Below are 72,089 nucleotides of genomic sequence, written 5' to 3'. Positions count from 1 at the left end.
TTGCAGGTAAATGGATGGAGTTGGAGAATACCATGCTAAGTAAAATAAACCAGTCCCCCCCAAATCAGAGGCTGAGTGTTTTCTCTGATAAGTGAATACTAATTTATAATGGGGTGGGGGGCATTGGATGAGTGAAGGAACTTTGGATGGGACAAACGGGAGGAGAAGGAGGGGGCATGGGGGTAGGAAAAAAGGTGGAATGAGATGGACATGATACCTTGGGTACATGTATGATTGCATAATTGTGTGACTCTACTTCATGTATAACTAGAGAAGTGAAAAGTTCTGCTGTCATGTATAACTGATTAGAACTAATTTTAAAAATTAAAAAGAAAAAGAGAACTGGTAAGAGTGCTGAATTACTGAGATATGGCTTTTTAGGAGGCTCACCAAGAGACTGTAGTCATTATCAGTCTTACATTGTCAGCATAAATTACTGCAAATTTTTAGACAGAGTATATACAAAATTGTAGTCCTAGTCACCAAGGTAGGGCTATGATTCTTTAGAAGAGAGTCTATTATGTGAATTCCACATCATCTCTGGCTTCTTTCTTCAGGATATTTTCCCAAGTAAAACATAGGAAAAGCATCCAAGGAGGAAGTGAAATTCTCTGAAAGGAGCCACTTATGATTTTGAAGCTATTAAAATAGCAGATATTTGGAGAGAAGGGTTCTAAAGGGGAAGGAACTGAATAAAAGGAGAGGAAAAAAAACTATGTAAAATTTATCTCAGGTCCTTGATTAATTTCTAAACTATGGATGAACAAGACAAGACTCTAAACTGCCTAGTAAAAACAAATGCTAAAAAACTATACAAATAAGCAAACATTTTAGAAGGAACATCATTGGTCTTGCCTTGATGGAGATACCTTGAATTTCAGTTCATTACCACAGAGAGACCACTCCTAGATAAGAACATTTAACTCAAGAATCAAGGGATGATCATCAGGAATAAATGGCTAAACTGAAATAGATGAATACTGACCAAGCTGAAAACCATGTTTAAAGGACCTATGACATTCATTGAAATCTATACTTCCAAAGTGTAATAGAAATTTGACAACTCTCCATGTCCTGCACAACGAGTGAGCAGTTAACCGCATGCAGGTTGTCAGCTGGTTGAGAAAATAAAGATCAGAAAGAATAATAAAGAATAAAGACAAAATACATGAAAACGGTTTAAAAAGGGGGCCAGTGGGTTGGTCAGCCCCATGGGTCTGACCTCTAACAAAAAGTGAGGCTTCATGTGCTTTAAATTTCATAGGCAAAAGGAAGAAGAAGAAAGAAGAAGAAGAAGAAGAAGAAGAAGAGGAAGAGGAAGAGGAAGAGGAAGAGGAAGAGGAAGAGGAAGGAAGGAAGGAGAAGAAGAAGAAGACCAAAAGGATTTATTGTGAGAAAAACATCTTCAGTGTAAACAAAAAGCAAAGTCCAGCAGGAACAGGCTAGTTGGAGTTTATCTACTTGGGTGATATCTTCTGTAGCTCTGACAGTTGGCACCTCAAGGGTACTGAGCATGCCCATATTGCTTCCACCACAGGACAGCAGGTGTCTGAATTCAAAACTATCAACCATAGATATCACGTAATTCTATTATCCTACTTATTAATATTTTATAACCTATAATCTATAATCTATGTTGATTAAGCTCAGGCCATAACACAGCGTTTCTTAAATGTGCAAGTTGAGGTATTTTATCACATTGGGAAAAACCTCAAACACAATTTCTTCAAATATTGTTTCTATTTGGTGTCTCTTATAATTTATATGTGGGATTCCAATTACACATATCTTGAACTTTTCTCAAGTCTCATTGTAGGCAGCAGCAAATAAATCATTGCTTTGAATTCTTTAGCATTCCACAGGGAGACTGCTGCTTCTGGGAATCTTTCAGTGCCACATGATGAAAGACACGCCCATTTGCAGGTCTTAGCTGTTAATGGGGCAGATTGTATGCCTACAGTGAAAAGTGTTATAGAATAAAAAATGTTAGGTAGCTCTAGTTATAAGAAGTAGTAGTTGGACAGCATAATCGTGTAACTGTAAGACATAAGATTTAAATTGTTAGAAATAAGATATAGAGCAATGTAGGGTGATGAGTACAAGCCCATAGGTTAATATAGTTTCAGAAAAGTATAGATTAATGGAATAATAGTTAAGTACAAGGTGTAACTATAGGCAAGTATAAGTGAATCTAGCCATAGTTGACTCAATTTTTATGACTCCCATTTGAAACTGTTATTTAAGCTGTTTCTAAGATGTTTAAAAATTGTTTTTGTGTATAGGCCCATACAAGTGAGAATGTAGACCCACACAAATGAGGATGTAGATTCCCATAAATGAGGACAGGGTTGAGATTTTCTCTGCTAACTGTGTTCTCAGCCCTTGTATCCTGCTTGCTTGCAACTTGCAGATTTTGTAAGATATGCTTCCTCCCTTTAAATACTCTGACCCTATTTGCAGCCTATTGCTGTTCTCCCTAGGGTCACTTGGACTCTGGGAGAAACAGTCTCTGGCCAGATAATAAAAGTCTCTAATTTGACTTAAATCCAGAATTATAGTATTTTCTGAGCAGTCACCCTATAATGATTTGGAAAGCCTAAGTAGGATAGATACAAGTTCAACTATACTCGGAATATTTCTGAAAATCAAAGAAAAAGAAAATAATTATAAAACAAACAAGAGGAAAGGGAGTCATATTATTTCTAGGGGAGAAACACTATGACTGATGAAAACTTTTTAGTAGAAACAATTAAAAGCAGTAGTAAATTCATAATTTATATGTGGGATTCCAATTACGCATATCTTGAATGTGATATCCATAAAGCAACCAAAGGGAGGGAAAAATTATCAATATAGAATTCTATATAGAACAAAATGTTGCTCCTAAGGAGAAAAAAAAACTTAAGAAAATTCATTATGGGAAGACTTTTTAACACTACATGTAACAATAAAATTAGCTCTATAGGCTGAAGAAAATGGTCCCAGATGAAAACACAAAGTTTCAGGAAGAATTAATGAGAACCAGCAAGTATAAATATGGAGTACAAAATAACTACTCAAAAATCATGATAAAATAATCACAATATTCATAATGTAAAACTGAATTGACAATAAAAAGAAATACAATTAGACAAATAAAAATTTTCTTTTTTTACCATTGTTTAGAAAGTTGTAAATAATAATTTTAAGTAAACTATAATAAATCTATCATGTATAATGCATGAATACTAAGATAATTAAGATGTCCAAAGCTGCATTTTTTTCTCTGATCTCCTATCCTCCTTAGCCCCTCTCCTGCATGACCCCTGTTAGGAAACACTGAAGGTCTCTTCTACTGAAATCAATAGTGGGGTTGGGGTTCTGCCTCAAGCTTCTGTATCTTCCTCTGAATGACTCTAGCAGTTTATGTCATGGAAAGCATGGATATTAAGTTCCCTCCTTCCAAGGATTCTGGATCCATCAGCATCAGTGGCCTCTGATAAGCAGTTTAAGAACACCACAGTTTTCTCATCCCCTTTGTCAGCTCCTTGACCCTGTGGTAATGGACAGGCTTAAGCTAGGCATCTCTTCATCCCCTCTGAGACACAAGAGATGGGATGCTCTACTCTAGCTCTATGAATAGGGCCAACAGAGCTCTATTGGGGTCTCTGTACAAGGACCTTGAGATATCATGGCTAATGCATTGGCTGTTGGACCATCAGCTACCTTAGCAGTGTTTTCAAGGATGTGCTTTCTATCATCAGGTTGCAGTGGTGAGTCAACACTGCAACCACATCCCTCCTATAATCATCAAATTCAGCTTAAGAAACTCTTCCCTGAATCTACCAGGTTTTTCTGAAAATTACCAGACTTTTCCTTATGCTGAGCCTGTTATTGAAAAGAGAATATGCACCCTGATGATTCCCATATCCATATTAGATTTAAGCAAAAATATTCCTTTTAGTAAGCTAGGGTGCAATTTTTTTCCTGACCTCAAATTCCTTTGGAGATTGGCTTGGTGGGATAGGTGTGCAGGGAAAACAGAGAGGAAGAGGCACCTGCCTTGGGTGAGAAGGAGAAAGAGGAGGAGGAAGGAGAGATAGTAACTGACTCAGGGGGAAAAGGATGTGATTCCATGTTAGGTGCTATAGGTTTCCATGCTGGGTACAGAGGAAGCATGGAAATCTACCTGTGAGGTGTTGGACAAAGGTAAGAGTCAGTCAGGATGTCCATGTTGATTTTTTTCTGTGGGCAATTACATAAAATCAACAGAAGTTCCTTAATCTAGGGTCCAGAAAGAGCTTCATGAAATCCTGGGCTTTCTCTTCACTTACCTCCTTTATGCAGAACAAATCCAGTTGGAGTCTGGTGTTGTAATTCAAAGACCCAATTTGTGGCTGGTGCTCCTGGTTACCAATTTATGTTGAGACTTGGTAATATTACAGAAGACAATCTTCTTTAAACCTCTGATTTAAACTGATCCTCATTAATTATTTCGCTGAGCAGGAAACTTTATGAAATACTGTTTTACATGTATACTTTTCACTGAGAGATAGAAATTATAGTGTATCATGAGACAAGAAAAAGAGGCAGAGACAGAGATTCCAGGGTTTTAAAGTGCTGATTTTAACCATATACACAGACCAGATATTGGGTCTCCACAGGTAGGGCAGCAAGGGACAACAGAATTACACATGCTCACCAAACATAATGTTTGCAGATTCAGAGTTCCAGAAATCAAAACAGAGCCCACAGAATTTTAAAGACCACTGCAGTTGTATAATTAGTAATAATATACTAATTCAGAAAATAAAGTTTCTGAAACCAATTCAGAGCCTGCCATTGAGACTATTATAGTGGTACAACCAGTGTTGTTACCAATCAGCTGAGGGTCCTTCTGCTGAATTAGGATAGAAATCACTAATGGAAAAAATGTATCTACCTGAATATTAGCAGCTCTAAGCATGACTACCAGTGGCTCTTGGCTCTTAGTGTAGCTCTGTGTACTGAGCGCCAGCAGTTTCTGGCTGCTGGTGTCTGCAGATTTCCTAGCCATTTCTGGGAATATCCTCAGCAGCCAGGGGTAGCAGGAACTCCTCTTCTCTGGGTTTCTCCCATAGCTCTCAGATCCTTGAAGTTCTCCACTGCTCTCAGGCTGCTAGGCATTCTCAGGGTTATTAACCCTTGGAATTATCAGCTCTTATTGTAACCACCTCAGCCCATTCTTTCCAAGACAAAGATCATAACTAGACAATAAAATCCATCCAAACAAGAATTTATTGAGGTCAAAACTGTAGCACAGTGTACAGTCCATAGAAAGGAGTTCTCAGATTCACCTGATGAGGGTGGAAGAAGGATGCTTATATAGCTAAAGAAGGGTGGGGCCATGCATGCTCACTAACCTAATTGAGGACTGTTAATTATGGGCAGAGACATTTAGGGTAGAGTCATCAGGGGTGGCCACAGGAAGTCCAGAGACTGCCATAGAGGAAATGAGGAAGTGGTATCATTGAGAGATGTGTGTGGTGCCTGCAGTGTCCATGGCTAAAGTAGAACACGCTGGAGCTGCAGGAATTCCATGCACATCTAGTTTTTGTGATGATGGCTCCAAAGAAGCAGCTTCATGACTGATAGCTTCCTAGTTTCTGTGGAAGTGTTGGTGTGGAGCTGAATTGCAGTCACTGTGAACTCCTATGAGGCCCCAGCAATAGTGACAGCATTGATCACAGCTTAGAGGACCTGGGGGATGACAGCAGCAGCATCCCTAGAATCCATGGATCTTTTCCTCGTAGTCTGGCTGTGTTCCAGAGAAGCCACTATTGCTCAGGGGACTGCCTATTGGATCTGTGAGTGGAACAGTACTAAGCTGTGCTTGCCTTGGCAATCACAGATTCCATATTCCCTCCTGATAGGATCTGGGTGACAGGAGCTAGAGCCTGGTATTGTAGGTTGTATTGTAGGAGGGATTGAAGGAGCCTGGTATTGTAGCTAAATGACATTTTTACATGCTAAATATTCTGACTAAGTTGTGTAAGCTTCAAAGAGCAAAAGTGGGAAAATGCCCTTAACACAGTGAGATTTAGGGTTTAGATTAGATGCAAAGACAGTTACATTCTAAGTTTAGGATTTTAAACGTTGAAATTTATAAATTTAAAAAAATTGTTCTAATTAGTTATACATGACAGTAGAACATAGTTTTACACATTGTATACAAATGGAGCACAATTTCTCATCCCGCTGGTTGTACATGGTGCAAAGTCACACCAGTAGTGTAATCATACTTGTATATAGGTTGATAATGTCTGTCTCATTCTACTGTCCTTCCCTTCCCCACAGACTCATCCCTCCCCTCACTCAATCCCTTCTGTACAATCCAAAATTCCTTCATTCTTTCCTACCTGCCCCCCACTACTATGGATCAACATCTGCTGATCAGAAAAACACTCAGCCTTTGGTTTTTTGAGTTTGGCTTATTTCACTTAGCATGATATTCTCTAGTTCCATCATTTACCTGCAAATGCCATAATTTTATTCTTCTTTGAGGCTGAGAAATATTCCATTGTGTATATATACCACATTTTCTTTAACCATTCATTTGTTGAAGGGCATCTAGGTTGGTTCCATAGTTTACCTATTGTAAATTGAGCTGCTATCAACATTGATGTGGCTTCATCACTGTAGTATGCTGATTTTAACTCCTTTGGGTATAGACTGAGAAGTGAGACAGCTGGGTAAAATGGTGGTTCCATTCCACGTTTTCTGAGGAATCTCTCTACTGCTTTCCAGAGTGGTTGCATCAGTCTGCATCCCCACATGCAATGTATGAGTGAACCACTTTCCCCATATCCTAGCAAACACTTATTATTGCTTGTATTCTTGATAATTACCATTCTGACTGGAGTGAGATGAAATCTTACAGAAGTTTTGATTTGTAATTCTCTAACTGCTAGAGATGATGAACATTTTTTTCATGTTTGTTGATCAATTGTATTTCTTCTTCTGAGAGGTGTTTGTTCAATTCCTTAGCCTATTTATTGATTGGGTTGTTTGTTTCTTTGGTGTTAATTTTTTTGAGTTCTCCTGGAGATTAGTGTTGTGAGGTGTGAATGGTAAAGATTTTTTTTCCCATTCTGTAGGCTTTCTTTTCACCTTATTGATTGTTTCCTTTGCTGAGAAGAAGCCTTTTAGTTTGAATCCATCCCATTTATTGATTCTTGATTTTACTTCTTGTACTTTAGGAGTCTTGTTCAGGAAGTCAGGTCTTACTCTGACTTGGGCCTACTTTTTCTTTTATTAGCCACAGAGTCTCTGTTCTAGTGCTAAAGTCTTTGATCCACGTTGAGTTGATTTTTGTGCAGGGCAAGAGACAGATGTTTAATTTCATTTTGCTTCATGTGGATTTCTAGTTTTCCCAGCATCATTTGTGAGTAGGCTATCTTTTATCCAATGAAGGTTTGGCACCTTTGTCTAGTATGGGATAACCATGTTTATTTAGGTTTGTTTCTTTTTCTTCTATTTTCTACCATTGGTCTATATGTCTATTTTGTTGCCAATACCTTGCCATTTTTATTACTATAGCTCTGTAGTATAGTTTAAGGTCTGGTATTGTGATGCTTTCTTCTTCACTCTATTTGCTAAGGATTGCTTTGCCTATTCTGGGTCTCTGATTTTTCCAAATGAATTTCATGATTATTTTTTCTAGTTATATGAAGAATGTCATTGGGATTTTAATTGGAATTGCATTAAATCTGTGTAACAGTTTTGGTAGTATGGCCATTTTGACTATATTAATTTTGCCTATCCAAGAGCATGGAAGATCTTTCCATCTTCTAAGGTCTTCTTCTATTTCTCTCTTTAGTGTTTTGTAGTTTTCTTTGTAGACATCTTTCACCACTTTTGTTAGATTGATTCTCAGGTATTTTTAGAGTATTATAAATGGGGTAGTTGTCCTAAATTCTCTTGCAGTAGATTAATTGCTTATGTATAGAAATTATTTTGATTTATGGGAATAGATTTTGAATTCTGCTACTTTGCTGAATTCATTTATTAGTTCTAGAAGTTTTCTGGATCTTCTAAATAGAGAATCATGTTGTAGGCAAATAGTGATAGTTTTCTTTTTCTATTTGTATCCCTTTAATACCTTTCATCTATCTAACTGCTCTGAGTAGAGTTTCAAGGTCTCTTTTGAATAGAAGTGGTGAAAGAGTGCATCCCTGTCTTGTTCCAGTTTTTAGAGGTAATGCTTTAAATTTTTCTCCATTTAGAATGATGCTGGTCTTGGGCTTAGCATATACACCTTTTACAATGTTGAGGAATGTTCCTACTATGCCTAGTTTTTCTAGCATTTTGAACATGAAAGGGTATTTTGTCAAATGCATTTTCTGAATCAATTGAGATAATCCTATGATTCTCATCTTTAAATCTATTGATGTGATATATTACATTAATTGATTTCTGTACTTTGAACAAAACTTGCATCCCTAAGATGAAACCCACTTGATCATGGTACATTATTTTAAAATGTTTTTGTATGCAATTTGCCAAAATCTTATTGAGAATTTTTGCATCTATGTTCATCAGCGATATTAATCTGAAATTTTACTTCCTTTGTCTGGTTTTGATATCAGGATGATACTGGCCTCATGAGTTTGAGTTTGAAAGGGTTCCCTCTTTTTCTATTTTATGGAATAATTTAAGGGGTATTGATGTTAATTTTTCTTTGAAGACCTCGTAGAACTTGACTGAAAATTCATCATCTGGTCCTGGGACTTTCTTGGTTGTTAGGCCTTTGATGGCCTCTTCTATTTCCTTGCTTGATATCTGTTAAAATTGTGTATTTTCTCCTGATTCAATTTGGGAATATTATATGTTTCTAGAAATGTGTTGATATATTCGAGATTTTCTATTTATTGAAGTATATTTTTCAAAATAGTTTCTAATTATCTTCTATGTTTCTGTAGTGTCTGTTGTGATATTTGCTTTTTCATCATGAATTTTAGTAATTTGAGTTTTCTCTTTCTCTTCATTAGTGTAGCTAAGGGTTTATCAATTTTATTTATTTATTTCAAAGAACCATTTTTTTTTGTTTTGTCAATTCAATTATTTCTTTTTTTTTTCAATTTAATTGATTTTAGCTCTGATTTTAATGATTCCCTGTCTTCTACTTTTGGTATTGATTTGATCTTTTTCTAGTGCTTTGAAATATAGTGTTAGGTAATTTGAGTTCTTATTCTTGAGAGCTTGTTTGGAGGTTCTAGCAGGGGAGAGCAGCTACTGGTATACCTTTGACTGAAGAACAGTCCTCTATCGGGGAAGGTTGTCCTCTTCAACTGAGCGGGCAGCTTCAGGAGGGACGCACACGGAGCGGTGAGGGAGGAAGGGGACACCCGCCTAGCCAGCCAGATCAGCCGAATCAACCCTGGCGATCAATGGGGTGACAGATGTCGCAGCCAGATCGCCCTCACATCCGAGTTCTTATTCTTTTAATGAATGAACTAAATGCATTGAACTTTCCTCTTAGCACTGCTTTCATAGTGTTCCAGAGATTTTGATACACTGTATCAGTGTTCTCATTTACCTCTAAGTATTTTTTTTTCATTCTATTCCTGATTTCTTCTGCTATCTATTATATTTTGGGAATTTTGGCATTTTTTTTTCTTTTTCAATTTTTTAGATCTTTTGAGTTAGTTAAGAATTAATACTCCACTAATATATATTCCCTTTACTAAGTCTTCCTAAAAAGTAAAACTAATTAGGAGAATTCAAGTCTTGGTAAAAGTGGCAAAAATGGTGTAATTAAGAATGATACTATGAAGTCATATTTGGTTGAGATCTGTGGTTAGATGATAAGTAGCCTCATGAAGTAGAAGGTTTGCTTTCTCAATAGTTTCGTGTCATGATGTAATATCCCAGTGAAACTGTTCAGCAGAATGTTGATGCAAGACTGAAGATAAGAATAATTGCCAATAATAGTTTAGACTTACTTATTAACTATCTTATAAAGACAAAAAAGAACTATAAGTGTGCTTTACTCAAAAGTGTGAATGTCTTTAAGAGGCAGAAAAAAATGATTAAAGTTTATGAAATGCTTAGCAGGCTTCAATATTCTGATAGGCAAATAACAGAAAAAAAAGAAAGCTAAAGATAAAGTAGTTAGTGGAGATTTTGCATTTCATTATCATAAATATATGTAGTTAGACAAGAATACTTAGAAATTGGCAAAAAAATTAATGAAATGTGCTAGTTAGTAAAATTCATTACTGAGATGCATACAAAAAACACATTTTGGGTTGATAAAGCAAATATAGGAAACTACCATTTTACTCTGTCTTCTCTCTCTCTCTCTCTCTCTCTCTCTCTCTCTCTCTCACACACACACACACACACACACACACACACACAGATATCACTACCACCTGAGTCATTCTTAGTGGATGGAGGAGGAAGTTAACTGAAGAGCCAATGGTTGGTGATATATATTTTGCTCTATGAAAGTCTTTCAATTCTTTTCTTCAAAATATCGTCAGAAATCAGAGGAAGAGATAAAAATGAAGTTGGAAGCAGGAGCTCACACCTGTAGTGCCAACAACTTGAAGTCTGATGCAGCAGGATTATAAGTTTGAAGCCAGCTTAGGCCACTTATCAAGACCTTATCTCAAAATAAAATTAAAAAGGGGCTGTAGATGTAGCTCAGAACATGACTGGATTCAATCCCTAGTAACACAGGAAAAAAAATAATTTCTTCTATGTATGTTTGAAATTTTACTCCCAAAAGATATCCTGAAATTTGAAAGTCTCATTTAAGAATTTAGTATTTAGGAATGACTTATATTATTAAAATGATTCAGGTAACTAATTTGATTTAAAATTTATTTTAATATTTATGTTGAAGAAAAACATTGATATGTTACAGAGAATTAGGAGAAGAATTAGCCAATCTTTCAATGATTGCAGTTAAAGAAAAGAAGGGATATTTCAGATTCCCTGAACTTTTCAGAGATTTCTTACTGACCTGGTCCACTAGCCATAAGCAATGTATTTTATTTAGGTGGTTGAATTTTTAAAATTATTGTATCCTAGTGATGTATTTCTAGAAACACAACCTGGTCCCTTTATAGAGTCTTCTCTCATAAGAAAATCCTTCCAAAAAATTCTTAGTAGCAGTTACTGCTGCAAGTGGTTGAGATCAGCAATTAGCCCATAGTTTTTTTTTTTAATTTTTTATTTTTTTATTGGTTGTTCACAACATTACAAAGCTCTTGACACATCATATTTCATACATTAGATTGAAGTGGGTTATGAACTCCCAATTTTTAACCCAAATGCAGATTGCAGAATCACGTCAGTTACACATCCACAATTTTACATAATGCCCTATTAGTAACTGTTGTATTCTGCTGCCTTTCCTATCCCCTACTATTCCCCCTCCCCTCCCCTCCCTTCTTCTCTCTCTACCCCATCTACTGTAATTCATTTCTCTCCTTGTTTATTTTTCCATTCCCCTCACAACCTCTTATATGTAATTTTGTATAGCAATGAGGGTCTCCCTTCATTTCCATGCAATTTCCCTTTTCTCTCCCTTTCCCTCCCATCTCATGTCTCTGTTTAATGTTAATATTTTCTTCCTGCTCTTCCTCCCTGCTCTGTTCATAGTTACTCTCATTATATCAAAGAAGACATTTGGTATTTTTTTTTTAGGGATTGGCTAGCTTCACTAAGCATAATCTGCTCTAGTGCCATCCATTTCCCTGCAGATTCCATGATTTTGTCATTTTTTAGTGCTGCGTAATACTCCACGGTATATAAATGCCACATTTTTTTTTTTATCCATTCATCTATTGAAGGGCATCTGGGTTGGTTCTACAGTCTAGCTATTGTGAATTGTGCTGCTATGAACATCGATGTGGCAGTATCCCTGTAGTATGCTCTTTTAAGGTCTTCAGGGAATAGTCCGAGAAGGGCAATAGCTGGGTCAAATGGTGGTTCCATTCCCAGCTTTTCCAGGAATCTCCATACTGCTTTCCAAATTGGCTGCACCAATTTGCAGTCCCACCAGCAATGTACAAGTGTACCCTTTTCTCCATATCCTCGCCAGCACTTGTTGTTGTTTGACTTCATAATGGCTGCCAATCTTACTGGAGTGAGATAGTATCTTAGGGTGGTTTTGATTTGCATTTCTCTGACTGCTAGAGATGGTGAGCAGAAAACTACAGAACCCTAAAGAGAGAAGTAGAAGAAGATCTTAGAAGATAGAAAAATATACCCTGTTCATGGATAGGCAGAACTAACATTATCAAAATGGCGATATTACCAAAAGTTCTCTATAGGTTTAATGCAATGCCAATCAAAATCCCAACGGCATTTCTTGTAGAAATAGATAAAGCAATCATGAAATTCATATGGAAAAATAAAAGACCCAGAATAGCAAAAGCAATTCTAAGCAGGAAGTGTGAATCAGGCGGTATAGCAATACCAGATTTCAAACTATATTACAGAGCAATAGTGACAAAAAACAGCATGGTACTGGTACCAAAACAGGCGGGTGGACCAATGGTATAGAATAGAGGACACAGAGACTAATCCACAAAGTTACAACTATCTTATATTTGATAAAGGGGCTAAAAGCATGCAATGGAGGAAGGATAGCATTTTCAACAAATAGTGTTGGGAAAACTGGAAATCCATATGCAACAAAATGAAACTGAATCCCTTTCTCTCGCCATGCACAAAAGTTAACTCAAAATGAATCAAGGAGCTTGATATCAAATCAGAGACTCTGCGTCTGATAGAAGAAAAAGTTGGCTCCGATCTACATATTGGGGGGTCGGTCTCCAAATTCCTCAATAGGACACCCATAGCACAAGAGTTAATATCTAGAATCAACAAATGGGACTTACTTAAACTAAAAAGTTTTTTCTCAGCAAGAAAAACAATAAGAGAGGTAAATAGGGAGCCTACATAATGGGAATAAATTTTTACTCCTCACACTCAGATAGAGCCCTAATATCCAGAGTATACAAAGAACTCAAAAAATTAGACAATAAGACAACAAACAACCCAATCAACAAATGGGCCAAGGACCTGAACAGACACTTCTCAGAGGAGGATAGCCCATAGTTTTTAATACTAGTGGTGAATAAGAGTCACTTGAGGCAGTTTACAGTAAAAAGTAGATTTCTTGGATTGGTTCCTACAATTTAATCTCAAATGTCAATTACTGAGCCATATTACTTGCATTCTGTTTTTAAGATGGAGCCTCACTAAGTTGCTCAGGCTGGCCTCAAACTTGCAATTCTCCTGGTGCATTCAAATTACCTCATTTAAAAGTGAGAAATAAATTTCACAAACACTTCTTCAGATTGTACCTTCCTTTAATTTGCAATATGTGGTTCCCTATGCAAGTTCTATACAAGAGTTCATAATTTTCAGAAAATAGATGATTTCTTGCCCTTGAATTTCACTAATACATCCAACAGCCATGTGTATCACTTACACAACTAATTAACCCTAGGGTGTCTCTATACAGACTGACAGTACAATGATTCATATTCATCCTCAAGGATCTGGCCAAAGCAAGGCAGAAATTGGAGCAGAGATTAAAAAATGGAATGTTAGTCACTGGATAGTTGACTCACAATTGGATATTCCTAAATATCCAATCACATGAAGTACCTCATGTGATTGGATATTTAGGAACTTTGTGTAAGGGTGTTCTTATGCTAAACACATACACACACTCTTTCTCTTGTGTATGTGTGTGTGTTGTGTGTTTTGTGTGTGTGTATGTTCATGTGCATGTGTATAAATTGATAGGATAGAATTCTAGGAAATTTTGGAAGAATAAAGGAGGAAAGGATATTTTTCCTAACTGTAAGGTCTGGGTAGTTTCTCTAAGTGCTCTTAGATCATATCCTATGTAGTCCTACTTTAGCAAATTTTATGACTGTGTACCTTCCTTTTTTACTCATTAAAGTAAAAGCTCCATGATTCTGGGAATGTATGTTCTTAAATACTCTATTTCTAATACTAGCTCAGTGTCTAAAATCTGAATTATATTAGGTACTTCAGAAATGCTTATTTATTGCATAAAAGAATGCTTACATAGTATTTGTTTTATTTTACACAATAAATGCATAGCCATTACAGAGAACAGCATGGAGATTCCTCAATAAACTAAATAGAAATATTTTATGATCTAGCTATCCCACTTTTAGATATTTATCCAAAGGTAATGATTATGCCCACTGTATTGTAGGATTATTCACAATAGTTAAGTCATGCAATCAACCTAGATGCACATCATGGGCACGAAATGTGGGCAAGAAAATGTGGCATATATGCACAATAGAATATTATTTAGCCCTAAGGAAGAATGAAATCCTGGTATTTGTAGCAAAATATATGGAGCTGGAGGACATTACATTAAGGAAAATGAAGCAGGCACAGAAAGATAAATACTACATGTTCTCTCTCATATGTGGAAGAAAATAAATATTTTTAAAGGGAGATCTGATTATAGAACATAAGATTATCTTTTTAGAATACAGAGACATTTAAAATAAGTATAAGATGAATCTGTGGGATTCAAACATAAACTTCCTATTAAATGATGCCCCAAATAATAGAATCAACTAAGTAAAGGATGCAATGTATATAAAAAACTACTTTGGGTGGCAATAAATTAATTTAACAATCCAGTGTATATTAAATATAACATAGTAGCTTGTGATCATACCATAAAATATTGTGCCATAAAACAAGGATTTTCCCATGTTAAAAATAGCTACTGAAATTGCATAACAGTGGCAAACATCTATTTTTTTAAATAAAAGATTAAAGTATACTACACACTCACAAGGAAACAAACACTGTTTAAAATTAAAGAGTCTTGAATTGGAGGGTGTTTTCATCCTCTCCAGTTTTTAAAAATCAAGTGAAAGATTCACAGGGCACTCATTATTTAATTCCAGTTTATCTGCCTTATACAAAATGTCTAATGTATTGGATAACTCCTCTATGGTATGTTGGATTATGATTATAAAATTGAAATTCATTTTATATCAACATTTTAAGCAAAATAAGCTAGAAAGATAAATCTGGTTATAACAAAGACAATTAAACATAGAGTTTGTTCCAAATGTAGATGCAAATATATATATACACACACACACACATATATATATACACACACGCATACACATACACATATATATGTACATTTGTACATACATGCATTTGTTTTTATATGTAAAATAAAGTCATAGAAATAATTTGTGCTTAAATGAATTGTCTATTACATAAAATGTTTAAAATTATAAAAGCAAACACAAGGTCAGAATCTTATCTCAGAATCTTTATCTCCTGAATGAGTGGGACCATGTGGTGCTAGGGAAAGCAGGAAGTCAGAGAAAAGTCACTTGTTGATTCCACAGTTTCTTCATAGCTGTTTTCATCTCCTCATTTCTCAATGTGTAGATGAAGGGGTTCAAGAGTGGAGTGAAAACTGTGTAAAATACAGACAGGAATTTGTCCACAGCAAACTCACTGAAGGGCCACAGGTAAATGAAAATGCAGGGCCCAAAGAAGAGTGTGACCACCATGATATGGGCAGAGCAAGTGGACAGAGCTTTGGTGACGCCTCCTGCAGCACGCTGCCGGACACTGAGGAGGATGGCAGTGTAGGAGATCATGACCAGCAGAAAACAGCTGACGGAAATCAAGCCACTGTCTGAGATCATAAGTATACCCAAGACATAGGTGTCTATGCAGGCAAGTTTGATCACCTGAGGAAGGTCACAGTGGAAACTGTCCACCTCATTGGGGCCACAGAAAGGTAAATTCACAGTGAAGGCAATTTGACTGATGGAATGCAGAAATCCAATGACCCAGGAAATGAACACCAGCTTGATGCAAGTCTGCCGGCTCATCATTGTCATATAGTGCAAAGGTTTGCATATGGCCACGTATCTGTCATAGGCCATGGAAACCAGCAGCACCATCTCAGCCCCTCCAGCAAAGTGGAAGAGAAAGATTTGAAACATACATCCTCCAAAGGAAATTATCTTTCTATCACTAAGGAAATCTCTGATCATCTTGGGGGTGGCAAATGAGGCCAGCCACATGTCCACAAAAGACAGATTCCCCAGCAGGAAGTACATAGGGGAAGACTGCAAGTTAGGGGCAGAAATTACAGTGACCACAATGAGGAGGTTACCCAGAATAATGGCTACATACATCCCAGAGAAAAATACAAAGAAAAAATTTTGTAGATATCGTGAAGAGCAAAGTCCAAGCAACACAAATTCGGACACCACTGAATAATTCTGCATGTCCATTATCACAGGTATCAGATTCTCTTCTGAATCTACATAAGGAAAAGAAAATCATGTCATTTGTATCAAGATGGGTGGACTAGAGCACCTTATATAAAGGGGAGGCATTAAAGTCAGTCAGGCATATAAAGAGAAAATTGCAGGATGTTAGTAATATTCAGAATTTATAAAAGTGGAATTTATAGAAACAGAGTAAAATAGTATTTACCAGAGATTGGGCTTGGGTGGGTGGTGATAATTGGGGCAAAGGTGGTCAAAAGATTCAGGGTTTGAGATAAATGGGGAATGTGTACAAAAGGTGTACTACATATCATGGTGGTTATAACTAATAGCAATAATAATGGCTGATTATATATTTCAAAGTTTCTGAGTCAGAATTTAAATGGTCTCACAACAAAATAGTGAGTTAATGCATGTTAAATAGTTTAGTTTATATATTACACAATGTATTCATGTATGAAACTATCATTTTGTGTACAGAAATATGTACAACTCTTTTGAATTAAAAAAGGGAGGAAGGAAGAAAAGAAGGGAAAGAGAAGTAGACAGAGAATATGCAAGTTGAAGTGCCTGTTAGCTGCCAGGGAAATGCAAATGGTCAACTAGGTCTTATCTCAATATAATTTTAATATATAACACAAAATCTAAAAATTCAGTATGGAACATTATAAACAGTTTCACACCAACATGTATATTTGCCCTTTTCAGATTTCAGAGTTTCTTTAAGAGTAGTTGGACACTTTGGAAGACTTTAACATAGGTGAGAATTTTAGGAACATTTTTTTTCTTTTCTTTCTTTCCCCTGTTGTCCTTTTCCCATAGAAAGATGGAAAGAATGATGTGCAAAGTTTGAACAAAAACTGTTAGGAGAATCAAGAATATGCATATTTTCAGAGTAGTGCTATGTTTTACCCATCAATGTAGATATCATTGTCCAATGGGTAATTGTATTTAAACATCATGCCTAAAAGTAAAAATGAAAACTAGTTTAAACATATCATCATGTAAAACACAGAAAATTATATATACATTATCATGTCTCTTCTTCCTCTTTTTCTCTCTCCAGTTATATAAACAAAACCAAAACAAAATCAAGTAAAGCATTTTGGTGGGTGACTCTATGTATATATCTCCCTAAATATGTCCAATTATCTAATCAATATGCCTTTCTCTCCTGAATCCATAATAATCAAAATTTAAAAGAGAAAGATTTCTTTAATCTATAAAAGTTTATTCTGGATGTAAAAGCCTATCAAAGTTGAAGTATATTAAGTACAGGATAGATTTTGGATTTTTAATCAATGTGTGTATGCTTGATAATTTTATGGGAATGTTATTATTATGTTATATCTGTTTTACAGAACGACATCATTGTCTCAGAAAATGTCTTTGAGGAAACTTTGATCCAAATGATAGTACAGTTACATAAAAATTCTTATTTTTTTATTTTCAAAAATAATATGTAATGAAATTTTAATATAAGTACTAATCTATGTCACCTGGGTGATAGCCTCTAAATTATAGACCCCTTATTCTCCCCTTCTTTTCACCAACAACCCAGATAGGAGATACTTAGCAGATTTTCATATAACAGAAATGTGACAAGGTTCACTTTCTGACTATTTCATAAACAGAAAATATGGGCTGCAATCAAGTTCCAGAGAGCAAGAACCAGAGAATGAGTGGAATGGTGAGGGAGAAAGATAAAAGGGAAAAGAATGTAGGTTGATACTATCAAGTTAACGGTAGTCTATTATTAATATATTTCTTTACAAGTGCTGTTCCCTTTGTGATTATAATTATAATGAAAATGTAGCTTTTGTGATTTAAAAGTAAGGAAAACTTTTAAAAAAGTAAATTGTGGAGTATTTTGCTTTAATGTTTCTGATTAAATGCACCAAAAGAAAATCTGGTTCAGAACAATTATTTTTTATTTTCAATTAAAGTTCAGTTCAAGAACTGCTTTCTAAAGAGCAATAGACTTGAGGTTTCTCTTGTGTTAAAACTTCTTGCTTTTTTTGTATTTTGTATTATTTATTACAGTTAATTTTTCTACTGTAAAATTCAGTCATTTTAAAAGTAAAGGTTAATGAATTTTAGTGATTTTAATGAGTTGTATAATCATTTTCTGAATGCTTGCTTTGGAATTTTGACAACTTAGCTTCTCTCAGATTTCTAGCAATGGTCAGGTTGCTGTCTTTCCTTCTTAGTTACTTAACTTACAACCTCACTCATTTAGACCAAATCTATATAACATCAACACAGTATTCCATTTCACTTACCTTAGTGTTTAAGTGATGTAAAGGGAAATAAATCAATTAACTTAAGTGTTAACGATATCAGCCCACAAATCTTTATTGTTATTCTGATTATTTTCTTTTATAATTTTTTTTGGGATTAAAAGTCATTGATCAAATTTATTAATTAATTATTTTCATAAATTATCTCTCAGAGGATTTTAGAATGGCTTTCAATGAAAGGGATGTATTTCAGGACATTTCTCATGCACCAAAACATAAAATTTGTGCAATAATTTCATGGGATGTTTTCATGAATAGACACGAGTTTCTGACAAATTCAAAATGGAATTAAGATAAATCTAGTTCTGAAGTTCCAGTTGAAACAGGATAGGATGCATAGGTCTCAGTAATAATTTTTCATAAGAAATAAATTAGACCTTAATTTTCCTCACTAAGAGGAAGATACTGTATAAAAATCTTTTAAAAAGAGCATTGAATTGAATTCTTCACGAGAAATTTTCTAAAAATTACAGAACTAGCTTTTATATGAGTTTTTTTTGGTATAAAACTGAAGAACATAATCTGAAAAAATAGTTCTGTAAGGTTTCTACAGGGAAACAAAGTAAATAACATATGTAAAATACTCTAATAATGTGAAATGAGGTAGTAATAGAATCTTAAAATCTAAATGAATTGGCATCTATTAAATCTGCTTTAATTCTCTCAATTAGGAATCATCTCAACCAGACTTTTAAAAAATAATGAGGACCGAAATTCCTTTTGTTCCCCTTGAACTTTCATAAATGCATTGCATGAGAACACTTATTTGCAATACTTTTTATTGTAATTTCATGCTATACTCCTTTAGACTAGAATTTTGCATCTGAAGCTAAAACACTGGACACAATGCACATCATCACAAATTAAGAATACTTAGCAAGTTTGGTTATTGTATCCTGACACTAGTATGTTCTAGTATGTGTCACATTCCATGGAGCTTTAATGTTTTTACCATTCCTTTCCTTATGTGCCCATAAAATATTTAATATATAAATGTAAAATATAATGGAATATAATTTATATGTTTATAAAAATTGAGTGAATGGAAAATTGGAATGATTAAATGGAGGACTCAGGAAATAAATAAAAAAGAGTTCCTATTTGCTCTTAAGTTTAAGATGTTGTAATATTCAGTAAGGGTAATGGTTGCAAAGTTCTCTAACTAAACTAAAAAACACTGAATTGTGCACTAAAAATGAGTAAACTTTATGATATACAAATTATAACTAAATAATGCTCTTTTAAAAAATGAATGTTAAATGTAAGAAAATAAAGTTAATTTCTGGTAACTCTTTATGACTTAAGAAGTCTTTTATAAAGTTATTAAGTTAATGTTAAATTTATAATAAAAAACTGAGGTTAATTTTCTACATAAAACAGTATTTTTAAATTAAAATGCAAGTAAATAGTGTGGTAAAAATTCAACAATGATAAATTTTTATTTTATTTAACAAGGTATTATGACTCACTCCAATGACATAATAAAAAGATAATAAATGAGTGTTTATTTGACTGATACCTTAGACACGTGTTCACATTTATGTTAAAGTCTCTTTACTAACCTGGAGGCAAGATGGTCAGTGCTGAAACTGAAGATTACCCCATTTATATTTCACATCTAATGTAGATACTTAAACGGAGCTTCTGAAAACACATATATTTTCATTCTAGATGCTGTTTGATTTTAAATTTTCCCTGTGTCCTAAAAATAATTTGGGGAGAGCACCATTTTAAGAAGCTAGAAAAACTCCAGACTTCAGCTTTCTTTGGATTTAAGATATAAGTGTTTACATACATATATATTTCTTCCCCCATCAAATTAAGAATACCTTAATGATGGATCATTCATGGTCAATTGCCATAACGGAGGCTGGGGAATAAATCACGTTAGGGTGGGAAATTTGTGGTAATGAATCTCATTCATTTCCCCAGAGGCACAGGAATAAAATTCTAAACTTCTGCCTTATTATATGAACATACTTGCAGTATTTTAGTAATTCAAGAATAATAATACATGTCATTAGTAATTTAATGAACCAAAAAAATATGTATTTTCTTTAATCAAATAGATTCTGAAAATTTGCCTGTCCTGCACATTGTTTTATGTAGTTTTGATCAAGTATAACACTGATGAAGGTATTCCTACTAGGAGAATCAGATTTGAATGTGACATAATATTTGTCATCTCTAGAATTATATTGTCAGGTATCATACAATCTCCTGGTTCTGGGCTACTCTGGACATCTGCTACAATTGATAGGCTGATTACTTATCAATATCATTGATGTTAATGCAGGCTTTTCCCACCAACGAATCTTTGTGGATGGCAAATACCCCAGAATGTTCTGCTGAACCATCACCACATTTACAACCATTTGCATCACACTCACTTCCCTATTGCATGAGTAAGCACCACCAAATTCATAAGAGATTTCACCACCAAGATACCCTCTAAGTGAACCAAGAAGTCTCATGTTCTACACTGACATTGTCTTTCACTTCAAATGAGTCACAAACTCTTTCTAAGTTTGGTTAGATGAACTTAAATAAAACATACAGATGATAATTATTAAATAAAGATTACAGAAACAGGTTACCAACTTCAGTGTAATTTGTTTCTTAAATGTGGTGATCATGTGAGTACAGATATAAAACATAAAGAATTACAGAGAAGTTTTAAACAGCCAGCTGAAGAGAATGCTTGATTTGGAGGTAGGGAAAAACACTAATGTATCGTTAATTTTATGTGTTAACTTAGAGGATGCTTTTGACTGACACATTACAATTTCACCTTGAGTGAAGTGTCCTGCCCTCCATAATGCAGCTGAAGGCCAAGATGAAACAAAAGACCAGTGTTCCCAAGCAGGAGGGGTCCACCATTAGATCACCTTCAGATGTCATCTATGCCATCTGTTGTCCTGGGTTTCCATTGCCCACACTGCCAGTTCTGGACTTGCCAGGTTACTTTTCTCTCTTTTTCTCTGTCTCTGTCTGTCTCTCTGTCTCTGTCTGTCTCTCTGTCTCTGTCTCTCTGTGTGTGTGTGTGTATGTGTGTGTGTGTGTGTATGTATGTATGTATGTGGGCCTGTGGGTATTTACTGCATCATGTGCCTTAATCATTGATAGACTGTACAATACCAAGGCCTACATGCCAAAATGGAAATACATTTTTAAAACTCTACCCAAAATTCCAGTGCGACTATCTTAGCCCTGATGATAAAGAACTAATATTCTTAATGCACAAAAGCATTTAGGACTGAATAAATAAAATCTGAACAGAAAAACAAGCAAACATAAAAAATGATTTTTAGAAATAAAAGAAATAATAGGGCAACATAAATTGCAAAGTTTACCTCATTAAATATCAAACAAAATTCAACAAGGGATAGTTTATTTCATATGTCAAATTTAGGGTAAATGCATCAAACTTTTGTTTAGGTATGATTAAAAATAATTTAGTAAAAGTCCCAATAAATATTTAAGGAATATCACATATCTATTGAGTGTTTTCTCTCTTCTAGCACTATGCTGTTTATTTTTTTCAATTAATATTCATAAAAATCTAATAAAATAAGCATACTAAGTCTCCTTTATGTGTTCAAATTTTCCATAGCAAAGTTAAAATTCTAAGCCAGGCATTTGGACTCCAGAATCCATATTCCCAAACTAATGAATGCTTCTTCCTCTTTGTAAGATGGAGCATAAATTGTTAAGACTTTTTTTGATAGCTATTTGGAAAAGATATATCTTTTTGCTTGAAAATGCACTTATATCTTTCTCTCTCTCACTCTCTCTCCCCCCCTCTTCCTTCCTTCCTTTCTTTCTTTTTTTCTTTCTTTCTTTCTACCAGGGATTGAACTGAGAGGTGCTTAAGCATGGAGCCTTATCCCCAGCCTGTTATTTATTTATTTATCTTTTGAAACAGGGACTCCCTAAGTTGTTCAGGGCCTTACTTAGTTGTTGAGATTGGCTTTATTTCTTCTTTATTTTTTGCCTTTGTACATGTACTTTTTTTGAATTACAATTCTTATTACACATGTATACCACACAATTTTTCATATCTCTGTTTGTATATAAAGTATATTGACACCCAATTTGAGTCTTCATACATGTACTTTGGATAATGATGTCCAACACATCCCACCACCCTTGCTAATCCCCTGCCCCCTTCCTTTCCCTCCTACCCCTCTTTCCTATTTAGAATTCATCGAATCCTCACATGCCCCCCCCCAACCCCATTATGGGTCAGCCTCCTTATATCAGAGAAAATATTTGGCATTTGTTTTTTGGGGATTGGCTAACTTCATTTATTATTTTCTTCTCCAACACCATCCATTTACCTGCAAATGCCATGATTTTATTCTCCTTTATTGCTGAGTAATATTCCATTGTGTATATATGCCACATTTTTTAATCCATTCAACCACTGAAGGGCATCTAAGTTGGCTCCACAGTTTAGCTATTGTGAACTGTGCTGTTATAAACATTGATGTAGCTGTGTCCCTGTAGTATGCTCTTTTTAAGTCCTTTGGGTAGAGTCTGAGGAGAGAGATAGCTGGGTCAAATGGTGGTTCCATTCCCAGATTTCCAAGGAATCTCCATACTGTTTTCCATATTGGCTGCACCAATTTGCAGTTCCACCAGCAATGTATAAGTGTACCTTTTTCCCTACATCCTCACCAACACTTATTGTTGTTTGTCTTCATAATAGCTGCCATTCTGACTGGAGTGAGATGAAATCTTAGAGTAGTTTTGATTTGCATTTCTCTGATGATGATCATTTTTTTCATATGTTTGTTGATTGATTGTATATCCTCTTCTGAGAAGTGTTTGTTCAGGTCTTTGGCCCTTTTGTTGATTGGGTTATTTGTTTTTTTGGTGCTTAGCTTTTTGAGTTCTTTATATACACTAGAGATTAGTGCTCTGTTAAACATAGTTCTTGAAACACTGGCCAGAGCAATTAGACAGACGAAAGAAATTAAAGAGAGATGTATAGGAAAAGAAGAACTTAAATTAGCACTATTTACTGACGATATGATTCTATACCTAGAAGACCCAAAAAACTCCACCAGAAAACTTCTAGAACTAGTAAATGAATTCAACAAAGTAGCAGGATATAAAATCAACACTCATAAATCAAAGGCATTTCTGTGTATCAATGACAAAACCTCAGAAAAGGAAATGAAGAAAACCGTCCATTTTCAATAGCCTCAAAAAAAATACTTGGGAATCAACTTAATGAAAGAGGTGAAAGATCTATGTAATGAAAATTATAGAACCCTAAAGAAAGAAATCAAAGAAAACCTTAGAAAATGGAAATATCTACCTTGCTCTTGGATAGGCAGAATCAATATTATCAAAATGACCATACTATCAAAAGCACTATACAGATTTAATGCAATTCTGATCAAAATTCTAATGGCATGTCTCATAGAAATGAAAAAGCAATCATGAAATTCATCTGGAAAAATAAGAGCCACAGAATAGCTAAAGCAATCCTTAGCAGGAAGAGTGAAGCAGGTGACATCACTATACCAGACCTTAAACTACAGTACAGAGCAATAGTAACAAAAACAGCATGGTATTGGCACTAAAACGGACTGGTAGACCAATGCTACAGAATACAGCACACAGAGACTAACCCACAAAGTTACAATTATCTTATATAAGACAAAGGTGCCAAAAACATGCACTGGAGAAAAGATATCATCTTCAACAAATGGTGTTGGGAAAACTGGAAATCCATATGCAACAAAATGAAATTAAACCTCTATCTTTCACCATGCTCAAAACTTAACTCAAAATGGATCAAGGACCTAGAAATACAACCAGAGACTCTGCGTCTAACAGAAGAAAAAGTAGGCCCTAATCTTCATCATGTGAGATTAGGCCCCAACTTCCTTAATAAGACTCCTATAGCATAAGAATTAAAACTAAGAATCAACAAATGGGATGAAATCAAATGAAAAAGTTTCTTTTCAGAAAAAGAAACAATCTGCAAGGTGAACAGAGATCCTACATCCTGGGAGCAAATTTTTACCCCTCATACATGAGACTGGCTTTAAACTTTCAATCTTCCTGTCTCAGCCTCCTTAGCCACTGGGATCACATGCAGGAGCCACCACACCAGGCTATCCTTAGATCTGGGTGCCATTATTTCTCTAATAAAGATGTGTATTATGAAGTTACTGAGCAGTACATAAAAGTTTTAAGTAATTTAAATTTGCTAGAGTGGTTAAAAATCAATTGGAAGTTCATGGGTGTGAGAGAAGATAATAAGAAATGAAAAATAATGTTATCAAAAATTTTTCAATGTTTGAGGAAGGGTTTGGAGTATTTTCTTAAGAGACAGAAAGAAAAAAAGAATAACAACAAGCTATAAATATAGTACAAATCCTTAGAATGCAGCAGTGAGTTAAATACACTAGAATCTCTTCCCTCATGGTGCTTACATGTTAGTAGAAAAAAAGAAATCCAAATAAATGAGTCTTTTATGATAAATGCTTGGGGCACAACAATCAAGCAGGGCAAAGTGTATTAGGAATGTAACAAGAATAATTACAGATTGATATTTAATTTTTCTTTTAAACAAATTATTATTTTAATTTTGCAATTTTATGGGTTACATTGTGATAATTCAGTAGAGAGATACAATGTATAAAGATCAACTATAGTTAAATTTTCCATCTCTTTAAGCATAAAAAATTAATTAAAATGTAATGTTTTATATATATGTGTGTATATATATATATACATATATATATATTATATGATCTCATGTGATATTTTGATACACATATACAAAAAATAGGCCTCATCAAGAAGTAAGTTTTGATCAAGCACTCCAAGTAGAAATAGAATCCACTGTGTCTATACTAGGGGAAGGAACAAAAGAACTGGCACTATGTTCAGGTGAGTGATGCCGGAAATGTTCAAAGATCTTATGTGGCTGAAGGTGGACAAACAAGTGGACAGAAGTTGGAGAATAAAGTGAGGAATACTCTCAGATAAAATGAATAGATTATAACAGATGTGACTTAATTGGTGGATTAATCTATTTAGTTGATTTATAATTTGAATGGATTACAGGGTGGTAACTCAGGTATGGGTAAAGGAAGTGGGTCACTGGGGCTTTGCCCTTGGAAATTATATATTTTGTTTCCTGCTTCTCTCTCTCTCTCTCTCTCTCTCCTGCCCCCCCACCTCTCCTTCCCTTGTTGATAAAAAGTGCTTTGGTCACAGTGACAAAAAAAAAAAAAAGAAAAAAAAAACTAACAGAGAATTCTAGATTGTTCATACAAGTTTAGGAATTGTTGTTGTACAGCAGATTTTTCTCACTATCCTGTCTTTAGCTCTTCAGCATTTTATCATCTCTTTGGATTAGTGGGTTTATAAGCAAGGGGAAATAACATATTTCTTTGGTAGCAAAAGTGAAGATTCCATTCAGTAACTTTTACTTGAAAAAAATCTGTTTGGTAAAAACATGCTATTAAAATTTGATTGGTAATATTACCACAATGAAATTTTATATGGAAACCTTAGATGTTAAATCAAAGTCAGACTTAAAGTATATCAAACTGTATTCTAGGCAATTACTTAATTATTTCACACAGTCACACATACAATGAGAACATCTTGTATATTTATGACATGGAGTAGGAATGCCTCCTGAAATCTAGAATTCTGTTACATTTCTAGGTTTTCACATTGGATGCAAATATGGACGATGTAAAAAGATATGATAAATGTTTGTTTAAAGAGATATGCTGACCCCGTTTGAATATTTGTACTATTAATTTCTTGCTTTTGCCTATGCTGCCTAAGGCCTTCTATGAAATATTAATAGATAGATAAATAGTAATAGGAGACTTTCATTTTGGTTTTAACCATTTTCAGTTCTAAGTATAACATAGGCTGAGAGTTTCTGTTGTTATATTTAATCAAATTGTGAAAGTTTTCCTCTATTTTTTGTTTAGTTTTTTAAATTTTAAATTTGAAAGGGGTCATTAAAGTTTCAGCTTGTTTGGTGGTATCAGTTTGATGGTTCTAGGTGATTTATTCATTCTGTTAGTGTGATGAATTATGGTGGTAGGTTTTTAAATGTTTAGTCAACTCAGGTATGCTATATTTCATATATTTGGTTTGTTACATTTTTCCTTCTATGTTCAAGTAGTTTCACTATCTTGTTAGATTTTTATTTCCTTGTTAAATTGAATAATCTGAATACCAGATTTATTCTGCACAAATACAACCCTTTGTGAAGTGTGTCTTTTCTCTCTGAGAGATTTTATGTTGTGTCATTCTCAAAAGAGTTTGTGAAATTTCTTTGTGTTAAGGAGACAATTGTAAATTACAATTTTAATTTTTAATAAATATACAATGAATACAGTTTTTATTTCCTTCTTTGTTAGTAGTGTGAATTGTGCTTTCAAGTCATTTGCTTTTCTCAGAGATCTTAAATATTTGTAAGACTTGTTAAAGGAGTTAAATATTTATTATATAAAAGGGAATATTTTGAAGGCCTAAAGAAAGGATTTTAAAGTTTTTACCATGAAGACATGATAAATGTTGAAAGAGATATGCTGACACTGTTTGAAATACTACACAATTTTACATTTATCAAAATATCCCCCAAGAAATGTACAATTTTTATGCTTCAGTTGAAAAATAAATAAAGAGTGAGAGAAGTTGCTCTGTAATAGAGTGTATGCTCAGCATATATGAGGTCCTAGGGTCTATCCCCAGGCCAAAATAAATAAATAAAATTACATAAACCTAATTTAAATATTTAAGAAAATAGCATTCAAGTAGTAACCATGTGAGGAAGTTGTTGCACATTGTTAGAAATCAGAAAAATGCAAATTAAGTCTACAGTCTGTATTGCTTTGTGTTAAAGAAAACAGCTGCATTTAAAAGTCTAGACACAGTGGTGCATGCCCATGATCTCAGTGACTCAGGAGGCTAAGGCAAGAGGAATGCAAACTCAAGAGTTAACCTGGGCAACTTAATGAGATCCTTGTTCAAAATAAAATTAAAGGGTGTGTGTGGTGGGGTGGAGCTCATTGGCAGAGTGCATGTGTAGTATGCATGGTCCTTGGTTATATCCCTACAATTGCAAAAGAACAAAACCAAAAAAGGTAAAAAGCAAACAAATGTCCTGAGACTAGAAAAGCCTGCCAAGGATGTGGAACAACTGGAACTCTTATACATCTTTGGTGGGTGTGTTGGACAGCTTTTCATCATGTTGATAAAAACACCTGACAAAAATATCTTAAAAGAAGAAATGTTTATTTTGTTCTCATGTGTCGGGGCCTGTTAATGAATTATGGGATTGTTTGTGTTATCTCAAGACAGGGGGTTGCTTTTCTGAGAACATTTGGTGAAATTCGATTGATTCAAGACCATTCAGTTTATACTGATACCCTGCCCTTAAGGGCATCTAGGTTGGTTCCACAGTTTAGCTATTATGAATTGTGCTGCTATAAATATTGATGTGGCTGTGTCCCTGTAGTGTGCTGTTTTTAAGTCCTTTGAGTATAGATTGAGGAGTGGGATAGCTGGGTCAAATGGTGGTTCTATTCCCAGTTTTCTAAGACAGCCCTATATTCAAACATGGCAGTCCAGAGGTAGAGGAGGTAGGCATAACCTGCTAAACCCCAAGAAGTTGTATTTTTCATCTTCATCCTGTTTCTCTCAAGATGTTCTTCACACTAAACCCTATGGGGTTCCTGCCCATACATATAAGTAAAGTGTGTGGGCTTCATTTGTTTGTTAGATCCAGCTTTGACCAGAATTGGTCATCCACTGTGACCCTGCTTTTCACTGATAAATGAGTCTTTGTCTTATTTCCATAATTTCTTTTTTTAGTAAACAAACTTTAATTTTTTTTAAATTTTAATTTGTTATATATGACACAGGAATGCCTTACAATTCATATTACACATATAGAGCACATTTTTCATATCTCTGGTTGTATACAAAGTATCTTCATACTATTCTTGTCTTCATAAATGTACTTTGGATAATGATGTTCACCTCATTCCACCATTATTTCTAACCCTAAGCCCCCTCTTTCTCCTCCTACCCCTTTGGCCTATCTACAGTTATATCTATTCTCCCATGCTTCCCCTCCCCACCCCACTATAAATCAGCCTCCTTATATCAGAGAAAACATTCAGCATTTGGTTTTATGGAATTGGCTCACTTCATGTAGCATTATGTTCTCCAACCCCATCCATTTACCTGCAAATGCCATGATTTTATTTTCTTTTATTGCTGAGTAATATTCCATTGTGTATATGTACCACATTTTTTAAATCCATTTATCTAATGAAGGGCATCTAGGTTGATTCCACTGTTTAATTATTCTGAATTGTGTAGCTATTAACATTGATGTAGTTGTGTCCCTGTAGTATGCTCTTTTTAAGTCCTCTGGGTATAGACAAGGAGTGGAATAGCTGGTCAAATGGTGGTTCCATTCCCAGTTTTCTAAGGAATCTCAATACTGCTTTCCAGATTAGTTGCTCCAATTTGTAATCCACCAGCAATATATGAGTGTACTTTTCCCTCCACTTCCTTGCCAACATTTATTGTTGTTTGTATGCATAATAGCTGCCAATCTGACTAGATTGAGATGAAATCTTAGAGTAGTTTTGATTTGCATTTCTCTAATGCTAGAGATGATTAACATTTTTTTTTCATATATTTTTTGATTGATTGTATATCATCTTCTGAAAAGTGTCTATTCAGGCTCTTGGCTCATTTATTGATTGGGTGATATATATATTTATTTTTGATGTTTAGCTTTTTGAGTTCTTTATATACCCTAGAGATTAGTGGTCTTTCTGATGTGTGAGGGTTAAAAATTTGCTCCCAAGATATAGTCTCTCTATTTACCTCACTGATTGTTTTTTTTGTGGATAAGAAACTTTTTAGTTTGAATCCATCCAACTTATTGATTCTTGATTTTAATTCTTGCTCTATAGGAGTCTTATTAAGAAAATTGGAGCCTAATCTGACATGATGGAGATTAGGGACTATTTTTTTCTCTAGTAGACACAGGGTTTCTGGTTTGATTCCTAGGTACTTGATTTACTTTGAGTTGATTTTTGTGGTGAGAGATAGGGTTTAATTTCATTTAAACAAATATTTTTGGAAGCTTAAACTGTGATACAGAAATACATTTCAACTGATTTAAGTCAAAAACCAATAAAGAGAGAAATTATGGCACCAAAGTTTCCCTTCTTCTATCACACTAGGACAGATTCTATTCAATACATAGTTTTCATTTCTCTAGGCCTTGTTACACAGAAATTTGTGCAGGTTTTCAACATTAGAAGTCTTAATTTGTTAGGGGAAAGGAAAAAGGTAAAATAAATATCAGACCTCAAGCCAACAAAGATTACCAATCCACTGGGATACTGCTCCAAAACAAAATCTATCTTGATTATAGGTCCTCACAACACAGCAAGTCAAAACATTAGGTGCTGTGCTCATTACAGAATCAAACAGCTCAAATTGATTGAAAACTTCCTCAATAAAATATTTGATCAACACTGTGCTTGAGATATGAGTCAAAACAGTATTCCAACCACTTGTTTTCAAACCAAGTAGATTTTATGTTTAGAAACAATGAAAAACATTTTCTGTTGATAATTATGGAAGGAACAAAGTATCACTGCATCAATATAGAAATTATAAAGAAAATATTGTGAGTTTAGTAAATCCAAAATTTAGTCAATTTTGCTGTTTTCTCAGTTGCTTAAATTCAAGTATTTACAAAATAGCTAAAAGATCACAACTCTTGAAAGCCTATATTACCAGTCATTTCCACTGAATATTTTTATAATTTTAATGTTTTTTTAAAATCTATTCATACATTCAGCTACACAGTAATACCTGAATAACCTGGGCAGTTTTCATTCTGGTCAGTCATTCAGTGTGTCCTGTGAATGCCATGGCAAAAGGAAGATGATATAGGAACAGATGAAGTCAGAACATGTACATGTGTGACTTAATTAAGAACTCTAAGTATGTGAATCACTGATTCTGCTTTGAACCAAAGTTTACAATACACTATTAAAGGAAATTAGTGGAAATGTTTACTAAAAGTAAAAGTTACTGTAAATGATCTGAGCTGACTGGATTTAATGAATCCAGGACAACCTATATGTTAAATCTTCCCACTTATCCACTTTTCTACCACTACTTAGCAAGTTAGTAAAGGCATGGTATTCCATTAGAAGCTAATTTTATTTATAAAAGAACACAGCATTGCATGGGGTATACAGTTCATTCAGTACACTCTAATCTCAATTTATAACTCTATGCCTCCTCCCTGCTAGTCAATATTGGAGATGCTCAAAATTCTTTTGTGAGAGACATTTAATTTTGTCACTGATATTTCAAAAGGGCCTATGCCAATAAAATGAAGGCCAAGTTAATATGTTTTTAAAAGAAAATTAAGCCCAGAGACTTCCTCATTTCCCCACCTGGGGTATAAGATTAGTATATAAACCCACAGTGTAAGTGTATTGCTTCATTTGTGGGGCTGGAGGGAAGACACCAGGTTGAGGGAAGAAATCAAAGGACTACAAATGCAGAAACAATTATTAAAAGAGTAAACAATGATTAAAAGAGTAATTGGAATAATTTTCTTAAGGATTTGTCTTGTGAAATAAAAATTTAATTGCTGTTGCAAAAACCATCTGTTTGAAGTAAAAACTGGTTTTAATAACCTTAGTAGAGAATATTCTAGAATATGGAGGTAACTGGATGTAAAATGCTGTCAGCAATTTAATAGAACATTCCCAGATGGTGAGGGTGAGGCCAACACCTAATGAGGACAAAAGCCTGGTATGTGGGAAATTTTGGATGATACCTGCAGAAATACTACACAGTGAATAAACCAAATTGAATTATTTTTGCAAGTGTTGAAAAGTTTCATCGTTTGCAGTAATACAACTTTTTCACAACTTTTCATGTAGAACTGGTCCATAACTTCTGGGTCAATCTCACCCATCAGAATATCCAGGGTTTAATCTGGCTGACTTGTTACCTGACTCTCTGGGAAATCCAGAGTATAAAAGTACCAACAGCAGAATTTATACGTTCCATACAATATGCTGCTCCATTTGGGAAGATTGCATTAAGAAATTTTATTTCTTCTTGGAAATTCCAGTGTGGGTGTCTTTAATGAGAAGGCTTCATGAAAGTTTTACAAGAATAAAAGAATTTTTGAATTGAGTCAAATCCACTGTAATCCCTAGCAAGCTTCAACAGGGGAACCAGTGCTTTCAGCAAGAGGGTGGTACTACATGTCTTCAAAATGAAACCTCTGTTGGAGACAAGCGTGTTATTCTCACTGAGTACATAAGCTTCTGGCTTGTCAGTTTTTGTCACACTTAGAACTGAACATTTTACATCCTTCAAAATACATTCCACTCTGATTCTTGGATTAGTGTGAAGATTCCCAGACCCTTGGTTTGCCACCAGGAGAAACAAACCTCCAACAGCTTCTTGATCTCTTTGAAAAATGTGCAGCTTCTGACACTGTGAGAGTGAGAACAACCAACAACCACAGAAAGTCAACTAAATCAAATCTCTTCTCCTGCTGCTGCTGCTGCTGCTGCTGCTGCCACTGCTGCAGATTATACAGCAATTACTAAATTTCAGGTTCTAAAATTTAGGTGCCTCTTTTTTGGCTATAACTTTATATTAATTTTTAAAAAAAGGATTAATAAATTTTTTCTAGCTTTGTGTGTGTGTGTGTATGTGTGTGTGTGTATATGCATGTGTGAGCAAAAGTTAAATGTGACTCTGCTGGAAAGAGTCGCAGACACAGTTCCGAAATGGCAGATACACTTAGTCTATTGTAGTACACTACTTTTCTATTACAAAGAGTGGAGCAAGTGCTAGCTAATGTTGCCTGCCATACCATGTAAGACTTATTTCTATAATTTCTAATTAATTTTCTCAATCTGGCTCACAGCCTTCATCAGTTAACAGTCCATCCACTGTGCTGGCCATGGTGGACTGTACTAATGGTTTCAGAAGTTTCAGCCCATGGTCCCTTGACTTCATTGATATGGTTTAAGATGAAGCAACATATGGCAGAAGGTTGAAGCAGAGGAAAGTTTCTCAGGACATAGTAGTCAGAAAGCTGAGAGGGAGAGGGGGAAGGGGCCATGGGGAAGATGGACCCTTCTAGGGCATGCCCCCAAAGATCTGCTTACTCCAGTCATTCTTCATAGGCCTACAGTTACCATCCTGAAAAGTAGTTATTTCAAATTATTAATCCATCAAATGGATCAATCTACTTATTTGATTACTGCTCTTACAATCCAAACATTTCAGTGATGAACATTCTTGTATTAACGCCTCATTTGCAAACCATAATATTCTCCTCTGGCCTCTAAAATCTCTTGTTCATTTCACAATCCCAAATGGATTTAGTCTACTTTCAAGAGTCACTATCATCTTAACAGTTCCAGGACTGCCCCAAAGTCCGAGTCCAAAGTCTTATCTGAGATTTTAGGTAACTCTTGTCTGTGATACCCTATGATGATCAAGAATAAATTACATACACCCCAAATACAATGGTACAGAGTTATTATACCAATTCCAAAACGGAGGAATGAGGCATAGAATGAAGGGGAAACATCACCAGACTTAAATCCATCCAGGCAAACATTTCATGTAGTTCCATTTCTGTCATATTGATCACATGTTGGTGAAATATGATCTTCAAAGAGCTTGGACAGCCCTGCCCATTTGGTCTTGGTGGTTGAATCCCAAATGGACTCTCTTTTAGCCTGCTTCTTTCCACTGCCAGCACTTTTTCTTGGAAGACAGTCCAGATTATTGACATCTCTTCATTCCTGAGGTCTCCATCCCACCTTTGTCTTTACCTTCACAGATTTTCACATCACCCTCTCAGTGGTGGACCCTGCTACACTTTGATTGGCCTCACAGGTTTCCTTTGAAATCTTGGTGGAAGCCTCTATGACCGCTCAACTTCAGCCTCCTACACACTTGTGGAACCAGCTCCATATGGATGATTCCAAGATCTGTCTCCAGCTTGAGCAGCAGCTGGAAATCCTGGAATCACAACTTTGACAGGGTAACTAAGTATGAAGAAACAACTTTCTAGTTTCCTTTGTGTGATCAGGAAAACTCCACAATGTCTTCCAAAAAGGAATTTTTACTTTACCCTTGTGCCTACTGTGCATGGTCTCACCAATTCTTGAGACACCCTCAATATATCTTTATTATTGTCTACTTAGCATAACTTGAGTGGCAATAATTTCATCAAACCTTATCTTCCTTGGACCCAGTTTTACACACACTTTTCAGCCTGAACTGCAAGTTTTTAAAATTCTTTTGCTTTGCTTTATATTCCTTATTCTTACAGTGAATCTGCTTAAATGCCAAAAGCAATTCCCATGCCATTGCCTGAATTCTGTGTTGCCTTGAAATTTCCTCCATCAGATTAATTAGTCTATCACCTTTCAACATGGCATCACACAAAATCTAAGGACATGGAAAAAGATAGACAAGTTCTTTGCCAGAATATGATAAGCATGGCCTCTAGTCAAATTCTCAATATAGTCCCCTCTTCCCTTTAAAACCTTATAACCACAATATTTATTGTCCACATTCCTATTGGAATTCTTGTCTTCTGAGTTCCCACCAGAATTACCCATCAAGATGTTTATAACATTGTAGGGGGCTGGGGGTGTGGCTCAAGCGGTAGCGCACTCACCTGGCATGTGTGCGGCCCAGGTTCGATCCTAAGCACCACATACAGACAAAGATGTTGTTTCTGCCCAAAATTAAAAAATAAATATTAAAAAAATTCTCTCTCTTTCTCTCATAAAAAACAGATGTTTATAACATTGTAAATATTAACCATCCTGTTTCTCCAAACTTTCCCTAACTCTTCCCACAAAAATTTTCCAAAGACTTCTAAATCACTTAATCAGGTTATTTACAGCAATGACCCTGCTCCCAATACTAATTTTTGTGCTAGTCAGTTTTTCATTGTTGTGATACAAATACCTGACAAGAACGACTTAGAGGAGGAAAAGTTTATTTTGGGTTCATGATTTCAGAGGTTAGTCCATGATCAGCTGATACAATTGCTTTGGACCTGAGGTAAGGCAGAGAATTATAACAAAACAGCATGCTGGAGGGAAGCAGCTCAGGATATAGCAACCAGGAAACAGAGTAGGAGAGTAGAAGGGTCCACAGGAAAGATGAATCCTTGCAGGGCATAACCCTGGTTACCACCCAGAACAGTAGTTCTTTCAAATTATTAATGCATAAATGGATCATCCACTGATTAGAATATAGTTCTTATAATCTGATAATTTCACCTCTTAATATTTCTACATTAACACAAGAAGTTTTTTTTGGGACACCTCTTATCCCATCCACAGTAGTGATAATATAATATGGTGCAAATACATTGGAAATCCTTAGGCAGTTTCATGTCTATCCCATCATCCAATAATTCAATCCAAGTCATACGTCTAAGAGGACTGAGTGATTATGTCCATAAGAAATGTTCAAAACTATTGATGGCAGCTCTGAAAACACCACAAGTATACAACAAGAGGTGAAAGGATTTTAAAAATGTAGACTAGTACTCAGTGGGATAGAATATTGCATTGAAAAAAATAAACTTATGATAAGAATGAATCTCACATGTATTTACTGAAAATTTAAAGTACAATCATCATAAAATGGTATGTATTATTTAATATATTTCTGGAATGGGCAAAACTAACATAATGATAGGGCAATTTCATCTGCCTATCACATTATTTTGTATTTTCACAGATTCTACTTCTCTCTACCTGTGTAAAATTTATGTAAGCTCTATGTGTTGAATTTGGCTGTGCGAACACTGGCAAATATATATATATATATATATATATATATATATATATATATATATATATAAACATTTACCATGGCTCATGCCTGTAATTCCAAAGGCTCCAGAGACTGAGGCAGGAGGATTATGAATTCAAAGCCAGCCTCAGCAACAGTAAGGCACTAAGCAACTGAGACCCTGTCTCTAAATTAAATTTATAAAAAGGGTAGGTGATGTGGCCCAAAGATTGAGTGACCCTGACTTCAATCCCTGGTACTAAAAAAACCAGAGTCATTTACTAGTACACATGAGAATTTGATGTTGGCACATTTTGAATAAACACTATTTTGCAGAGGTTTTCATATATATGTTAGACCTCTTAGAAAGCATTAACATAAAATTATAAAAGGTAGAGATAACAAGCTGTCATTGTTCCCGAAACATTCTTTGACAAAGAGTATCCTGAAATCATAATATTTGATAAAGCAAGAAATCTTTTGTTTGTCCAAAATTAAAATTTTGGGTGGTACGTGTATTGAAGATACATTTATATCTGAGAGGAAAAGAAATTTTAGTTGAGGAACATAAAAGGGTTTCAGGTTTTTGACTTGTTGAAAATTATGAAATTTGTTGATCAATGTAAATATAACCATCTTGATACAATAGTCTAAAAGAAGCCTTTTAAATAATTCTTACAGAAGATAAGTTAATTAATTTTGGAATTATCAGAAAAATGCAATAGTTTGATTTTCAAAGAAGAAAAATAAAACAAAGGAAAAACAGATAAGAAAAATATTTTCCTTTACATGAATGGTGGGTTAATGCAAGTTGATATTTATCTTGTAATTTATAAAGGTCATTTTTTACCTTTTAAATATTTAACAAAACACATTTGTATTGGTAATTGAGGTGATTTTAAATCTCCTGGTATAAGGAGGAAAATGTATAAAACCAGAGGTATAGCGAGATGAGAACATTAGTCCATTTCATTACTCCCTTTAATAGATGTGTTTTTTTTTAAAGTTAAAAAATTCTAAGCTATGCATATTTGAGAAATCAACACGTGAAGTGGTCAATTCAGAGCCATTGACAACTAAGAAACTTTAGACATTTTTGACTGGAATTTCAAAGCCATAGACAAAATATTTGGTTTTACAGGCCATTTTCTGATATAATTAACATAGACTATTAAATGAAAGAAACAAGTAATTAGCAGACTTGTTTGCCATGTAAGAGATCAAACAATTAAAAATAAGATATGTCTTTCATATTAACCATGAACTATCCCGTCTACAAAATAGTAATACAAGTGTTTCCAAATCCAAAACAGATAAATTGCAGAGAAAAATTACAAAGTTAGTTATGTCCGCAGTCAGAAGGATGTGACTGTTAAGAAGCAATTATTTCTAATATTTCTAATTGTTATCATTTAGATATGAGGTGTCCCCCAGAAAGGTCATGTGTGAGACAATGTTAGTATGTTCAGAGGTGAAGTGATTAGATTATGAGGTCTGACCTAATCAATGAATTAATCCACTGATATGAATTGACTGGGCAGCCACTGTAGGTAGGTAGGGTGTAGGTAGGGTGTGGTGCAGGAAGTAGGTCACTGGGGACATGTCTTTGGGGTTTATCTTTTGTTCCTGGTAAACAGAGCTCTCTGTCTGTTTCCTGGTTGCCATGTCCACACTGCTTCACTCTGGGACTCTGTTCTACCATGCTGTTCTGCCTCACTTCAGACCTGGAGATATGGATTTGGCTGACCACACACAACCTCTGAAACTATGAGCCAAAATACATGAAATTGTCAGATCTTCTGGTCATACTGATAAAAAAGCTAACTGAAATACTAACTAGTTTGAAAACCTAATCTTTGGTTACATAATAGCATTAATGAAAATGATATTTATGGCCACCAAATTTTTCTAAGAAATTTTCTATAATAAATTGAAATATAATATATCTGGTCTCTTTATTTTATTGTTTTCTTAATACTTTTATTTTATTTATTTATGTAGTGCTTAGGAATCAAATCCAGTGACCTATGCATATGAGGCAAGTGCTGTATCACTGAGCCACAACCCTAGTCCATGTTCTTAAATTTTTATTACTTTAGATCTTTGAAGTTACCTACTTTTTAAGTAGACAGTCAACTTTCACATATATATCTATGCATGGAAACATGAATATATTGTTTGGAAGCTAATGTCTTTTTTTGTCTATTCTTTATAGTAAAATTTGTACACTAATTAAAGATTCTAACTTGCTTACTACATAGAGTTTTAATTGTTAAGGGAATTCACTAACATCATACAAGGTTTTCCCAGGGTCATTAATTGATACATTTCTCATGTTGTCTTATTCAGCTTCAAAATAAAAGGGACATATCTCTTTTTTTGGTAGAACTGGATCATAACAAGGAAGACTGACCAAAGTAAGAGCAAGTGAAAGAAACCTTGAACAGTCTCAGTTTTTTCCAGTCTCAACTTCAAAAACAAGATAGAGAGGTATGGAGAAAAGAAGTTGAGGATATTTTTATGTGATGTTTTCTTAAATAAAATATATTTTCCAATTTCAAAAGTAAGACACATTTATTGCAGAATACTTGTTAATATTAAAAAGCTATTAGAAATCATAAGAGGCTCTGTCATTCTACCAAGCAAATTGTTTAAATGCTTTGAATGCATCTCAAGGTATTTTTCTACTGAAATTAATTTTTTTCCCATTTGTTCAAAAAAATCTGTCTATTTTCTTAAACATTCATATCTTATTTTGGCTTATTTTAAAAATACAAGGCTCTTGAAACTTTCCTTACTGATTATAAGAACATCAATGTAATCTTTTATATTAAGAACATACATGCATCTACATTTCCCCAGTTCAGCTTTTGCCTCTGGCATTTGTATTTTTGAGATGATAAAGGGAGTTTGCTCATCTTCATCAAATGAAATCTACTTTCTTCTGTGATTTCTGCTTTATAATGATCCTTTAAAAAGTTTCACTAATAATATAAAATACAATGAGCCACATATACTCACTTGTATATTTATTTAGACATTTTATTTTTTGAACTATTATTTAAATGCTTAAAACATTGGAATTTATTTTTCTGTATGTCTCTAGTAGCTAACCAGTCCTTCTCCAAAGAACTTTCCAATGATTTGAAAATCACTTTATCATCAACAGCACCTTTTAAATAATTGCCTTTGTTCTGAACTCTTTGGGTTTCTTCGATTATTGTTTGTGGAAAGTAAAGAACCACACCAATTACTGTAGGTTTATGGTACATTTTAATATCAAATCTATCTGGCTGTTTCTCTTCTCTAAAAATTTTCTAGAGATTCTTTAAGCATATATTGAAGGGACTGGTAGGAAAAAGGATGAGGGATATGTTCCTGTCTCCCTGGTGAAGTGAGTTTGTCAGAATTTCAAATGTGATTTTAAATATATTTCCAGTCCAGCTCATTTGTAGTACATTTACTGATCAATACTTATCTACCTTGGTTTCAGTGCTGCTATAACTCAAAATATTTTGTTTGGTAGATGATTTGTCTATGTGGTATATTGTGAGCCAGTATAGTTAGTGACTATCACAAACCTTGTTATTTATTAATTTAAAAAATATTAATTTAAAAAAATATATAAAACAGGCAATTCTCTGATTTGAAATCCTTGATAACTAAATACTAGTTATGTATGGATTTAAATCTGATTTAACCTCATTACCTTTTATAAGCTTTTTTCTTTTTAATTAACATGAAATAATTGTACATATTTGTGTGGTATGGTGTGGAAGGTAAATTTTATAAGCCAATAGTGATAAGTAGTGTTGATAGTTTAATGAATTTATGGTTCCCTTAAATTTGTATAAAACTTATACATATATTCATTATTTTTCATTAAAATGCTATTATCTATATATACTATATTCACATTTTAAAGCTAATATTGTATCTTACACATATTTTCATTTTAAAATTATTACACTGTTGATGGACTTCTGGAGTGCTTTCTAATATTGATTATTTAAGCAATGCTATTATTGATCACTTTTATTTGAAAATTTATGCTATAAATCGTAGAAGTTGAGTCTCTTTCAAGATGTTGTAAAACTTTTACATCTAAAATAAAGTACCAAGTTCTCCCCAAAATGTGCCAATGTTCGAACAATAATATGTAAGGATTCTCAAATCCCCATTTTACACCCTCAAGGTTGTGATTAAAACGTTGTAACAATTCCCTTTGTTATTGGATTGTGAATGTCTGAATTCCTAAATCTCTAAATGTCAAAATTCCATATTGTTGGCCAGTGTAAATAGGGACTTACTTCCTTATTCATTTATCTTTTTGATTCTATAATATGTAAGATATTACTATAGTTTTAGTGTGCCCATAACATGTGAGTACAAGACTAAAAATCTATCTTTTACAAAAAGAAGGTAAGTAATTTGGCTTAAAATTTGTTATACTGAAAACTGGTCTTCATGTTCTTATCATTAGTAGTCACTTTCAGAATTAGCATTTAATGACATCTGTGGTCTTTTCCAAAAGCATATAATATTGCATATGCAATCATGTATCAGTTGTAAAATCAAACTGAGTTTTAAAATAAGAATAAGTTTTAAGAATATATGGATTGCCAAAATTAACAGTGTTTGCTTTTGGCATTGTAAGAAAAGTATTTTCTTCATACTTTTAATTTTTATAAATTATATTAAAAAACATTCATTATTTTGATAGTTAGATAAAAAATTATACATATGAAACTGAATAAAGTGAAAATTTGTTGAAAAACAAATCTATTATTTAAAACTTGCTTTATAACAACCTGAGATTATTTGATGTCATACCTAAACTATGACATTGTTCTTAGGACAAGTTCCAAAATTTTAATTAAGTAAAATTTTTACCTATAATTTAAGTAAATTCTTAATAAGTAATAGTTAAATTGCACAAAGAGAGAAAATCCAAATATATATGGGTTTCACATAAAATTAAATAGTGTCATAAACATTGAAGATACGTATTACTACATGAATTCTCAAAAAGCTTATATATTTATCAGAAATATGGATGAGTTCATTGTGAAATTAGAAATTATCCAGGACTAAGAAGAAAATTCAAATTGTCAGAATAAACTCCCATGTTTTATCATTAGTTTTAATTTACTTTCTTAAATAGTTTAGTTTTCCATGTATATACAATTTATTGCATTTTAAATATAGTCTTGTCTCCTTTTTCTTCATTATATAACCATTTTTCTTAATTTAATAACTATTTTTATAAATATAATTTTACCAAGATAGTTTTTAAATGTTGTCATTTTACTTCATATATTCCTTCATATTTTAAGGTTTTAGTGTAAAATTATATAATATTTTTATTTGCATAATTGCCTTTATTGACAAACATTTTATTTAAGCTAACATTTATAATAACTTTTATTCTTGTTGACTTGCCTAAATGGAAAGTATCCTGTTCATAAATTTCGAGATGTAAAATATGTATGCTAAAACAAAGAAAATTCTCTAATATCTAAATTTTGATTTACTATGTGTCTCTTTAGAAATAAGATTTTTGTATTTGATGTGACATATGTATTTTGAATGCTGCTAATGTTCTGTCTTTCAATATTTTTTATCTAGGTAAAACCAAGTCAAATGGATGAAAACCAAACAGAAAGGGTGAAAGAGTTTGCTCTGGCAGGATTCTCAGAAAATTCATCTATTGAGGCAGGGCTATTTTTATTATTCCTTTTCTTTTATGTGTCCACATGGGTAGGCAATGTCCTCATCATGGTGACAGTGGCCTCTGATAACTACCTAAATTCATCGCCTATGTACTTCCTTCTTGGTAACCTCTCATTCCTAGATCTGTGCTATTCAACAGTAACAACCCCTAAGCTTCTGGCTGACTTCCTTGATAATAAAAAGCTCATTCCCTACAACCAGTGCATTGTGCAACTCTTCTTCCTGCATTTTGTAGGGGCAGCTGAAATGTTCCTGCTCACAGTGATGGCTTATGATCGCTATGTAGCAATCTGTCGCCCTCTGCACTATACTACAGTCATGAGTCGGGGTCTGTGCTGCGTGTTGGTGGCTGCCTCATGGATGGGAGGATTTGTGCACTCCACTGTCCAGACCATCCTCACCATCCGTTTACCCTTTTGTGGGCCAAACCAGGTGGATAACTTCTTCTGTGATGTCCCCCCTGTCATCAAACTTGCATGTGCAGACACCTTTGTCATTGAACTTCTCATGGTATCTAACAGTGGGTTGATATCAACCAGCTCCTTTGTGGTGCTGATTTGTTCCTACACCACTATCCTGGTTAAGATTCGCTCCAAGGAAGGAAGGAGAAAAGCTCTCTCCACCTGTGCATCCCACCTCATGGTGGTAACACTCTTTTTTGGACCCTGTATTTTCATCTACGCCCGACCTTTCTCCACTTTCTCCGTGGACAAGATGGTATCTGTACTCTACAATGTCATTACCCCCATGCTAAACCCCCTCATCTACACACTTCGGAACAAAGAGGTCAAGTCCGCGATGCGAAAGCTATGGGATAGGAGTAGACTTTGGAAAAAATAGGAGACATGAGAAGACACTGAAGTGAGTTTTTGATAGCAGAGACTATGAGAATACTACTTTTTGACTAATGAATCAGGAGGCAGTAGCCTCTATGTTTAATTGTCTTCCATTAAGTCACAATGCCACTGCTTCTGGCTTTATATCTAAACTGTGCAAGATTGCTGAATTGTTCTGTATTCTGCTTTCTTTTCTTAACTGAAGCAAATAAAGTTTGTGTTTTCCTATTGATTTGTGTTTTTAAATTTTATCTCTTCATCTGATAAAATTTCATTCCATGATCTCTTTGTGCTCAGTTTGTCACTACAAACTGCCACAAACTATTCTTTCTGAGCTTTCAACAGCTTCTTATTTGCTTAGCTACAGATTTTATTTTCTTTGCAGTTTCAAATTATTCTCATAACATTCGATTCAATGAGAAACTTGTGTTTCTTATTCTCACTAAATATTTTAAAAGATAAATGTTTGATGAGTTAATGATTTACATTTATGAATAGGATATATTTGTTAGATAATGGGATGTATTTGTCAGTTTTGTCAGCTCACCACACCACTGATATCTAGAAGGGAAAGTGAGGGAGCAATCATCTAATAATTGTGAATTCAAATACTCCTCTTTTAATTCTCAGCCAAGTGAATCTGGATGAATCAGCTAGAACATGGGAGCCCTAATTTCCTCTTCTCTTCCATGACTAGAAAGACCAACTTCTCAATGCTGTTATGAAAATTAAAAAAGCACAGGATGTGAGTGGGTCTGAGTTGGTATGTGGCTCATAGCAATGTTCAACAAATATTTATTCATTAAAATTGATTTTTTTTCAATATGAAAAAAGTATAAATGATGAAACTTTGAATTGGTGAACTTACCTTAATGTAGCAACAATTTGATGCATTGTCTCTAGTTTGTGGAGGACACTGTAAAGTGTATAGGAAAGAGTATATGGTACTTTTACCTTTGTCAATTGTTGGGCACAGTTTATATCACTATCACCCCTTGAATCCTTAGAGTTACATTAAGTCATAGACCTGTTTTACTGCATAATGAGTCTTTATATTCAAAGAAAGGAAAACTAAATTGATATTCAAGTTTAGAACAAACAGTACAAATAAAATATAAATCTAAAATACGAATAAACTGAAATATTTTCATTTTAACACCATTTTTAGTCAGGGGATGATAAAAGCAAATTCAGCAACTGGTTTTGTCACAAATACAGATAGAAGACAAGAGCATTTGGTAATCATTAAAGATTGTAATTTTATCTTTATTCTCGTTATATTTCTAAAATTGTTACCATAGCTAAAGTAAAATGAATAAAATAGAGACCAAAAAATGTGTTGAATTAGTGTAGAAGGCTTTATATCTACTGTCATCCATGTGATGTTGATTAGGGAAGAATATTTCAAAGTTCTAACCTTTTCCCATACTTGGAAACATAACTTGTAAATTTTTTTGAGGCATTGGGAACTCTGAGTAAACAGGAGTTGATGACATTATTATAAAAAGCAACTCAAAGTCAATACCTGACACCAACCAAAGCTCATATGGATATACCACTATTATTATGATAGAATTCCATAAAATATCTCAATGTTGAGCAGATAATTAAGTAATCTAATTCATAATATACACAACTATGAATACTGACTCTGTCTATGGGAAGGTGAGTATGGAATCAGATGGGTCTATATTTAAATATGGTTGGTACTTTAATAATTCCACCAGTGGCATGACTCCCTAGATGCCAAGCTGTGCAGCCAGCCTCCTGGTCCCTGCCAAGAAGTGGCAATGTGTCTTGTGGAATGATGAATCAGTGGAGCAGCTGAGTGGTGGCCTCAATAAGTTGAGGTACAGTTGGCAAGCATAGCCTATGGCCATGTGGAGCTCTCCTGGTAGGCATGGGTGAGGATAGCACTGAGGTGAGCTCAGGATAGCCAAGTCATGCCAACCTGTCATCCTTCATAGGCCAGGCCTGGGCGCTGTTCTGATGCCTGCTGCAGAAGCCTGCTCCAAGCAGCATGCATCCAATGACTTCAACCTCCCCCTTCCTGATCTGCCATGAGAAAAATTAAAATGGAGGAAATTGAATGAAGTTGTGACTCAGGAATTGACCAATAGTGTTAGTACCATTTCCAAGCTCTAATTAACATAAGTTTGGACCAACAGCAATGAACCAAGTGCTATATAAAGCACTAGACTAGCACACTTGGTGGGAGAAACCTGCTACCACGTTCCTTCTTGCACTGCAAGAATTCTGTTCCTGTTCTTCAATAAATCCTACTGTTATACTCACTCATCCTGGTCAGCAGAGTTCATTCTTTGGAACTTAGGAGATAAAAACCCAGGAAGAAGAATAAATTAACAGTGAACTGCTAGAGTCTGCTACCACATTGGAGGGCATAGCCCACCAATGAGAGCTGCAATACTCTGTAGAGATCTGCCCGTAATGCAGTGAGGCACTTCCTTGGATAGGGTCCCCAGGTTATTCTCAATGGAAGGGGAGATACCTGCAGAGCCAATGGTTGAAAGTATATAGTTTTACTCTCTGAAAGTCTTCCTAAACTTTTCTTCAAGTGTCATCTGAAATCAAAGAAGAGATAAAAATGAAGCCTGGAGCTGTGATTTGAACCTATAGCCTCAGTGACTTGGGAGGCTGAGGCAGGAGTATCCCAAAATCAAGACCAGGTTGGACAAATTAACATGGCCTTAAGAAATTTAGTGAGACCTGTCTTAAAATAAAAAAATCAAAGAAAGAGATGGAGGGGGTGCTGAAGATGTAACTTGAGGAAAATTGATATTGTTCTATATGTTTGTACCATCTTTATCATCAAAATGAAACAGATACTATTTATATATAATTATTCAATAAATAAATGCATCCCAGGGTTCAATCTTTAGTAGAAAAAAATTATTCTACATAGAAATAAAATTTTACTTCCAAAAAATATCCTGAAATGTTGAGGTTTTATTTGAGAACTGAATATGTAGAAATTACTTACAATAGTAAAATGCTTCAGTTAAATAATTTGATTTAAAATTTATTTTAATATTCATGTTGAAGAGAAACATTGATATGTCACAGAGAATTAGAAGAAGAATCAGTTGATCTCTCAATGATTGCAGTTAAAAAGAAGAAGGAATATGTCAGATTCCTTGAACTTCTCAGAAATTTCTTATTGACCTTGTCTTTTAGCCATAAACAATATATTTTAGGAGGTTGCATTGTTAGAATTAGTATATCCTACTGATATACTTCTGGTAACACATCCTGCTCCCTTAATAGAGCATTTTCTCATAAGAAAATCTTTCTAAACAGTATTTTGTGCAAGTGGTTGACATTAGCAAATATCCAATAATTTTTAATGCTAGTAGTGATTAAGAGTGAGTTGAGGCAGCTTACAGTGAAAAGCAGACTTCTGAGATTAATACCTATAATTAAAATTCCTACAATTTAAATCCTAATGTCAATTACAGAGCCATATTATTTGCATTTTATGTTTGAGTGTGGGGTATCATTGTTGCCAGGCTGGCCTCAGACTTGCAATCTTTCTGCTTCAGACTCCCAAGTAGCTGGGATTACAGGTAAGCCACACTGAGGCTGGCTTGCTTGCTTTTTTAAAAAAGCCTACACTGTATCACACATTTAAATTACCTCATTAAAAAATGGGAAATGAGCCAGGTGTGGTGGCTCATGCCTATAATTCCAGCGACTCAGGAGGCTGAGGCAGGAGAATCTCAAGTTTGAAGCTAGCCTCATCAAATTAGCGAGAACTTATCCCAAAATAAAAAAAAATAAAATAAAAAGGGCTGCAGTGGTTAAGACCCCTGAGTTGAATGGGAAATGAATTTCACAAACACTTCCACAGATAGTAACTCCTTTAATTTGCAATTTGTGGCTTCCTCTGAACTGACAATGACAAGTTCCAAACCAGAGCCCATAATTTTCACAAAACAGAAACTGATGGTTTCTTGTACTTGAGTTTCACTAACACATCCAACAGCCATGCATTTCAGCTTACACAACTAACTAAACCCCGAGATGTCCGCACCTAGACTGACAGTGCAATGATTCATATTCATCCTTAGGAATGAATATGAATTGGTCAAAGAAAGATGGAAACTGGAGTAGAGATTAGAAATGGAGTATGGGTCACTGGATAGTTCTAAGAGGTTTGGTCATGTGATCATATATTAAGGAACTTTCTATGTGAGTGTTCCTGTGCTGAAAACACACACATGCGTGCGCGCGCGCGCGCACACACACACACACACACACACACACACACACACACACACTTCCCTTTCCCTAATTATAAACCTCGGTTGTTTCCTTTAATGGGCTTTTACAACATGTCCTATGTATATTTTGTTCCTATCTACTTGCCTTCATTCCATTAAACTGAAAGATTTGAGAGTCTGGGAATATATGTTCTTAAATATTCTACCTCCAAAACTAGTTCAATGTCTAAAATATGAATATAGTACGTGTTCAAAAAATATTTATTTATTTAATAACTATATGTATAAATAGCATCCGTTTCATTTTGATGATAAAGATGGTACAAACATGTAGAACAATATTAATTTTCCTCAATAAACTAAAAAATGAGCTATCATATGATCCAGCTATTCTACTTCTTTGTATGTCTCCAAATGTAACTAAATCAGTTTAACAAGGAAATAACCTCATGCCATAAGTATCTGACTAATCACAATAGCCAAGATACAGAATTAATCGAGGTACACATCAATAGAAAAATGGATAAATAAAATATGGCATATGTGCAAAATGAAATATTATTCAACCATAAAGAATAATGAAAAGCTGCTCTTGGAGGCAAAATGGATAAGACAGGAGGACATTATGTTAAGGAAAAGCCAAATTCCATAGAGAAGTATAACCTGTTCTTTCTCACATGCAGAATTTTAAAAACTGTCAACCTGATTATGAAATAGTGATTACTAGAAAGTAGAAAGAGCGAATAAAGGACCAGACACTGTGGCACAAACCTATAATACCAGCAACTCAAAAGGTTAAGGCAGGAGGATCATGAGTTCAAAGCTAGTTTCAACAAGTTAGCATGGCCCTAAGCAACTTAGTGAGACCAATTCTCAGAAAAAAAAAAAAAAAGCATTGGATGTGGGGAAAAAAGGTGAATAGAGGGATGCTGGATTTGATTCATATATGCTGATGCATGTATTGAAATGTTAAATTTCACACAGAGCACCATTAACATGTAAAATTTTATTTTTGTTTATTTTTGTTTTTTAATTGCTTTTATTTTTAAAATACATGACAGCAGAATGGATCACATTCTTATTACACATAAAGAACACATTTTTTCATATCTCTGTTTTTATATAAAGTATTTTCACACCAATTCATGTCTTCATACATATACTTTAAATAATGATGTCCATCACATTCCACCACCTTTGCTAATCCCCTGCCCCCTCCCTTCCCCTCCACTCCTCTACCCTATCTAGAGTTAGTCTATTTTTCTCATGCGCCCTCTTCCTACCCCACTATAAGTCTGTCACCTTATATCAGAGATAGCATTCACCATTTGTTTTTTGGGGATTGGCTAACTTCACTTAGCATTATCTTCTCCAACTGCACCCATTTACATTCAAATGCCATATTTTTTTAATCTTTTATTGCTGAATAATATTCCATTGTGTATGTATGCCACATTTTTTTATATTTTTTTATTGGTTGTTCAAAACATTACAAAGCTCATGATATATCATCTTTCATACATTTGACTCAATTGGGTTACGAACTCCCATTTTTACCCCAAATTCAAATTGCAGAATCACATCGGTTACACACTCACATTTTTACATAATGGTGTATTAGTGACTGTTGTATTCTGCTACCTTTCCTATCCCTTTATGCCACATTTTTTAATCCATTCATCTACTGAAGGGCATCTAGGTTGGTTCCACAGTTTAGCTATTGTGAATTGTGCTGCTATAAACATTGATGTGGCTATGTGCAATTATTTTATATAAGACGAAGGCACCAAACACATGCATTGGAGAAAAGATAGCCTCTTCAATAAATGGTGCTGGGAAAACTGAAAATCTATATGCAACAAAATGAAATTAAAATCCTCTCTCTCATCATGCACAAAACTCAATTCAAAGTGGATCAAGAACCTAGGAAGACAACCAGAGACTCTGCGTCTAATAGAAGAAAAAGTAGACCCTAATCTTCATCATGTGGGATTAGGCCCTAACTTCCTTAATAAGACTCCTATAGTGCAAGAATTAAAACCAAGAATCAATAAGTGGGGTGGAGTCATACTAATATGTAAAATTAATCTTACTAAAAAATCAAATAAAAATACCTCTATGATCTATTACTGTCAATAGTCAGTATTATATCAATAACTAAGGCAAACATTGACATCCTCTTAAGCTCTTTAAATGTTCATATACATAAGCGGAACTGATTATAAAAATTAATTATGTGGGCTGGGGATGTGGCTCAAGTGGTAGAGTGCTTGCCTGGCATGCATGCGGCCCAGGTTCGATCCTCAGCACCACATACAAAACAAAGATGTTGTGTCCACTAAGAACTAAAAAATAAATAAATAAATATTAAAAATTCTCTCCCTCTCTCTCAATTAAAAAATTAATTATTTGCAAAGTCTTTAAAATAGAAATACAGTATTATTATAATAGCAGGTAAAGGATATAATCTTAAGACAAAATTGGAATTCTTGTATGTTCTATTATATTTATGCACATGTGTAGAGTTGCAGTAATAAGGGATGTCAGAAAATATCCACAGCATGTTTCTCTGATTGAAGACTAAGTTCAACAATTTTGGAAGTTTCATCTGGTTCTTTAATTTATTCAATTTCTAATCCTTTCCTTTAGTTTGATGTTTCCAAGTCAACCTGTGAGAAAATTGCTTGAATTTCTGAAGGTTAATTTATTTAAAATCAAATTCAACTGTTGTTTAATGATAGTCTTTGTAGTATTCAGGAACAAGTCCAAAATAGAGGGGGTGAGGGGAACAAGACAATGAGAAAGAAGGAGGGATGGAAGGAGGGAGGGAGGGAGGGAGGGAGGGAGGGAGAGAGAGAGAGAGAGAGAGAGAGAGAGAGAGAGAGAGAGAGAGAGAGAGAGAAATAGGGAGATTAAGAGGAAGAGGGAGAGAAAAGAAAAGAGGAAAAAAGGGGGGATTCTATCAAGATGGAAGAAAAATCAGTGGAGTATATGAAGGGGATTGAGTGGGAGGGAAAGGGGATGGGATAAGGGAGGAACTTTCCTATGTGCATGTATGAATACGCTACAGTGAATCTTACCATCATGTACATCCAAAAGACACTAATTTTAAAAGAAAACCTATAAGTAAATAGCAGAAAGATCAGTAGACAAAAGAAAACAAGGGAAGGGAAGAGGAGAGAGAGAAGAAGAAGTAATGGGAATTGAATTTGAGAAAATCATATTCCATGATTTTATAAGTGTGACAAAATGAATCCTAATGTTATGTATAACTAAAAAGGGCCAATAAAAAATAAAAACAAAAAATCAGCATAAGATCTGAATTTGTGGAACCCAAAAACATACTTCCTATTAAATGATGGTCCAAAGGGTAGGATCATCTCAGTAAAAGATGTAGTGCTTATTGAGAATCAACTTTAAGTGAAATGTATTAATTTAATAACCGTATGCATATTAACTATAACATAATAGAAATAATTTAGCCATAAAAATAAATTTTAATAAAATATTCATTTTCCCAGTTACAACTAACTACTGAAATTGCCTATCAGTTGCAAGCATTTTTTAAAAATAAAAGCATTAAGCATAATATACACAAGGAAAAATATGATTTTTAAATTGATAGTATCTTGAATTAGTGAACTATTTTGTCCTCTCAAGCTTATCAAAATCAGTATACAAATGCAGTGAGCATTTGTTATTTAAACCTAGTCTACCCTCTGAGTGCCAAATATATCATGTTTTGAATATTTCCCATTGCTATAATAAGCTATGACTATAAAATGAAAATTAATTTTGTATCAACATTTTAAGCAAAATAACTAGTAACATAAATCATGTTTTAACAGAGAAAGGTAATCATAGAGTTAACTTTAAAATGTATATGGGTGACAATTATGTATCATCTACATAGGCATTCATATATATATATGAAAATATGTATATAAATTATATAAATAATTTTGTTGCAGTAAATCACCTTTTACAGAACATATTATAATTATGTAAACACAGGTCAGAAAGAAATCTTTGATAAGAATCATATTTAAGAACCTATATCTCCTGAATAAGTGGAAGCATGAGAGACCATGGAAAGCAGGAAGTCAGTGAAAATTCACAGCTTGGTTCCACAGTTTCTTCATAGCTGTTTTCATCTCCTCATTTCTCAATGTGTAGATAAGGGGGTTCAAGAGTGGAGTGAAAATAGTGTAAAACACAGACAAGAGCTTGTCCACAGAAAACCTACTAAAGGGCCACAGGTAAATAAAAATGCAGGGCCCAAAGAAAAGTGTGACCACCATGATATGGGCAGAGCAAGTGGACAGAGCTTTGGTGACACCTCCTGCAGCACGCTGCCGGACACTGAGGAGGATGGCAGTGTAGGAGATCATGACCAGCAGGAAACAGCTGACGGAAATCAAGCCACTGTCTGAGATCATAAGTATACCCAAGACATAGGTGTCCATGCAGGCAAGTTTGATCACCAGAGGAAGGTCACAGAAGAAGCTGTCCACCTCATTGGGGCCGCAGTAAGGTAAATTCACAGTAAAGGCTACTTGACTGATGGAATGCAGAAATCCAATGACCCAGGAAATGAGCACCAGCTTGATGCAAGTCTGCCGGCTCATCATTGTCATGTAATGCAAAGGTTTGCATATGGCCACGTATCTGTCATAGGCCATGGAAACCAGCAGCACCATCTCAGCCCCTCCAGTAAAGTGCAAGAGAAAGATTTGAAACATACATCCTCCAAAGGAAATTATCTTTCTATCATTAAGGAAATCTCTGATCATCTTGGGGGTGGCAAATGAGGACAGCCACATATCCAAGAAGGACAGATTCCCCAGCAGGAAGTACATAGGGGAGGACTGCAAGTTGGGGGCAGAAATTACAGTGACCACAATGAGGAGGTTACCCAGAATAATGGCTACATACATCCCAGAGAAAAATACAAATAAAAATTTTTGTAGATATTGTGAAGAACAGAGGCCATGCAATACAAATTCTGACACCACCGAATAATTTTTCATTTCCATTGTCCCAGATATCAGATTCTGTTCTGCATCAACACAAAGAAATGGTAATCATGTCATTTATGTCAGGTTGGAAGAGCCTAGAGCACATTATGAGAAGGGGAGTCCTCACTCACAGAAAGACAGATATTGCATGATCTTAATAATATGTGGAATCTAGAAAAGTGGAATTCATAAAAACAAAGTATAATGTAGTTATCAGATGGTGGGAGGTGAGAGAATATGGGCAAAGTTGGTCAAAAGGCAAAAAGTTGTAGTTACACAAGAGAATCTATTTAACATCATATCTAGCAACAGTATATTGTATACTTCAATGTTGTGGAGACGACAGCAGATTTTAAATGTTCTAACTACAAAAAAAATGACAACTTTTTTAGAGAATGCATGTAAAATAGCTTGACTTAGCCATCCCACAACATATATGAAAATATATATATATATTTGTACATCATAAATATATATAATTTGTACACCATAAATATATACAATTTTATCAATTAAAATATAAGCAAAGGCAGTGAGATAGAATGGTAGAAAATTCAGGAAGGCAGGCAAATAGGATGAAGGAAAGAAGAAAGGAATGAAAGTAGAAAAGAATGAAGGAAGGAAGGGAAGAGAGGTGTTAAGTGAAAGTGCTATCAACTGTCAGGCACATGAAAGTGATCAGCTAGGGGTTGTTTCAATATAAGTTTCATATGTAACAGATAATTTAACAATAGATGGAATTTTATAAATAAGTCCATACCAACATGTACATCTGCCTCTTTCAGACTTTAGTGTTTCCATGGGGGTAGTTGTACATTCTAGAAGACTTCAGCATAGGTGAGAGCTGTTGAAACATTTTTTCCCCTCCCTTTGGAGCCTTTGTCCGTGGGAGATGTGGAAGTAACCTAGTGCAGAGAATGAACCAATAATCCTTAATAGGATTTCCTGGTTTTTTATTTACCCACCAGGGTACATACCATTGTCCATGGGCAATTGTTTTTAAACATCAGACCTAAAAATTGAAGTTGCAACTTAGTTTAAAATTATTATTATGTCAAACATAGAAAATTGCACACACACGTCCTCCCCATTGATGTCCACAAAAACAAAAACAAAAACAAAACAAAACAAAACAAAAAAACAAGGAAAAAAATTTGGTGGGTGTCTGTATATATATACCCGAATACCAATCAATGTATCTCTGTCCTGAGTCAGGAGAAGCAGTGGATGAGAAATTTAAGAGAACAAGTATTATTTAAGCTAAAAAACCAGGTTCTGAATGTAAAGTGTATTAAGGTGTTGCTTATAAACACAGGTTAGTCTCAGATCTTAAAACTAGATTATCTTTATTTGTATTTATCTTTTTTTTGTTTTGTTTTAATGTGGTGCTGAGGATCAAACCCAGGGTCTCACACAAGCTCTCTACCACTGAGCCACAAGCCCAGCCCTTAAAACTAGATTATATTTTATGGTAACAGCACTATTGTGTTGTGTGTGTTACAGAATGGCATGTATCATATTCTCAGAGAACATCTTTGAGGAAAGAGATCTAATAATATCATAGTTACATGAGGATTTTAATTTATTTTAATTTTCATTCTTTTAAATTAAAATGTAATATAGTTTTAGTCTAAAGTGTTAACTAATGCCTTGTGGACACCATGAACATAATCACAACTGAAGAACGTTTGCAGGTTTGGCTGTTAGCCTGACAGCCATCCTAGTGTGTATCACACATGCCATAGATCAGTACCTCTGCTTGTATTCTTTACCTTTTTTGTACCTATGAAAGTTTTCACATGTAATTTAAAAATATAATTTAATTTAGTGTTTCTTTTAAATGAAGATTAAGTGGATAGTTAAAATAATCAAGTGGAAAACTAAGGAGATTAATATAAAGATCTCTTACTTGCTTTTGAGTCAACTGTATTCTAAAATCAAACCATTGAATTGTACTTTAAAAATGAATTAACTTTATGATACATAAATTATAATTCAATAATGTTCTATTGAGATGGATATTAAAAATATAAAATAGACTCAAATAGAGTTCTAATTTCGGAGAACTCTTTATAATTTAACAATTATAAAATTGTTAAATGAGTATTAAGTTTATTATCAGAAAACAGTAGGTTAATTTTGCGTAAAAATAATAGCATTTTAAAATTTAAATACAAGGAACCACAGAACCACAGATAGAAAAATACATCTTACAATGATAAAATTTAATTTTAAGTAACAAATTATTATGATGCACTCAAGTGACAAAATATAAGATAATAGAATAAATGAGTCTCTATTAGACTCATATCTTAAAATGTGTTCATATCCACGTCAAAAGCTCTTTACTTACCTAGAGGTAAGGTGCTCAATGCTGAAATTGCAGGTCACCAAATTTGTATATCACATCTTCTATACATGCTTGAAGGGAGCTTTTGAAACCACTTACAATTTTATTACAGATGTGATTTATTTGCATCTTTCTCCTGCCTCCTAAAAGATAATTTGAGGAGAGCATCATTTTAAGAAGACAGAAAACTCCAGACTTCAGCTTTCTTCGGATTTAAGATATAATACATATATATCCTCTGCCCCACAGAATTAAGAACACTTTAATGATGGAACACTCGTGATCAACTCCCATAATGGAGGCTGGGGAATAAATCATCCTAGAGTGGAAATTTGTGTTAATGAATCTCATTCTTTTCCCCCGGTAACACAAGAAGGAAATTTCAAAGATCTGCCCTATTAAATGAGCATGATTGAAATTATTTAAATAACTTAATCAGAAAAATACATGTCCTTATCTAGTTAATAGACTAAAATTTTTTCCTTTATATAATCAAATTAAATACAGAGATTCTGAAAATACACTGAAAATTTATGTATTCTGCACATGATTTTATATAGTTTTTAATCAAGCATAATACTGAAGAAAACTTATTCATACTAGGAGTCAGATTTGAATGTGACAAAATATTGAATGTGACAGAATATTTTTCATCTCTGGATTTATATTGTCAGGTATCATACAGTCTCCTGGTTATGGGTTACTCTGGACATCTGCTATAATTGATAGGCTGCTTACTTATCAATATCATTGATGTAATGCAGACTTCGCCCACCAATGGATCTTTGCTGATTACAAATATCCCAGAATGTTGTGCTGAACCATTACCACATTTACAACCATTCATGTGACACTCACTGTATGCACAACCAGATTTATAAGGGATTCACTACCAAGACAGCCTCTGAGTGAACCAAGAAGTCTTACGTTCTATATTGACATCAGATAATCGTCTTTCACTTAAAATTAGCCACAAAATTTTTGTAAGTTTGGTTTCCCTTTTTAAAACACACTGATGGTAATGATTAAATAAAGATTACAGTAACAGGCTACCAGCTTCAATGTAATTTGTTTCTGAAGTATGGTTATCATGTGGGTACAAATACATAATATAAAGAATTACATAGAAATTTGTAACAGCCAGATGAAGAGAATGCTTGATTTGGAGGAAGGGAAGGACACTAAAACTGTTGTTAATTTTATGTGTCAACTTAGAGGGTGCTTTTGAGTGACACATTTAAATTGCACTTTGAGTAAAGTAGACTGTCCTCCATAATGAAGGCTAGGATTAAAAAAGACCAGTGTTCCCAAGCAGGAGGGGTCCTCCCCTTTAGACATCATCCTTGCCGCCCACTCTCCTGGGTCTCCATGGTTGACACTGCAGATTCTGGATTTGCAAGTATGTGTCTCTGTTTTTCTGTCTCTTTATATATATGTATCTGTGTTGATTTTCTCTGAAGAATCCTAATAAATTAAATATAAAGTCAAAAGTAGAAGCATTCAAAAAGTGAACAGATATAAAAGTGCTTTTAAAAATCTTTGTGTCTGCAAAAGAAACACAATAATATTAAACTCCACCTGGTTAACTATATTTACCATCTTGTGATACTCTGACTCACCACATAGCCATGCTAATTTTAACTCCTTATCCAGCACGTGCACCACACATCTGACAAACCGTGCAGTCTTGAGCCCTTGATCTGCCAAAATGGAAGTTTTTCTAATCCACAGAACTTTGAGTGGATTGGAGAAAAAAAATGAAAATAATTGATCTTTTTTATACAGAAGGACATTTAAAAAATGAAAAAGTATATATAAAAAAACCCTGAAGAGATACATAAAAACATGAGAAAATAACATTTTAAAATAAAAGAAATTATATAGCAATACATAATAAAGGTTAGTTCAATGATATCAAACAAAAATTAACCAGAAATTACTTTCTTCACATACCAAGTTTAGAATAAATACATCAAACATTAGTTCAGATATGATAATAAAAGTAGTAAAAATTAAAAAAAGAGAAAATAATAAATAATCAGTATATTGCCTTCTCTTCCCAGGTAAAATGGTGAGGATTTGGAGAATTTTGAGTAGAGAGGTGTTAATACTGATCAGGATTTTGGAGAAAAACTGAATGCTGTGCTGGAAAAGGGCAGGGTGGATAGGAGTCTAGACCTGTAGCAAGTTGACTAATTCAGGCCAGCTGTTACAACAGCCCACACTTGAAGGGAACACGGGAAGCAAAAGTCGTGGTCAGATTCTAAATGTGTTTCAACATTAGAGGCAATAGGATTTCCTGAAGATCATTATCGAGTACAAATATAATAGATCAATCATGCCCGATTCCAGAAGTTTTAGCCTACAAAGCTAAACAGATGAAGTTGCCATTAAGTAACATGGCTAAAAATGGTATGTGTAAACATTTTGGAAGAAAGATAAAGAGGATAATTTTAGACCTATTGAATTGAAATTCTGATTCTGAGTCAAACTGGGGAGACTGAATAACTCCTGGATATATGAGTTCAGAGTTCAGGAGAGAAGGTATTATGGTTTGAATCTAGAATGTCTCCCTAAGGTTCATGTGTAGAAGACTTGGACACCAATATAGCAATTGGCAGGGGTGGATAATGAGGGCTCTGACCTCAGCAGTCAATGAATCCATTGCTAGCAGAAGGGACTGCTGAGAAATGTTGATAGTTGCAGGTGGTGGGGCATAATTGGAAGGAGGTCACTAGAGGAATGCCCTAGAAGGGCATTTCTAGTCTCTATCCTGCCCCCCACCCCCATTCTCCTTCGGCCTCCTGGCTGTGAGAAAAGCATCTTTTCTCCATGATGTTCTGCCTTAAAGCAATGCAGGCAGCTCATCATGGACTCAAACTCTTAAAACATGAGCCAAAATAAATCCTTGCTCCTAATAAGTTATTTATATCAGGTGCTTTAGTCACAACAGAAAATACTAACCCAAAAGTCTAGACTGTAAATATAAATTTGAAAATAATTACTGCGTAGCCTATTTTGCCAGTATCCTGGTCTCATCTCCTCAGCATATAACATTTATATACAAGCTAAAATGCAAAAAGTTACCACTCTTGATTGAAAGCTGTTTGGCTAATCCTGCTGTACTTTATTTACACTTTGGGTAGGAAGAGAAGAGTGAGAGATTTAATGTCTTGGAAAGCAACCTCTAGGCAATACTAATAAATACTACAGCACCCTCTATGCACACAGGCTAGGCTAATTCCTAGGTGCATGTTGTATGTGGTTTCCAGACTTCCAGAAAGGGAATGAATCTCAGTTGCTGGCAGTGCTATGCTGCTGGGTAACACATGGGTTGTTACATTCTCTTCCTCTCTGGTCTCACTTTATCTACCAGGAAAGTACAGTTTTTTTCTGAGATCACTTCTGCCAGTAAAACTATTTGTACTCACATTCTTATATCAGAGATCTCTAAGTAAACACAAATTAAGGGAGTTAACACTTGCAGTGACCCTATGGAAACATACTCAAATTGGGATGTTAAAATTGAATCACTCACAGGCCCAATGGCAAGAGGCCCCTGTTGTTGGTGGTAAGATGATGATAACCTTGCACAAAGGGCAACATCTCAGTTAGCAAGACTCTGGCCTGGGATTGTTTAGGTTGAGATATATGTCTAGAATTTGAGAGAGGTGAGATTATGTTACTTTATAAGAATAGTGAGCAGGCTGATTATAAATTAGGACCCAAAGCACTGGCAGAAGTAAAGAGCAGGCAGAGGTCATTCAGCTATCAAGTCAGGCCATGGTGAGAAAAATGAAAGGCCCATGGTAGTGCATAAGCAATGTGCACAATGCTCACAGTTACTGGCTGTGCTAAAAGTCTAGAACAAACAACCATTATGAGAGTGGAGGAATTGTAAAAAAGCCTGAATTCACAACTGTGGAAACTCATCTAAAGTCAGGGTCCAAGTAAAGAAAATGTTAGAATCTGGTTTCTAATATGAGAATATTTTCCTTTGAATCTTTTGGGTCATTAATATGGAAAAAGGCTCCCTCACATTGCCTGTTGAAAAGGGAAGGCATGAACTAAGGTGTGTGCCTTGCAATATAATACACATCCATCTCAAGACCACGCCTCACTGTTACTAGAAAATAACTAGTTACATAATCCTAGACTAAGGAAATATCGAGCCTGCTTCTGGAAGAAGGGGAAAGTCCATGAAAGGAACTTCATGAAGTGGCTGCTAAGCACTTCAGAAATCAAGAAAACTGATTTAGTAATGGATGAGGAAGCACAAGACAATGGATGAGGAAGAACAAGACTTATTTCACTTATTCTGGGCCATCCTTCTGCCCAAATGTCAAAGGCATTAAAGTCTTAATACATAAATTAGACAATGGAGATTATTTACATGGAAATAATTTATGTATTAAGACTTTAATGCCTTTGACATTTGGGCAGAAGGATGACCCAGAATAAGTGAAATAAGTGCTAGAACTGCTTTACAGATGTTTAATGAAGTATCCAAAGATCTAAGAGAGCTTGCCATAATCAAAGGATATATTTTATAAAGCCAATGACTCCACCCACTAACCATATTTTAAAGGAAGGTTCAGAGGCAATCTTTCATTCAATCTTCAAATAATAGACTCCTTATTGTTAAAGCACAACAACAGGAGGCTGAAATTAAGAGCCCCCATTGTAGTATGTAACCATGAGAGGCAATCATCATAATTCAACAGTGTGCAACAAGACAGAGCTCTTGACTGGTAGGTGTTTATTTTGATAACTAGATAGGCAAGATCTATAGGTAGTCAATAGAGGTATTGACTTACATAACTATTATGGCAAGAAATTATAGAGGTGAAATGACTGTATTATGAGAGCACTAACTTAATCAGTACATTAATCCCTTCATAGGGATTAACTGGGTGGTAACTGTAGGCAGGTAGGGTTTTGATGGAAGAGGTGAGTCACTGGGAGCATGCCTTTGGGGTTGATATTTTGTCCACAGATAGAAGAGCTTTCTCTCTCTCTCTCTCCCTCTCTCTGCTTCTTGATTGTCATGTTTGGGGGTACTTTTCTTCTCCACATTCTTTCACCCTGATGTTCTATCTTACCTCAGGCCCAGAGCAATGGAGTTGGCCATCTGTATACTGAGAACTCTGAAATTGGAAGCCCTAAATAAACTTTTCCTCCTTTAAATTGTTCTTATCAGATTATTGGTCACAGTGGTGAAAAAGTTGACTTTATTACGTTCACAAGATTGTGAAATCAGCATTACTATCTATCACCAGAATTTTTCTCACCCCCAAAAGAAACCCTGTGACCATGAGCAGTCACTCTACATTTTCCCACTTTACTCAGTCCCTGAAAACCACTCGCTCTGTCTGTGGGCTTCTTTGTTCAGGATGTTATATAATGGAATCATACAAGATGTGGTCTTTTGTCTGGCTTCTTTCACTTAGCATAATATTTTACAGGTTCAATCATGGTGGGCCACATACCAGTACTCCATTCTTTTTATGGCTGCATAATGTTTCATTGCATATATACCACAGTTGTTCATCCATTCATCAGTTACTGCATATGTGGATTGTTTATGAATTTTTACTATTATGTATAATGCTGCTATTTTTATGATTGGGAAATGAAGTGTCCCACAAATACTTCTGTGTTAGTGCAAGAATATTCAGAAGTGAAATGATTCAATTATGAGAGGTATAACCTAATCAGTCCATCCTAGTTTGAATGTACTAGATGGTAACCATAGACAGGTAGGGTGTACCTGGAGAAGATTGGTCACTGAAGTTATGCTCTGGAAGGGTTCATCCTTCCCGCAGTTCCTTCCCCTTTCTTTCCTTGTTTTCCTGCCACAATGAGGGGTGTGGCTTCCTTCTGGAATGACTTTTTTTTTTGTGTGTGCTGGGGATTGAACCCAGAGCCTTGTGCATGAAAAGCAATCACTTTATCAACTGAGCTATATCCCCAGCCCCTGCCATGCCTTTTACCATGATGTTCTGCCTCACCTTGGTCTGAGAGCAATGGACTTGACTAACCAGGAACTAAACCTCTGAAACTGTGAGCCAAATAAATTTGTCCTCCTTCATGTTGCTATTGTCAGATAGTTTGGTCACAGTGACGAAAGTGTGACTAGAGAGTATTTAAAATTCTCTAGAGTATATACATATAAGAGTAGAATTTCAGGGTCACATAGCAACTTCATTTAAATTGAGAGGAACTGCACACAATTTTCCAAGTCAGCTGAATTCTGCTACATTCCTAACAGCAGTGTAAGAGGATTCTGATTTCCCTACATTTTTACCACATTATTTTCCATAGTTTTGTTATAGACATGCTAGTTGGGTGCAAGATGGTATTTCATTGGAGTTTTGCTTTTTCCACAATGATTATTGATGTGGAGTGTCCTTCCATGTGCTTATTAACCACTTGTGTATATTCTTTGGGGAAATGTCTATTCAGATTCTTTTTTTTAAAATACATGTACTTAGAGTAATGATGTCCATCTCATTTCACCATCTTTCCTACCCACATTCCCCTTTATTCCTCTCCCTCCCCTTTGCCCTATCTAAAGTTTGTTCATTCTTCCCATGCTCCCTCCATCCCCATTATGGATCACCATCCTCATATCAGAGAAAACACTCAGTATTTGGTTTTTCAGGATTAGCTTACTTCACTTAGCATAATATTCTCCAACTCCATATATTTTCTTGAAAATGCCATGATTTTATTCTCTTTTAATTCTGAGTAATGTTCCATTGTGTATATATACAAATTTCCCTATCCATTCCTCTACTGAAGGGCATCTGGGTTGGTTCCACAGTTTAGCTATTGTGAATTGTGCTGCTAAAAACATTGATGTGGCTGTGTCCCTGTAGTATGCTGTTTTTAAGTCCTTTGGGTATACACCGAGGAGTGGGATAGCTAGGTCAAATGGTGGTTCCACTTCAAGTTTTCCAAGGAATCTTCATACTGCTTTGCATCTTGGCCGCACCAATTTGCAGTACCACCAGCAATGTATGAGTGTGCCTCCCCCACTCCATCCTCCCCAATACTTATGGTGTTTTTATTCTTAATAGCTGCTACTCTGACTGGAGTGAGATGAAATTTTAGAGGAGTTTTGATTTGCATTTCTCTAATTGCTAGAGATGTGAACATTTTTTCATATATTTGTTGATTGCTTATATATCATCATATATATATAAGCAATCAAGTGTCTGCTCAGTTCCTTGGCCCATTTATTGATTGGGCTATTTGTTTTTTTGATGTTAAGATTTTTGAGTTATTTATATATCCTAGAAATTAGTGCTGCATTTGCCGCAGTCTGGCTGGGCACAATTCAGGAGCCACTTGTCAAAAGAAATGAACTTTATTTTTAGAACACACACCGCACCACACAGCTCTTCAGGAAAAACCCTCAGAGCCCAACTGCCACCACTGGCTTCCCACAAGCCTCTTCACCTCCCCCACTCCTCCTGCTCTTGAGACTGATTGGCTGGGTCGTGTGGGCAGAGCCAAAAAAAGTAGCTCTGTGGTCTGAAAGGGCGGGGAAACAGCCCAATGAGCATCACCGCAGAGGAGCCAATTAGTTGGCAGCTAGAAGTTTGCTGGGGCCGCTGTGAGCCAATCATCAGCTGGAAGCTGGAAGTTTGCTGGCAGCTGGAAGTTTGCTGGCAGCTGGAAGTTTGCTGGGGCCCCTTTGGCTGTGGCTCTTAACATGCATCTGATGTGCGTGTGGTAAAAACTTTGCTCCCATTCTGTAGGCTCTCTATTTGGCTCACTGATTGTTTCATTTGCTCAGAAGAAGCTTTTTAATTTGAATTCATCTCATTTATTAATTCTTGATTTTATTTCTTGCACAATAGGAGTCTTATTAAGGAAGTCAGGGCCTAATCTGACACGATAGAGATTTGGGCCTCCTTTTTTATCTATTAGGCACAGGGTCTCTGGTTTAATTCCTAGGTCTTTGATCCACTTTGAGTTGAGTTTTGTGCATGGTGAGAGATAGGGGTTTAATTTCTTTTTTCTGCATATGGATTTCTAGTTTTCCTAGCACCATTTGTTGAAGAGGCTATCCTTTCTCCAATATATGATTTTGGCGTCTTTATCTAATAAGAAATAACTGTATTTATGTGGGTGTTTGTCTCTGTGTCCTCTATTCTGTACCACCGGTCTAGAAATCTATTTTGGTACCAATACTATGCCATTTTTTGTTACTATTGCTGTGTATTATTAGGTCTGGTATTGTGATGTGACCTATTTCACTCTTCTTGCTAAGGATTGCTTTAGCTATTCTGGGTCTCTTATTTTTCCAGGTGGATTTTATGACTGCTTTCTATTTCTATGAGGAATGTCCTTGGGATTTTGATTGAAATTGCATTAAATCTGTATAGCGATTTTGGTAGTATGATAATTATGACAATATTAATTCTTCCTATGCAAGAACAAGGGAGATATTTTCATCTTCTTAGGTCTTCTGTAACTTCTTTCTTTGGTGCTCTGTAGTTTTCATTGTAGAGATCTATCACCTCTTGCGTTAAGTTGATCAAACGTTTTTTTTTTTTTGAGGCTGTTGTAAATGGAGTAGTTTTTCTTGTTTCTCTTTCAGAGAATTTGTCACTCATGTACAGAAATACCTTTGATTTTATATCCTACAACTTTGCTGAATTAATTTATTAGTTCTAGAAATTTTCTGGTGGAATGTTTGGGTCTTCTAGGTATAGAATCATATGTTTGGCAAATAGTGCTCATTTGAGTTCTTTTTTTTTTCCTATCTGTATCCCTTTAATTTCTTTCATCTAATTGCTCTGGCTAGAGTTTCAAGAACTATGTTAGATAGAAGTGGTAAAAGAGGGCATCCTGTCTTTTTCTAGTTTTTGGGGGAATGCTTTCAATTTTTCTACATTTAGAACGATGGTGGCCTGAGGCTTAGTCTACATAGCTTTTAAAATGTTGAGATATGTCCCTGTTATCTCTAGTGTTTTGAACATGAAGGGGTGCTGTATTTACAGAATGCCTTTTCTGCATCTATTGAGATGACCACATGATTCTTATCGTTAAGTCTATTAATGTGATGAATTACATGTATTGATTTCTATATGTTGAACCAATCTTTCATCCCTGGGGTGAATTCCACTTGATCATAGTGCACTATCTTTTTGATATGTTTTTGTATTCAATTCGCCAGAATTTTATTTAGAATTTTTCATCTTTGTTCATTAGAGATATTGGTCTGAAGTTTTCTTTCTTTGAGGTAGCTTACTCTGGTTTCTAGAGATGGTGAACATTTTTTCATATATTTGTTGATTGATTATATATCATCATATTAGCTAATGTTTGAAGTTTTCTTTCTTTGAGGTGTCTTACTCTGGTTTTGGAATCAGTGTGATATTGGCCTCATAGAATTAGTTTGGAAGTGTTTTTTCTTTTTCTATTTTTATGAAATAATTTGAGGAGTATTGGTATTAGTTCTTTAAAATTCTTGTTGAACTCAGCTTTGTATCCCTCTGTTCCTGGAGTTTTCTTAGTTGGTAGGCATCTTCTATTTTATTGCATGAAATTGATCTTGTGTATATCATCCTGATTCACTTTGGATAAATTATATGACTCTAAAATTTGTCGATGCCTTTGATATTTTCTAATTCATTATAGTACAATTTTCAAAATAATTTCTAGTTACCTTCTGTATTTCTATAGTTTCTTTTGTGATATTTACTTTTTCATCACAGATGTTGGTAATTTGAGTTTTCTTTCTCCTTTCTCTTCATTAGCATGGCTAAGGGTTTACAATCTTTTTTATTTTTTTCAAAAAAAAATCTAAAAAGTTTTGTCAATTTTTTTCAATTGTTTCTTTTTTTCCCTCAATTTTATTGATTTCAGCTCTGATTTTAATTATTCCCTGTCTTTTACTGCTTTTGGGGTTGATTTGTTGTTTTTTTCCTAGGGTTTTGAGGTGTAATGTTAAGTCATTTATTTTTTGACTTTTTCTTCTTTTAAGAAATGAACTCCATGCAATGAACTTTCCTCTTAGTACTGCTTTCATAGTGTCCCAGAGATTTCAAAATGTTGTGTCCATGTTCTAATTTACCTCCAAGAATTTTAAAATCTTGTCTTTGATGTCTTTTGTAATCCATTGTTCATTCAGCAGCATTTTGCTTAGTCTCCAGTTGTTGGAGTAATTTTTATTTCTTCACATTGATTTCTAATTTCATTCCAATATGATCTTATAGAGTGCTCTTTTTTTTGTATTTGCTAAGAGTTTTTTTGTGCCATAGTATATGGTCTATTTTAGAGAAGGATCCATGTGCTGCTGAGGAGAAAGTGTATTCACTCATTGATGAATGAAATATTCTATATATGTCAGTTAAGTCTAAATTACTGATTGTACTATTGAGTTCTATAATTTCTTTGTTTAGCTTTTGTTTGAAACATCTATCCAGTGGTAAAATGGGTGTTATAAAGTCAGCCAGAATTATTGCTGTGGTCTATTTGACTCTTAAACTTGAGGAGAGTTTGTTTGATGAATGTAGATGTTCCATTCTTTGGGGTATAATATTTGTGATTGTTATGTCTTGTTGGTGTAAGTTTCCCTTAAGCAGTATGAAATGTCCTTCTTTATTCCTTTCATTTAACTTTGGCTTGAAGTCTACTTTCTTTACTATAAGGATGAAACCCCCTGCTTGTTTCTGCAGTCAATGTGAGTGGTATGTTTTTTCCCCAACCTTTCACTCTCAGTCTGTGAATGTCTTTTTTCCTATGAGATGAGTCTCTCAAAGGCAGCATATTGTTGGGTCTTCTTTTTAAAATCAAATCTGCTGGTCCATGTCTTTTGTTTTTTAAGCTTAGGCAATTAACATTCAGGGTTATTATTGATACATAATTTATATTCCCAATCATTTTTGATTATTTTTGGTATTTAACTTGACTTAGTTTCTCCTTTGATTTTTTTTTTTTACTTTATTGGAATATGTCCCTCTGCTGATTTTTATTGTTGTTTTTCATTTCCTCCTCATGGAAAATCTTGCCAAGGATGTTCTGGAGTGCAGGCATTCTAGATTCTTTTAACTTTTGTTTATGAAGTAAGGTTTTTATTTAACCATCAAAATCAAAGGCTTAGTTTTGCTGGATATAAGATTCTTGGTTGGCATCCATTTTCTTTCAGATCTTGATATATGTTGTTCCAGGATCTCCTGGCTTTGAGATTCTGGATTGAAAAATCTGCTGAGATATGAATTGGTATCCCCCTATATGTGATCTGATTCTTCTGTCTTGCAGCCTTTAAGATTATCTCCTTTTTTTTGTATGCTAGACATTTTCATTATAATGTGCCTTTGTGTGTATCTGTTGTGATTTTCTATGTTTGGCATACTATAAGACTCTTATATTTGATTTTCCACTTTATTCTTTATGTTTGGAAAATTTTCTAGTATTATTTCATTGAATAGATTGTTCATTTCTTTTGTTTGGAACACTATGCCTTTCTCTATCCCAGTAATCATTAAATTTGGTCTTTTTATGTTATCCCATAATTTCTGAATGCTCTGCTCATGGTTTCTTACCATTGTCACTGTGTTGTCAACATTCTTTTTAAGATTATATATTTTGTCTTCATTGTCTGAGATCCTGTCTTCAAGAGATCTCATCTATTGGTGATCATTCTATTAAATTTTTAAGTTGGCTTATTTTTTTTTATTTCAAGGATTTCTTTTTTGTTTGTTTGTTTTTTAGAACCTCTATCTCCCTATTGAAGTAATCTTTTGCTTCCTGTATTTGCTTATGTAGCTCTTTATTGAACTGATCTTTTTGCTGCCTATGTTTGCTCTCTTATATCACCCTTTAATTCACAGATAATTTTAATTATGTACATCTCGAACTCCTTCTTTGTAATTTCTTCTGTTGTGCTGGCCATGGATTCTAATAATGTAGTATCTTGATTTGTTTGGGACTCTTTTTCCCCTTGTTTTTCATGTGGTTTGTGTGTTTTAACTTTTAGCACTGTGGATCCAAGGCATTATTGTTTTTACCCTATAGGCTTGTAGTGCCCCTGCAGGGTTCCAATATCTCTCCTTTGAGGGGGAGAATAATGTAAACAGATCTCAATACAAACAATATACAATCTTAAACCAAATAGCTGACATAAAAAAAAAGATTAGTAGTTTCTTGATGTTCATATGAGGGTATAAAAATAGCTATCAATTTATATAGAATTTCTTTGTGGGGTATTAAAATTATACTTTAATTAGTGGCAGAGTCACATAAGCTTGTGCTTCTTGTAAAGATTAATTTTATGCTTTGAAAGCACTGTACGATAGTGAATAAATCTTGATTAAGTGTTTATACTAAAAAAAGAGAATTGTTTAATCATTTCTTTGCAGATGCCTTATTTACCCTTATGTAGATTTATCTACTCACTCCCTAGATTCCTTCAGTGGAAGCCATTATTAAACTAAAAATAAGTTTTCCCCTTTACCCCATGTAATTTCAATGGAATAAACAGTGTTCAAATGGTTCTACACAGGGTAATTGCCTTAAAGACAAAGAAGCACCTGGAAATTTTTGAATAAGATTTTTTCTTGCTAAAACAAGATCATAGAGTTCTCACTCTATCCCTATTGCCTGTTTTCATAATGGTTTACAATAGGAAATAACCAAATTGAATGCACCTAAGTCTAAATATTTCTCATCTCACTTTATAGTGAGTACCTGGGCTGTGAAACCCAATTTTATTAGATCATCTCATGCCCAATCATCATGAGGAATAGATTTGTCAAGATAGCTTGATTTGTAATTTTCTTTACATAATGTTTATTTGGTCCAGACATGGAGACTTTTTAAGAGATTAAATAAATAAATATTCTGCTTGATAAGAGACCTATTTTCTATGAGAAAATTTGTGCTATTTTTTGGCTTGGAAGCTTTAGGTAATTGAGAAATGTACCTTTAATGGACTACTAATTTTGAATAAAAGAATTAGATATAGTTCCGAATAGAAGCAATGAGAAAACTTGACTAGGTCTTTGCCAGTGTTAATTAGTTGAGATAAGATCGAACTGAATTAAAATTGACTTTAAATTAAAAAATTGATATTTGAAGAGGAGATGACATACATTGCAAAGAAGGCCAGGGAAAGCAAAGACAGAATTTGGAGTGGTAAAACAACAAGCCAAGGAAGATCAATAACTGCTGTTAGTCACCAGAAACTAGGAGAAGGGCACAGAACAGCTTCCTAGAAGGAATCACTGTGATTTGACACCTTTCTTTTGTACTTTTCTTCACTTGAAATTCAGAAAATAAACTTCTGCTGTTTTGAGCATATATATATGTATATATATGTATATATACACACATATATGTATATGTATACATACTTACAGTTTTTCCACAATATACAGAAATGGCAAATTCAATTATTACCTAAAGTGTACATAGTAGTTTGTAAAATACTCTACAATTTATGATGATAATCAAAGAACCTGGGGTGAGGTGTAGGGTGAGATGTTGACGGGGTAGAAATTGGGGATATAGCATTATTAGATCTTAGAAAGTGTGAAAGAGAAATTAGTTGCATGAGAAGAGAGAGGAAGTGATTTTGGTGAGACAAAAAAAATGAGAACACAATGAAATAAAACAAATATTAAGAAAAATTAAAAAATGTAAAAATAAGAGATAAAAGAATATACAACACAACTGTAATATACTTTCAGACATCACCATCCTTGGTAGCCTAATCCATGAAAAGTACTTGGTTTCACACATGCTGGGGATGTGAAAGTGGGAGAAGAGAGAGAGAAAAAAAAATCTCAAAGGAAGGTACAGGATTATTTTTGTTGGAGATCAGTATCTTCCTGCTTCCCTTCTTTCCAATAGATGGGGTTGTCTGTTGTTTGCTTGTATCTCCACCCTTATGATGCTGAAGTTTACCAGGGTGGCAGAGTTGGTCTTGGGTGCAGGACTCCTGGAAGTGGGTTATAGCACCTGAAAGTCCCTGATGGAAAACTTCACCTCAAGAATCTCTTTGGGGGCTTGCTCATGTCATGTGGGTGCCTGATCTTATCTCCTTATATCACTTGTAGACTTCATAATTCCTAGTCTCTAATTTAGTCTCTAAACTGAATCTCACTCACCCCCTACCTTTCTACATCCTAATCAGAAACCTTTTTCTCTGGAGGTCTTGTGGGCAGTGCTTTGGGGACTGTACACTTCTCATGGAGAGCTGTTTTTGTATTGGGCAGTCACTGTACCAGGTTGGTGGCTGCTGGTGAGGAGGGGAGTTGGGAATAATTGATACCTGCCTAGCTAGTTTTCCAACTTTGGAGTTTCCCCAACTAAAGATGGCAATGAAGGTTTCTCAAAATGGAGGCAGCTACATTTAGCAATGGGGTATTGTCAGATAGGGTGGGGCCTGACAGTGGCGTTGGGCAACATGTTCAGAGATGCAGCTCTGTGGTGTGTGGTGTTGTGGCTGATGGCTGTCTTCAGACCCTATGTCATGTCCCCAGATGCAGGCAGGCTACCATGTGTAGAGGATTATAGCAGTGGCTGCAGAGTCCCCAAATGGAGACTACCGGGGGAGTCCCTCATTGGTGGATGGGAGTCCACACAGTAGTGGTGGCTGGAGTTTCTGTGCCTGGACTGTGGATGGGATTCCCACATGGGTGGGTGGACAGGAGTCTTGCATTGGTGCTGATACTGGTGGTCCTCCTATTCAGATTCTCTGTCAATATTTTTGTAAGGTTTCTTCTTCTAATATTAAGTTGTGGGAGTCATTTTTATATAACTTGAACTCCAGCCCCTTTCATCAGGTAAATGATCTGCTAACATGTTGGTTTTTTTTTTTTGTTTGTTTGTTTGAGCTGCCTTTTTACATTCTCGATACTGTGAACTAGGCCCCAAATTTTGATTATTGGATTTGTTAAATATTTTTTCTCTAATTGCATGTGCTTTGGATATCATTTCTAAGAAACCATTGCCTCATTTAAGGTTAGATTGATGTCTGTGTAAGTTTTCTTCAAAGAATTTTAAGCTTTAGCACTTGCCTTTAGGTCTTTAATCTGTATTATAATTATCTTTGAATATGTGTAAATTAAAGTCAGCTTCATTATTTTGCATGTGGTTATCTGGTTGTTTATTGTAAATATTATCCTTTCTCCATTTAATGGTCTTGACATCCTTTCTAAAATTCCTTAATCATTGATGTGTGAGTTTATTTCTGTATGAAATTTAATTCTGTTGATCTATATGTGTATACTTATGTCAGTGTCATAGACTTGATTAGTATAATTTATAGCAAGATGTGAAACTGGGAAATGGGAATCTTCCAACTTCATTCTTGTATAACGATTGTTTGGATATTTTAGTCTCTTGATTTTCGTATTAGCTTGTCAATTTCTACAAAATATCCAGCTTACATTTTGATAGTGATTCCAATGAATTAAGTATCAACTTAAGAAATCTCGACTTTTGAACAATTTTAAGTCTTCCAATCCATGAGAATCTTTGTATTTGTTAAGGTCTTCATTAATTTATTTTAATATTATTTCTTAGTTTTCAGAGTATAAATCTTAAAGATTTAAAAAATTATGCAATTACAATGTATTCCTAGTTAAATGAAAAATTTCTTCACTTCATTTTCAGGTTTTTTATTTAAAAAATACAGAAAAACTGTAGCTTTTTTAAAGTTGCCTTTCACACTGAAACCTGGTCTGATTGTTTATTAGTTGCAGTAGTTTTTGGTGGCATTCTTCTGGATCCTTTACATACGAGTTCATGCCATTTGATTTTTCCTTGATTCAGCATTTTCCTGATAGTTGTAAAACTTTATTTTAAAGAATTTTTACAATGTTGATTTCAGCTGTTTATTTCTTTAAAAAAAAATCTGTGTGGAGAGACAGTCATTTGGAGTTGCTAAAAACATTGCTTCCCTTATGATTGAAACTCTTTCCTTTAAAGAAAAGTCTAGCTGGCAGAGACTTTTTGATTGACTGTCTTTTTATTCTTACCTGAATTATGTTATTTTACCACTTTTTATCCTCCATAGTTTCTGATAAGATATTAGCTGTTGATTTATTGAGGGTCTTTCTCTCTCTGATTATTTCAATATATATAATTTATCCTTGACATACACAATTTTATTATGATGTGTCTTGCTTGCTCTGAATCTGACACAATTTTATTATGATGTGTCTTGCTTGCTCTGAATCTGAGTTTGTTGAGGTTACTAAACTTTATAGATATGTATATAATATTTTTAATCAAATTATGGAATATTTTTGAAATTATGCATATAAGGTTGGGGCCAATATAATTATATGGATTTGAAATTTTCCTGTCACCTGGTGACATCATAGCTGTTGCTAATATAATAGCACAACATTTTACTCATTCATTTGTGGTCATGTTTATATAAGCAACTCTCCACTGTCAATTATATAAATATATAATGCATACAATTTCCTATAATACATGATGTTAATAATAATAATTAGTGACTAGGAGATATTTATCTATGTACTTACCATACTATATATTTAATTGCTATTTTACAGTACACTCCTACTAGTAAAATTTTGCTATAAAACTGTATGCAGTGTTATGCCAGCAGCAGAATATAAGATATATAGAGAAATCCACATAAATACAATTATTTCATACTAAAAAGTTGCCGTGAATATACATTGAAGAAAAGCCTCTTCTACAAATGGTGCTGAAAAAACTGGAAATCCATATGTAGTAGAAATAAATTTAACCCTGTCTCTCACCTTGCACAAAATTCAGCTCAATGTGAATCAAGGACCTAGGTATTAGACCAGAAACCCTGCACCTACCAGAAGAAAAGGTAGGTCCAATGCTTCAACATTTTGGCTTAGGAACTGACTTCCTCATCAAGACTCTTAAAGTGCAAGAAGTAAAATAAGACAATAATAAATGGGGGTGGTATCAAACTAAAAAGCTTCTTCACAGCAAAGAAAACAATCAGAACATGAAAAGAGAGCCTACAGAATGGGAGAAAATCTTTGCCTCACACACTTCAGATAAGGTGTTAATTTCCAGGATATATAAAGAACTCAAAAAGCTTAATACTAAACAATAATCTTTAAGAAATCAGAGATTGTTCTTATTTATTCTTCTGATAGCATCCCATGTATCTTTGTGGGTCTGTTAGTTCTTCTTTATTCTTTTTTTTTCTTTCTTAGACTGAATAATCTCAATTGACTCTTCTTTAGGTTTGCTGATTCATTTTTCTGATACCTCAAAACTGATGCTTAGTCCTGCAGGTAAATGTATAATTTTGATTTTTTCCTAAAATTTTTGTGTTTTTATTACTTCCTTCTCTTCATTTATATTATCTATTATTCTTATGGTTCAACATCACTCATCAAGTGTTGGCAAGATATGAGGTACAATCAAGCCGCTGTTCCTTTGGCAGATTGCTTTTTCCAAGGATAATCATATTAGTACCTTCATATTAGCCTACAACATGACAATGCCTCTCCCTATCATATTTGCAATATAAGATTCCAAACATTTTAGTGGAGAAATCATCTGAAAACTTGAATCTTTCAATTCAGATAATTCTATATGGCTAAGACATAAATTACCCATAGACCCTTTCCCAAACATTGACTTTCAAAACTGTGAGCAGAATAAAGTTAAATTTTCAACCAGAATATTTTGGAATGGTTTGATAAATAACAAAATGCAATACTAATACTAATCTACAATCATCTTTGAGCCCCATAAGGTTATCACTAATAGGCTTCCATATAATTTACCTTATAGATTTCCATTTTCATGGCAGGTGTCCCAAGGCATCCCCCTTAATACTACTTTTTGGCCACTTTTACAGATTTTCCTGTCATGAAATTATTTTTTTTCTTGTCAAAGCTGTTTACATTTGATTTTTGTGCTTTGAAAACTCTCTTTTTTCAGTCTGTAAAAATTCTTAAGACAAATCTGTCATTACTCTGAGTTTTTGAAGCATTCTTAACACTTACTAATACAACTGCTACTGCAGTTTTTCTTAGAGACCACACCACCTTTTCTGCCTGTAATGCTCTGCTGAGGATCATCAAATTTCCATGATGGTACACCCTGGTTATCCATCACAGGCTGTAACTGCTCATAAGATAAATGTGATACCATATTTCCATGGATTAATGAAAAAAATAAAAAAAATCCTTGTGATTTTGGTTAAATTGTAATATCAGTTTACATGTCTTTCTCTAGAAAGGCTGAAACAATATTCTTTATGAAATCATAGATCTCCTTTATTCACCATGTTCCATTACCAAATATGTAATTAGTGTTACTTAGACACTCATTAAAAGTCCCCTGAAATGACATTTACTTTAATGAAATCTGTGCTGCTATCTATAAGAGAAGAAAGTGTTAAAACTACTGTAA

At 34.5% G+C, this 72,089-nt stretch overlaps 3 protein-coding genes and 1 pseudogene across 3 annotated transcripts; 1 reads left to right on the top strand and 3 right to left on the bottom strand.

The window, feature by feature from the left end:
• Window positions 1-15,380: 15,380 nt before the first annotated feature.
• On the bottom strand, window positions 15,381-16,313 carry LOC101961232 (olfactory receptor 4K14). The gene has a single exon (XM_005342673.2). The coding sequence runs from the start codon at window positions 16,311-16,313 to the stop codon at window positions 15,381-15,383; it is 933 nt and encodes a 310-aa protein (XP_005342730.2).
• Window positions 16,314-31,445: 15,132 nt separating this feature from the next.
• On the bottom strand, window positions 31,446-32,975 carry LOC101961520 (S-adenosylmethionine decarboxylase proenzyme pseudogene; annotated as a pseudogene).
• An 8,174-nt stretch (window positions 32,976-41,149) lies between these two features.
• On the top strand, window positions 41,150-42,086 carry LOC101960655 (olfactory receptor 4Q2). Its single transcript, XM_013366423.3, has one exon. The coding sequence runs from the start codon at window positions 41,150-41,152 to the stop codon at window positions 42,077-42,079; it is 930 nt and encodes a 309-aa protein (XP_013221877.1). The 3' UTR covers window positions 42,080-42,086.
• Window positions 42,087-50,419: 8,333 nt separating this feature from the next.
• On the bottom strand, window positions 50,420-51,352 carry LOC101960946 (olfactory receptor 4K14). The gene has a single exon (XM_005342672.2). It carries the CDS (start codon window positions 51,350-51,352, stop codon window positions 50,420-50,422), a length of 933 nt encoding a protein of 310 aa, XP_005342729.2.
• Between the last annotated feature and the right edge of the window lie 20,737 nt (window positions 51,353-72,089).

Source organism: Ictidomys tridecemlineatus, chromosome 5 (assembly GCF_052094955.1).
Source record: "Ictidomys tridecemlineatus isolate mIctTri1 chromosome 5, mIctTri1.hap1, whole genome shotgun sequence".
NCBI lineage: Eukaryota > Metazoa > Chordata > Mammalia > Rodentia > Sciuridae > Ictidomys > Ictidomys tridecemlineatus.
This window is presented reverse-complemented; position numbering and strand designations above follow the sequence as displayed.

Bases quoted from the DNA above. Each gene is read 5' to 3' on its own strand.
- LOC101961232 (XM_005342673.2), bottom strand. From the start codon at position 16,313: ATGGACATGCAGAATTATTCAGTGGTGTCCGAATTTGTGTTGCTTGGA.
- LOC101960655 (XM_013366423.3), top strand. From the start codon at position 41,150: ATGGATGAAAACCAAACAGAAAGGGTGAAAGAGTTTGCTCTGGCAGGA.
- LOC101960946 (XM_005342672.2), bottom strand. From the start codon at position 51,352: ATGGAAATGAAAAATTATTCGGTGGTGTCAGAATTTGTATTGCATGGC.